The following is a 72,089-nucleotide window of genomic DNA, read 5'->3' on the forward strand; positions in this document are numbered from 1 at the left end:
TCAATACCAAGATTCCAGGAATGACATTTTGTGTCTTTTTGCCTGGGCTGCCAAGGTACAGTTTCTCTTATTATGGGAAAATAATAAATAAACAGTATGCATTACATACTGTATATTCTTACTGTATTACCTGCAAAAGAATGTCTCATTATTGGGATATTCACACACAATTTCTCTTAATATGGGAAAATAATAAATAAACAGTATGCATTACATACTGTATATTCTTAGTGTATTACCTGAAAAAAGAATTTCTCCTTATTGGAATATTCACACACCCTTGCTAGTCAGGAAGATCACCTTGCTATTACCAGGTTTACCAGGACAACTTCCTGAATCAGCTCCCTAATCATTATACAAAGGTTATAATGATGGTTCATTGTCCAGGGGCAGGCTTAATGCAGAAAGCTGTTCTAGGAAGCTTCATTATTCAACCAGGAAATAAGTCTGTCAACTGTCTGGCTGTGCAGTGTGGCTGAGGTGCACAAATCACAAGACTAAATTAAGAGAACTACAAATCTTTTGGCAAGCAAAGCAGGAAATAGACATTTCAACTATGTATTTTGCATTTTACCTGGCATTTTGTTTTAAGCCATGTATAGAATATCTTGCCCCCCAACAGCTTTACTGTTTAGGCCAGTGTTTCTCAACCTTTACCAGGGTACCCTGGTTGAAAAAGCTGGTTTAGGCTATATAGCCACACTTCTTTTTTAAATTTGGAATGGCTACCATATTTCTTTTGGGGAGTTGGCTATTTCTAACTAAAACCTTTTGGAAGCTAATAATTGGCACATCATTGTGAGCATACACCAGATAGTTTATATGAATTTGTTTTATGTTCCTTATTTCATCCTTATAGTGGTAGCAGAGCTAATAGGACTTGATGTTTCAATCCCTATAGTAGGTTGGCAGTCTTAATTTTGGGATCAGTTTGGTGAAAAGAGGGAGGATAGATAGGTCATAAGGGTCATCAGATTGGTGCCCTCTTTCATTAACATTTCATTGACGAGCCCACAAAGTCTCCAAAAGGCTTAAGGGTGATACCAAGCCTCCTAGGTACATCTCCCTCAGTTCCATGCTCTGTCTCATCTTGCAGCCCAGTTGTATAAAGAGCAGATTTAGCACTCTGAATGGCTTAAATTGGAGTCCGCTTCCTCACCGTTGCCACATGCACAAATAAAAATATCTTCACATTCAGTGAGGGTCATGACCAACCTTGCCTTGGTGTGTTTGATTTCATCCACAAGACCCCAAACTGGTACCACTAATTTGCCAATCCTATTTGGTCCAATAGAGATTAAGTATCATGGAAGTACAAGCCACAGTTTTACATATCTGTGAATTTTGTCTTTTCAGCTTTTCCAGCCTTTTTGGGAGATACAATATGCTGTTAGAGGCCACATGAGTGTTGGGAATATGTCAGACTAAAATCACCACAGCATGAATTTTTCTGGCAGAAAATGTATGACCTATATGTGATGGTATCCTTTTTTCTATTTTTTGGTGACCTTGAGTTTTGCATCATATCATTGGTTCAATATCTTCATTTGCATTTCTAAAACTATTGGAACTGCTGTTCCATCAATATGGAACCTTTGCTTCTTAACTTGACCTTTGACAGTGGAGATGTTTCTGCAGTTACTGGGTTTGACCTTCATCCTTATCCACATGATGCTTTGATGAAGCTTTTTCCAGAAACCTCTAAGATTGGTGATACATTTGTAGTAATGTTCCTCCCACCACCCACTTAGAGGTTCTGATAATTAATTCTATTGCCATAGTGAAGGCCACAGGGGAAATGGTGAACCCCGCCAAAATGCCCACAATGCACAAGCCATCAGCATATACACATATATTACACTATAGGAGTAAGTACCTCTACAAATGTGCATGTTTAAATGTTTAAAGCTGACCTAAATTCCAAACAAACAGCTATATACACATGAAATACAGTATCTCACAAAAGTGAGTACATCCCTCATATTTTTGTAAATATTTTATTATATCTTTGTGACAACACTGAAGAAATTACACTTTGCTACAATGTAAAATAGTGAGTGTACAGCTTGTATAACAATGTAAATTTGCTGTCCCCTCAAAATAACTCAACACGCAGGCATTAATGTCTAAACTGCTGGAAACAAAAGTGAGTACACCCCTAAGTGAAAATGTCCAAATTGGGCCCAATTAGCCATTTTCCTTCATTGGTGTCATGTGACTCGTTAGTGTTACACGGTCTCAGGTGTTTATGGGGAGCAGCTGTGTTAAATTTGGTGTTATCACTCTCACTCTCTCATACTGGTCACTGGAAGTTCAACATGGCACCTCATGGCAAAAAACTCTCTAGTGATCTGAAAGAAAAGAATTGTTTCTCCACATAAAGATGGCCTAGGCTATAAGAAGATTGCCAAGACCCTGAAACTGGGCTACAGCACAGTGGCCAAGACCATACAGCGGTTTACCAGGACAGGTTCCACTCAGAACAGGCCTCGCCATGGTCGACCAAAGAAGTTGAGTGCATGTTCTCAGCGTCATTACAAAGGTTTTCTTTGGGAAATATGAGTGCTGCCAGCATTGGTGCAGAGGTTGAAGGTTTGGGGGGTCAGCCTGTCAGTGCTCAGACCATACGCCGTGTACTGCATCAAATTGGTCTGCATGGCTGTCGTCCCAGAAGGAAGCCTCTTCTAAAGATGATACACAAGAAAGCCCACAAACAGTTTGCTGAAAACAAGCAGACTGAGGACATGGATTACTGGAACCATGTCCTGTGGTCTGATGACACCACAATAAACTTATTTGGTTCAGATGGTGTCAAGCGTGTATGGCGGCAACCAGGTGAGGAGTACAAAGACAAATGTGTCTTGCCTACAGTCAAACATGGTGGTGGGAGTGCCATGGTCTGGGGCTGCATGAGTGCTGCCAGCACTGGGGAGCTACAGTTCATAGAGGGAACCATGAATGCCAACATGTACTGTGACATACTGAAGCAGAGCATGATCCCCTCCCTTCGGAGACTGGACCACAGGGCAGTATTCCAACATGGTAATGACTCCGAACACACCTCCAAGACGACCACTGCCTTGGTAAAGAAGCTGAGGGTAAAGGTGATGGTCTGGCCAAGCATGTCTCCAGACCTAAACCCTATTGAGCATCTGTGGAGCATCCTCAAATGGAAGGTGAAGGAGCGCAAGGCCTCTAATATCCACCAGCTCCATAATGTCATCATGAAGGAGTGGAAAAGGACTCCAGTGACAACCTGTGAAGCTATGGTGAACTCCATGCCCAAGAGAGTTAAGGCAATGCTGGAAAATAATGGTGGCCACACAAAATATTGACACTTTGTACCCAATTTGGACATTTTCACTTAGGGGTGTACTCACTTTTGTTGCCAGTGGTTTAGACATTAATGGCTGTGTGTTGAGTTATTTTGAGGGGAGAGTAAATTTACATTGTTATACATGCTGTACACTCACTACTTTACATTGTAGCAAAGTGTAATTTCTTCAGTGTTGTCACAGGAAAAGATGTAATAAAATATTTACAAAAACATGAGGGGTGTACTCACTTTTGTGAGATACTGTACATATATATATGAGAGCTCTTTTACCAGGATTTGCATTTCTATCTATTCAGTCCTGTGATTTACAGAGCCCAGTGACAAAGCATAGTAGATGCCAACTTTGTGTAGGAGCAGCAATATGCTGATGTGGTCAGTCTTCTGCTCACTGTGCTCTTTCATCTTGTCAGCTTGTTTTGTGTTAGCGAACTTGCATGATGCACACTTAATTGGCTCCAATTCCTGTCCCTCGTTTTTCCAATGTTATTGAAAAATTAAATCAGACTCAGGTACTTTCATCAGTTCTAATTAAAAATACATTTAGTGATTAATTAGTGAAAAGATATGCATTAAAACATAATTTAGGTACAAAAATGCTGGCTGTCATAGTGGAAATTCTTTGTTCTCTGCCCCCTGCCCCCCATATCACTACCACCTCACAATTAGCAGCAGCTTTGTCAACCTGCCATGCATGTTCCATCAGCTGGTCTGGACTGACAATCCATGTGAACAAACACAGAACCAGATCTGTGAAGAAAATCAATTATTTGCTTCGTAAAGATGTAAAAAGAGTAACAATTTCAAACATGCTGTAACATAAATTTTAGGTTTACATATACTTTAAAGGAGAAGTTTAGAGTAATTAAAAACGCAAATATACTATACATATTCATCTTGATGGTGCAAAATTGCTACAACTGTCCTCCACTGGCTCTAAGACAGAGAACTGAGTGACCACATGACTGCTGGTCATTCAGCTCTCGGTGGAGAGTGGTGACTTTCAGTACCACTCTCCGCTCTGCCCCTCCAGCTCTTACTCGTGTGACAGACTGGAGAGGGGATGGGCTTTGCCTTTTAGCAGCATGTTGAGATCCGGAGCCAGCTGTCAATCAGGCAGCTGGGAGGATCTTAAAAATATAGTCAGGACCTTTGCAGAGCCTAGAGCAGCTCTGTGATGTTAGCCGACAGTGCAGATAGCAAGCAATTGAGCTGCAAGCTTGAAAATGCCTTGCTAAGCTATTGCTAGACTTTGCCAGGTTTCACAAGTTTGAAAATTTCAGCAAAGTCCACATTGCATGACTCCAGATCGACTTTCTTTGCAAACATTCTGCAAGTCTGCTACCAGTTCTGGTTCAGTTATGTTGTGCAATAGTCATCCCACCACAGGGGTCACTGTGACTTGCCGAGCTCTTGCTGTAGACTCACCACTGCAACTGAGCTCTTGTTGGAGACTTGCCACGCAAATTTGCTACAAATTGGAAAAGTGTCAACTAGAACTTGTGCTTCAAGTGCTCTGCAAGTGTACAACTTGCCAGTGAAAATGTGCAGCAAGTTAATAAGACTTACAATTCAACACTGCCACAAATTTGTGGTAAGTTATCCTTGCTATCTGGTAGTGGGCTTTAGCCTGCTGACGGCTGATTCTGGGTCACAGGAGAGCATAAATAAGTGCTGTGAAGAGAAGTATAGTCAAAAAAGCTTTGGTTATACTTCCCTTTTAAGTAAAATAACTTTCATAAAATATTTTTTTACCCCATCAAAATCTTCATAAAGCATTATATAATACCTCATGATGATTTTCTAATTTATGATTGCTTCAATTTATACTACATTGTACTAATCTATTTTGAAATGTCATTTAGCAATATGTCTAGCTTATTTTTGTTGCATTATAAAAGCTTTCCCTGGTATAGAGCTTACTTTATTGTTTGGTAAATAACCTGTAGCAAGCCGATAAATGTAATCTTTCAGTCTACTATAAAATGACTGTTTCTTCCAATGTGCTTTTATTCCCTTTATATATATTATGACAAACATTCTCTCATGTGCAGTTCTCAGAAGTCATTTCTGATTCATTTTAGAGCGCAAACATAAAAGCTCCAAAAAAATAAAATAAAAAATACATCTGTAGTTTATTCAATTATTGCATTGTCCAAATACTTTTGCTACATTTTATTTGTCCTTTGCAGCAGAGTTGTAGTTTTTGAACATCTTATAAGATTTGTTGTTTCTGTCAGATCAGTGAAGGTCTGCACTCCAATAAAGCCTCTGGTGTTTATGGAATGTCATTTATGTGACCTACATTACAACAAGCAAAACATAGCTTCTAGCAAAGATAGGTTCTGTCAGCGTTGTCCCTGTACACTTGTACCTAATTGGTCAGACAATTGTTTTTTTTTTTTTTTTAAAGATTGCACGCTATCACTTCATTCCGTTACCTGAAGAATAAAAAAAAAATTATGTTATATAAATATATTAACTTTGCATTTTAAACCTATTAGTGATAAATCTGTTACAGCGAATTATCAAATCTATTAATGTTCCTTTCAAAAACTGTAGAGTGCAGCACTGGAATAAAAGTCTTTAAAAGCTGTTACTAAACATGTATTTATGTATGTTTTCCCTGATTTACCAATCTATTTAAAAGGTATATGCGTATTCTGACCCATTTACTGTGTGCAGACAAACTGTATCCTCACAATATTTGCTAAGCACCTAGAATGTGCACACATGCTATAGCGTACATATACTTAATTTACGCTGACCTCAATGCAAGTTTTTCATTTAGCCTGTAACCCTGCTGGAGACGAACCCTCTCTATTTGCCCTGGGGTTTATTATTCTGAGACAGAAAATTAGGGAAATTCCAAAACTCTACACTTGTTACCAGAGTAACAGGTAAGGTTGAATATTTCAAAAGGAGCACTTTTTTTGGTGATTTCTGATTAAAGAAGAAAATCCACTCCATTTCACCTTCTGTAGTATTTCTGGTAGGGACAGCATTAGGGGGAGCTTGGATATTTTGAGGTACCCTAAACATTCTTCAATCTCCCCCATAGCATCCCAATTATTATACATTGGTGATGTGTATAAAAAGTTCACCTGTTCCTAAGGCTGGCCACAGGTTACATGGTTATTTTTTTTTTTTGTTCAGCCAACAGGTTCCTCCATCCACACAAACAAGGTGAATATGGAGGTGTCCCCTATGCTTTGACAATGAATTTTGACAGCAGCATCTGTTTCTGTCAGAATACACTGATCAGTGACTGCAGCTGAAATATATTGTGACATCACTTTCAAATGACTGCTAGTTTGTCCAGGACTGACAGGCCTAGCAAATTCCGTCCAAGAGCTGACTGGTGCTAAAAGAAAAAAGAACCCCAAACTTTCCTTGAGTTGGACTCAATGTGCATGCATCTGCAATCAGAAAGAGATTGCATCAACTTAACCTGAATTAGAGGCTAGAGGTGTCCATAAAGAACATTAGAGCAAGAATATAGTTTGCCACTGGCCATATAAGCAAATCCCAGGCTTTTTGGAACAATGTATAGAAGACTGATCAATCAAAGAAAGAGTTGTTGTAAAACTGTTTGTTGCAGGCTAAATACAGCATTTCAGGAGAAAAAAACTCACACAAACTGTGAAACACGGTGGGGAAAATTGTATGGTTTGGGGTTGCTTTGCTACTTCAGGACACTTGTCATCAAGTCAACTGTACCTTTTGCATCATATCAAAGTATGATTAATGATAACATGAGGCTGCAAAATAGCACCATTTAGGGAGAAAGACCTTGAAATATATGTATTTGTGGATATCTGTGTTTAACAATAGCTTGTTGTAACACATATATCAAAATTGTTGGATAGATTAATTCCTTTCTAATAATGACTTACACAAAACTGTAGCGAGACTAGAAAACTCTTTACATAGCAAAGCATGCTAATGTAAAGTGTAATATGCCACATGTTCTGATTTTAAGACATATGGAAATAGAAATATAAACACCATATTGTGAGAAATGTACATGAACCAATGCCAGTAATATATTTTGTTAAATCTTCAGCTGTGTGAAACTTTCAGTGATAAAAGTGAATGTACTTTTGATTTGTTAGTGTGAGAAGAAATAATTAAAATTAGATATTTGAAAAGTGGATTATTTTACTTGAATAAAAAAATAAAATAAAACATTGCTGAAGTACTATATTTTAAAATATAATTTTTAAAATATATATTTTCATAGCAACAATATTTTTAAAAGGGTATAACAATACAATGTGGAAGTCAAATAAAATGTTCCTACTGTCTTTTTTGTTGCCTAGACCAGACTTTCTCAACAAGGGTTCCCCTAGAGGTTGTTAGGGGTTCCTTAAACTGTGGCTTTTTGACCTTCCATTTGATGGTGCCCGCACAGTCCTGGGGCCAACGTCACAGGCCATGATACCAACAATCTTTTTAGCTGTATGAAAGGGTGGCATTCTGTCAACTACTGTGTGGGGCGATGTTCTTCATACTTGCCATCAATGTAAGGAACCTTTTCAAAATGACACCCAATTAATTGGTTTTAGCAGAGGTTCCTCTAGACCAAAACATGATTTCAAGGGTTCCTCACAATTAAAAAGAGAGAGAAAGGCTGGTTTAGACATAGTTTAGACATAGTTGTTTGCTCCGTTTCCCATGTTTACCGTATGAACCATTGCATCTGACACCAACTCTTCACCCACTCTTGGTAACACCAAGGAATGGATTTTGCTGGGAGATGGCTCTTGCCTGGTGACCAGAAGATTAGTTATGACTGCTTTTTATTGAATTCCAGCAATAAAAATGGTAATGATAATTGCAATTAGAAATTAAATATGGGAACTCTATCTATCTATCTATCTATCTATCTATCTATCTATCTATCTATCTATCTATCTATCTATCTATCTATCTATCTATCTATCTATCTATCTATCTATCTATCTATCTATCTATCCACCTTTTTGGCAAATGCATTTTCTTGAAGCAGATCTAAACCAAAGAACACAATATATTTTAAATATATTTATATATATTGCATCTTATCAGTACTTAGATGTGGTGGCTACATTATTTTTCTTTTTCCAGGCTTCTTTCCATAAAAAATTATATACATAGCTAAATCAAGACTATCCTATGCATTGGAATCCTCTAAATCATAAGTCCTAGGGCAGATTCAGAAGCAGAGATCTTCCACTTATCTATACTGTGAGAGTAATGCTAGGTGGAAAAGATGAAAGGAAGGATTATAGTAGAAAAGGGAATAAATAGAAAAGATATAAAGACGGTGGAATCAAGGAGACTATGGGGGGGGGGTGCTTCACTTTCCTCTAGGTATGTGAAAAGCAGAAAAACAGGATCACTCACACTCGGTCTTCTCGACGACTTTTCAAAGAGTTTTGATGCAGGCATGCAGTTGCATTCTCTTTAAGTTTAACATCTCTAATTCAAGCACATACAGTTGTGCTAAAAAGTTTGCATACTCTGGCAGAAATTGTGAAATGTTGGCATTAATATTGAAAAGTCTTTTATTTAAGGATAGCAATCACATGAAGCCATTTATTATCACATCATTTTTTTGGATCCTTTTAAAATCATAATGATAACATAAATCACCCAAATGGCCCTGATAAAAAAGTGTACATACCCTGGAATGTTTGGCCTTGGTACAAACACAGAAGGTGGCACACACAGGTTAAAATGGCAATTAAAGGTTAATTTCCCACATTTGTGGCTTTTTAAATCACAATTAGTGTTTGTGTATAAATAGTTAATGAGTTTGTTAGCTCTCACATGGATACACTAAGCAGGCTAGACACTGAGCTAAGAGGAGGTAGAAAAGAACAGTCAAAAGACCTGCATAACAAGGTAATGAAACTTTACAAAGATGGAAAAGGATATAAAAAGATATCCAAAGCCTTGAATATACTGTTCAATCACTTAATAAGTGGAAAATTTGGGGATCTCTTGATACCAAGCCAAGGTTAGGTAGTGTGTGTGCCACCTTCTGTGTCTGTACCTAGCCAAACATTTTAGGGTATGTAAACTTTTTATCAGGGCCATTTGGGTGATTTCTGTTATCATTATGATTTAAAAAGGATCCAAAAAACGGTGTGATAATAAATGGAAAAGGATATAAAAAGATATCCAAAGCCTTGAATATACTGTTCAATCACTTAATAAGTGGAAAATTTGGGGATCTCTTGATACCAAGCCAAGGTTAGGTAGTGTGTGTGCCACCTTCTGTGTCTGTACCTAGCCAAACATTTTAGGGTATGTAAACTTTTTATCAGGGCCATTTGGGTGATTTCTGTTATCTTTCTGTTATCATTATGATTTAAAAAGGATCCAAAAAACGGTGTGATAATAAATGGCTTCATGTGATTGCTATCCTTAAATAAAAGACAGTTTTTTGGCATGGTCAGTCATAATTTCAATATTAATGCCAAAATTTCACAATTTCTACCCGGGTATGCAAACTTTTGAGCACAGCTGTAGTTCTGTAAGTGTAGTGATTCTATATTTTTCCATCAGGCATCTATCTGCAGTGAAAATGTGTGACAGCAATCTTTTGGCATGTTGGCATAGTTAGGCAGGGGTAAACCCAGGCAATTGAGCTTTTACTGGACAGATGTACTGAATATTTTTTTTCTACACCTATTGTAATCACTGTAAGTCTAAGTATATGTCATAAATTCATCATGTGGAAACTAGTAATGAAACCCTAAGGATAGCTGCATGCAAGCAAAGACGTGGTGCACAAAAGTGTATCAGTGGGGGAAAAGCAGTATAATTCCTTTTACATACATCTAAACCCAAACTGAAAATGTAATATACTTGCAACTTACCAGTCCTAATAATCAATGGCTACATTAGCTTTCTGTGCAGGCTAAGTATATTTTCTGTAAATGCAGAAAAATACCTGTTGAATCTGCCAGAAATCGCATGTCTTTGTAACTTCCTTTGCACAGAACTGACATCTCAAACAATGTTATCAGCCGTCCCAGTTATCTTTTGTGAACTCTATATTTTAGAGAAGAGGAGAAGGGGAGGTATTTCAGTGTTTTAGCCCTAAAACACCCCCTGCCCTAGGGTAGCAATGCTGCTTCCGCATGGATACAGTAGAGTAAGTGTGTGTTGTCACCCTAAGATAGGAAGGGTGTTGGAAATAAAGAGAAAAGGATGGAAAAAATGAATGTAGCCACTACATCCCAGGACTAACAAGCTGAAATGCATATCATTTTTATTCTTGGGTATAGAAATGCTTTAAGCCTGGTCTAAATACATTTATTGTTATATACATTATGTGCTCCAAGTTGGGAACTTAGATAGCTTTGAGTTAGGGGCCATGGTTTACATGTAAAGCCATGTGGCTTTACACGCATTCACAAAAATATGCATTAAAAACCTTTCTTTTAACCTAAAAGCTGAAATTGTTTAATAAGGTTTATTTGTGCTGGTAAGTGTGGTAGGGAATTTTTTTGTTTAGTGGACTGCCCTGCTCATGTACACCTCTATTCTAGTTTTAAATGTATCTGAGCTGCTTCCATATTGTGTGTTTTAATTACTTCCAGCCATTTTTATGATCCAGACACTCCTGCCCTACACTGCAACCCTTCACCTATATTAATCAACACCTGCTGAGTAGTAGTAAACCAAGTTTTAACCAAACTAACCACTATTTACATGGATTAGATCGAACTAACTCAAAAATAAAGCTCCTGAGTGCATATTAAGAAACCCCAGATACGGCTATCTTCAGGTGTCTCTGAGTAGTGTACCCCTTAAAGTTGATGACAAAGTTCCTGGCGCCTTGTTGTTAATGTTGGCCAGTTTGTGGGGGGGCTCTTGTAATAAGAGTGCTCGAAGGTGTGTCCCTTTAAGAGTGTGTGGACATGTAGCTGCAGACTACTATGTAAGGGGCAGTCTAAGCAGAGCAGAGTGCAGCAAGGGGGTATAAATGTGTGCCCCCCTCTTACCACTCCGGGCCGTGACAGGCCCTGGTCCACCCTCTTGATGGTTCCAGACATCAGGTTATGGTTTTGATTAAGCACGAGATGTTCATGTGAAACGTATCAACATTTAATTCCTGTTCTGTTTGTCTGGCATGGAGACAAAAAGGATTTCATCAGCTTCAGGTCCGTGGTGGTGTGTGGCCAGTTTTTTCCTTTTGTCCAGACATCAGGTACTAGAGACTAGATCCCACTGCTCTGGCAAGCGGCAATGGCAGAGCTATTCTCCTTTGGATGCAGGCAGTTAGGTATGACAGCAAGACCTTGTAGTATGTTCCTCTTTCCCTGAGGAGACTGCAGCATGTCTCACAGCAGATGCTCTGAGCATGCCATCCTCTCTCCACAAGAGACCATCTTTAAGTCTCTGCCTGAGAAAAGCAGTGAAAAATCTCCTCCTCTGGTGGAGGGGATTGTAGGAATAAAAGTCCAGTAGTCTTTAATCTCCATACACAAGAATAGTGCAGCACTCCCATATCAAACTACAACTCCCATGATGCTCTGCAGCACACCAAGTTCTCTACTGTCTGAAGTCTCCTTTTAGCTCCTTCTCTCCTTTTCCCTCATTAGATCCGATCCTACATCCAGATGGGAGGGAGGAGAGCAGAGTGAACAGGGAGGAGCCTGCACACACAGCCTGCAGCAGTTCTGCAATTCAGCACACAGATCCCAAAAGGGGAGGGGCATATCTGTACACATACACATACAGACACACAGCCTGCAGCCTTATCTGTCTGATGTTTCTCTGATAACACTGGCAGCCTGGTGGTGGTGGTGGTGGTGGGGGCATCAGTTGCCTGATACATTTCTCATTTTATTAGCCTAAAGAGGATCTTCACTGCATCTGAGCACTACAAACCAAAAACGCTATTTAATTTATTTTTATTATATAAAGCAAATGCCCCCATCCATCCATGTATCCATGCTTTATTTTGTTGAGAAATCTCCTTGAAGAACACCCCATAGGATTTCTGGCTGTGGCCATCTTGAGTAAGGGCAAATGATTCATGTAGCATTTACTTCCTGCCCTTAGCTCAAGTATGCATGCAGGACAGTGTACTTAGATGAGAAAACCCCTCCTCTTTCCCTCCTGAAAACTCCTGGGATATGACATAATTTGCCTAGGCAGGAAACCAGGTAGTAACCGAAAAACATTTTAAAAAGTTTAAAACAAGTAAATATAATATATTTTCCTATCTATTTACTAATACTAACAGCATGATGATTAAAAATAATCAATGTTGATTGGGAAGGTGAAGTTCCACTTTAATATTGATGCTTCTGCTAGAGATGATAATTCAGATAGGACACCACTGAATGCCTAGCTGTGAAATGCATAGCCCACCACTGGTAAGATAACTGGTTTGCTTGCTACAATGTCTTTGCCAGTTGTTGTTGGTGCAATGTTCACAGAATGTGTTGTTAAGTCTGGTACACACTATAAGTTGTTTTGTCATTCAACCCAGTTGGCTAAAGAAAAAAAAAACTGGAAGATTGCCATACTAGCACATGCGATGTTAGTGCAGCATTGTCTCCCACTGTGCCGTTGTTTTCTGACAGGGGGATTGCCCCCCCCGCCAGAAGACACTGATCAGCGGTAATAGTCAAGCAAGCGTTGATCAGATGCTAGTTTCTCAGCATGTCCCTTTGACAAAAGCCAGTTAGTAGACCAGCTTCTGTTGGACAGGCTGCTGTACACATTGACAAAATGTTGGCTGGTTTCTGTTGAACCGGACGATACCAGCCAGTATTAAGCCTGTGTGTACCCAACCTTAGAATGTCCTTCTAAGGTCTTGTTGTGTAGGCAATCCGTCCCCTAGTATTGCACAGAAAGGCATTTTGAGTTAAGACGGTATGGGGCCGCTTTGAGCACAAAGTCAACAGCTCTGCTTCCAAAAATGGTGAGCTGTGCTTTCCCCACAGCTATCACATGGTACCTGGGCCAATCACAGCACCCTGTGCCATGTGATTAGCTGTAGCCAAACTCAGATCACTAGTAATCACAGCTGTTGTGAATGAAACTCATTCATGACAATTCAAAGCATTTCTGGTACAATGATCTTCATATTGCCAGCAATCAATTTCTTCATTTTCCAAAAAATGGTGACAATAAAAAAATACAAATTAAAAAACTCTCCATGCCCCTTACTAAATACCTCACTAAATACTCTCTACTTTCCAAAAAGGGGTCATTTGGGGGGTATTTGTACTGTCCTGGCATTTTTAGGGCCTCAAGAAATTAGATATTTTCCTTTTTTCAAATATATATATATATACATACTATAGTTTGTAGACACTATAACTTTCACACAAACCAATTAATATATACTTATTACTTATTGGGATTTTTCCCACCAAAGTATGTAGCAGAATACATTTTGGCCTAAATGTATGAAGAAATTCAATTTTTTTTTTGTTGGATATGTTTTAGAACAGAATATATTATATTGTTTCTTCTTTTTTCAAAATTTTCAGTATTTTTTTTGTTTATATAATAAAAAAAAACAGCGGTGTTCAAATAACGCTAAAAGAATGCTCTATTTGTGTAAATAAAATGGTATCAATTTTATTTGGGTACAGTGTTGCATGACGACACAGTTGCCAGTTAAAGTAGTGCAGTGCTGAATTGCCAAAATGCCCTGGTCATGAAGGGGGTAAAATCTTCTGGAGCTGAGGTGGCTAAACATGCATTTAAGGATTGTTTTAAAGGATACATAGCAAAATTGAAGTTTCTTTTAATCTACTTGGTGTTTGGATATGCATGGTCTAGAAGGGCATAAAATATGTAAAATAAGTTGAAAAGAGGAACTAAACTCCCTATATAAAATATCAATCAGAGACAGTCTAGATAACAGATTGAAAGTATGGCTCTTTAGCAAATCAACAATTGTCTGTGATATAAGTGTCAAGGTGCTCTTGTACAAGTGTTTATTTTTTATGTATTTTTATTAATGTAAAAGAAAGCCAACTCAAAACTGTTTCTAGTTTTTTTTAGTTTTTAAAAGTATAATATAGTGCTGCTGACCTTGTCTTTATTGGACTTTGTAGTTCATACCAATTCATGTTGAACTTTTCTAAGACAAAAAAACATCTTTAAACCAAACAAACTCTCCAGCCTCCTTAAATAATCTATTTCGATTTCTCCCATGCTGTACAAAAACATTCATGCATTTGCATATGAATTACATCGTGATTGCGTAATTGTTGGAGTTCAGTAATACACTCATGCTGTCACTTAATGGAAAACTCTTGTCTAAAGTGTGCTTGCCACTGGGAGAACAAGATGAGTGTTTAGTACACAAAGGCAAATTACTTGGCAAAAAAAAGTACACTTACTACATTACCATAAGAAATTGAAACAATGCACTGTATGTTTATATTGACTATCAAGTATTGATTACATAAAAGTTATTTTATCTATTTTAATTGAATTTACAATTAGGTAGGTCTGTCAACAAAAACACAACTTTATCACAATATTTCCTTGTCAAAAGAAGTTTATTGAGTATACAATGTTATAAAGATACATAAAGTAAGTTTACAAGGATCTATAAAGTAAGCTCATTGTTTTACAGTAGGGTTTATATAGGTAAATATCATGAAATTTCAAATATTAAACATTGGGTTCACGTAAACCTAAATTAAAGATATATATCATTTCCTTAGTTACTTTTGTAGGTATTTAAATGATTTATACCTATTATCACAATATTTCAAGAAAAGCAAAAACAGCAGATTGATTATAATATGCTTATGTTGGAAAGAAATTGTCTTAACTTCTTATGTGGAAATAAATTGTAGCGCTACAAGAAACATAAACAATGGCTACATTTGCTTAGTTGACATTATTAACAAGTAAATGGAAGCTACACAGCCCCATATTGTGAGACTGAGAAGCCCTACAGCAGATGGATGCACCATCAGTGTGATAGGAATAAATCAGAATACTTTGGACATCAAGCTAAGGATTTTGTTTTACAACATACATTATGTTAGGGTTTGCAACTGCTACACGATTTCAATGGTTCTTTAGAATTTGCTAGAGTGATTGAACATTTTATTCCATTTTTTGGTCATATAAAGTTATGATTTCAATCAGCCACAAGGAGATGGGATCGAAATTGCCCTGATTAAATCTGGTAGTAAAACCCGACCCCTTTCAAAGTAATTACTGTAGTTTTTTTTCTGTTTTCATTTTGGTCTTTCAAAAAACTGTATTGCCCAGTTTTGACTTTACGATTGACTGAATTCTGGTGGTCAATCAAGCTTGTTGGTGGTAGATTGCTTAGTTCCTGGTGATAACTTGTTTGCAGTGGATGGAAAGTGGTTGATGGAAAGTGGTTGAAATTGACCGAATGGCCGTCTTTACAGTGATCATAGATGTTTATAAATGGTAGACAGTCCAAATACCAACCTTATCTTGGTAAAATGGTTGATGGGCTAGGAAAAATGTAAATAGTCTTGAAAATCAATTTGTGTTGATTAATTTAACCCCAAGATTAGTTGGCTAGTTAGTAGAGATCAAATGTTGCTTAAAGACATAGGAGTTGATCTACTAAAACTGGAGAGTACAAAATCTGGTGCAGCTGTGCATGGTAGCCAATCAGCTTCTAACTTCAGCTTGTTCAAATAAGCTTTACCAAAAAAAAAAAAAAATAGAAGCTGATTGGTTTCTATGCAGAGCTGCACCAGATTTTGCACTCTCCAGTTTTAGTAAATCTCCCCCATATGCATGTTTTCACATGCAGGCATTATCGAGTGCTTGGTGCACTGCACACTATTCTCATATCCCAAGCACGACACTACCTGCATGGAGTTTTGTCAGAACTTGAGAACTTGACTTTAAATGTATTGTGTGAGAGCAATAACAGGATTTGTGCTAGTATGTAGTTGGTTGAATAAAGTGAACACATTTTCACCTTAATTACTGAGGCCAGGGAGCATTCACATTACAAACTGAACATTCACATTGCAGATTGCAGTGTTTATTCCTTAGGAAATCAACCCCATTTGATTTCATTCTGTAAAGAGAAATCAAGCAGAAAACAATTTTCAGTATCTAATGATCAACACATTTATAGTAATTGATTACATGATATAAGCATACCTGGAGTAATTTCACATTTTAAATAATAATAAAAAATATGATGTGAGAAATATAAGAATATTTTCTATGGTATGCTCATTCTTGAAGCATTTATAGTTAATGATAGAGAATACATTATGTTAGTAATACAATTTTTATGCAGAAGAAGTTGCAAAGAGGAACTAAAAATCCCTAGATTTATGAATATTCTAAATTTGCCGGGCATGCCAAGAAAGGAAAATATAGTTTAAAGAAAAACATTTCTAAGCACTATTGCATTTAAACTGCCATATAACGGACCCTAGCACAGCCCTCGGATTTATGTGTCAGTGTCCTAGATCTCGTTACACCTGGTTAGCTAGCAGGAGATGTTTCCACTTACCGTCAATGTATGGGGGCACGTCTTCACTAATCAACAATGTGGGCACTATGCTTACCACTCTGCACAGTGCATATTCTTTAAATAACTGACCCCTCTGCTCCACAATATCCACTCCTGACTTCACACGTAACTCTATAAGCTGTACAATACCTTACATATTCTAGGCAGCTACAATGTACACTGTGCTGGATATTACATAGTTCTGACTGCCCCACTTTTTATGCAGAAGTTTTTATGCACATTACATATTCCCAACCAAAATGCTCATTGTCACACCAGTTGCTGGTTTCTAAATGAACTTCAACTTTCTTTTACTTTATATTAAACTTAGGCCTAATGTTAGCTCTTTTTCTATATTATGTGTGCAGAAAAGCATAAGGAATGAAAGAGTTCAATTGAAAAAAAAGTTATTCTTTGTCTTGTAGCTTGTCTGTGAAACTCTAACTTGTGGGACAGTAATTTAGGCATATTTGTGGATACAAGGACTGTAGTAGGTGTGTGCATTGTCTATGGTAATAGCCCCAGGTTCTAGTTAATCAATCCTCTTTAAACAATGCCTCTTCTCTGTCTTTTGGCTAAGATCAGGTGTAGTATCTGTTCTTATCAGTTGTCGGGATAGAACCCTGACTCCCTTTCGCCAACTGGGGAGTCAGTTAGTAATTCCTGATGTACTTAGATATGAATGGTGTGGGTGGTGGGAGGGCCTTTTTTCCTCCCGGGTTGAATCTGGCCTAGTGCACCAGGCTTGTCCCAGGTTGTAAGCAAGGCTCTCCCTAAAAACAATAAAGGAGGTCGCCAGATCAGTATATGTCAAACGTAAACCGCAATTTATTCTGAAAACACTTATATCTAAAAATGCTGTATACAGGCACACAGGGCTGGTAGAATGGAGCAGCGGTCTCGATGGACTGGAGATTAGCCGCAATAGCACATGCCAGGAGTGTCTGGAGTTCCAACACACGCCACTGTCAATGTGTCCACAGGCTGATAGAACAGGTGGGGGGTGGGCCGCAACATGTTTTTGAGCCCGCCTCCTTCATTAGAGCACTGCGCCCTGAGCCCACCCAGTTGTGTGACAATAGCAAATTAATATTTGCTATTGTCTTCCTGATTCTCCTCCCGCCCAATTAGGAAACGCCTAGGAGGAGGAGGGAGGAGACGCACAGAGGAAGCCGCCGTAATGCCGAGGAGGACGAGAAGCAGGGCAAGCCGCTGCCAGGAGGAAGCGCTGCCCGCGACCTAGATGGGGTAAGTGCGGGTGACCGGTGACTGACCAAGAAGTGGTGGGGGGAGGTGCAAAGGACCCGACCAACTGCCGGGGGGGGTGGCTATGGGCGCATTGTTTGTCACCCCCCCCAAAAAAAATATACCACCAGCCTCCAGAACTGTATTTATGAAATATCAAAATAATGCCATCACATGCCACTGCATGGGCAGACAATGGCTAAAATACCATGACCACATTGGTACTGTTTACATCAGTTGTTATCTAATATAATTGTCACTTCTCTTCCTTGAAACACTGGGCTACAGCTGATCATTTATCCTTTTCATTGTTTTCAGAAAACAGTATTTCCTGTTGTTCAGATGCTAAACTTTTCCCTGCTCAAACATACAATTGCACAATGTCAGCAAGAGTAAAGAGACTGTACAGTAATTAACACATCCGCTAGATTGCTTAAGGACAATGAATCATTATGCAATATAATGTGTATCCTGCATGCATTATTTATATGACTATACTGCCCCACAAGTAAATTTATGGTGATTTAGTCCTGAATATGCATTTAAGTAGCTCTTGGCCTGATTAAATAAAGGTTGCTTTGTAATTTATCTTATTAACATATCCAATATTAAAAATTCCCTTGGCAAATGATTGGCATACAGGATACAGTGCTTTGAATTTTTTTTTTTTTTTTTACTAAACAAGGCCCTGAATATATTTTTGAAAGTAAAAGTAGTGTGTGCTTTCAGTAATGTTTGTCAAATTATTATTTTAGTGTTTACTTGAATATTTTTTCTATAACTTTAACCTATTAAATGCTTGCACCTTCATATTTTTGAGATGTGTAGATTTACCACTGGAGGAAGCTCTATATTCATCCTAATTCAACAGCCCATTTAAAGTGGTTGTAACCCTACAAAAAAACAAAACTGTCATGTTCCTTTAAGATATGATCTATAGCACAGTGCTTGTGTTGTGTAATTTGTCCCTTTCTATGTTGTAATATACCTGGTTGATCCTGTCTGTTCCTGTGTGTCCATGTCTGTGCTGACCATGGTAAAAGAAAGGTGAGTATCGAGGGTTTAGTTGCTGCTGCCTGCTGCCCTATCTCCTGTACAGACGTTATAAGGACAGAAAGCAGGGGAAAATATACTCACTCGAGAGAGAGAGAAATAAAAACCTTACAAATCTAAAATCTTTCCCAAGCTTTTAAACATTAAAGTGATATACACAATGGATATATTAGTTCCCACCACTGGAAGATTTCCTTTGATTCCCGTTCTTTTATTCACTATTACTTTCTGTCCTGGTGAGAGAGATCACAAGGTGAGCACAAGGATGAACAAAGAGGGTGAATCTCCCCAAAGGGAAAACAGCAACAAAAAATGGACAGAGGTTCTAACTTCCATATTTTATTTAAAACTATTTCCACAATTACAATTTTAATGAGAACATATACAGTATAAAGGTTCATAGATTAACCTTGACAAATGGTAAAAAAATAAATATGATGATAGATAGGAGACCAGGCAGCAACATACAATAGACGTTGCAAAGGTGTGGACTTTCATTATTTCTTGCCTAGCATAAGATATATACAAAATATAAGTACAAAAAGAAGAAACCCAGAGAAAAGTGAATTATTGCAATATGACAATATTTAGATCCAATCTGGGAAAGGTATAAATAATTTTTTGAGGAGATTCTTGAAGTAAAAAACAGTGAAAAGGAGGATAAAGATGGTGGAACAACTGGAAAAAGTATTTCTAATGGGAGTGTTAGAAATGGAGAAACAAATTAAGGAGTAAATTATGAAATTAAAGCTAGGAAAAGAGGCTTTGGGGAAGGATTCCATTATGGTATTGTGGCGGAGTGCCCTATTACTAACTATGTTCAGATGAAGGCACAGGGCCAGGCCCCAATAGCTCTATTTCCCACAAATCCTTGGGTCCATGGACACACCATGGGAGTATAAATTCCTCAGGTTCCCTCGCTCAGCAGCTAAGAGAGGCCACAATTGATGAGGTAGAGGTAGCTAGGCAAGTAATCTGTCAGAGGACCTCCACTGTCAGAACTGAAGTGTAGGAAGCACAGTTGGAGCCTAGTAGCAAATAGCTTTTGCTGAAAACCCAACTACTGTGGGAAGCCCCTCCCTGATGGCTACTTCAGTTTCATTGGGTTAGCCCTTTGTATCTTGGGCCTTAGATCCCTCCGGCTTTTCACCTGTGTTACCAGTGCAACCCTTGACTTCACTAAGAGGGACACTGTTTATGAGGATAATCAAAAGTAACAGTTCGTGTGCTGAACTGTTACTGATGTAGTGATTCTCAGCTGGACTTCTTGTTGTCATGGAGTCTTATAGAGACTATGCTATGTTAGTACATACTACTCTGAGTTGCTGAAACATTGCTGTAAAGTGCAAAACAAACACATACAGCACTGGCAAAAGAAAAATAGAATATAACCACACCATATATATGATACTAAATAGAAAATGCTCAGTGCAATATTCCTAAAATCATAAATCTATAAGTGACATAAAATGCATGAAAATTGAAAAATTGATGTGCAGTTGGTACAAATCACAAACCAACTGCTGATTAGTGGATAACTATTTGCTACTAGAGCACATACATAAAGTGCGAAAAATAGGTGCTACCCAAATACTGGTATAAATAGTGAAAAACAATATAAATTGTGTGCTGAAAAAATTAATTATTATAATACTAGTGAATAATCCCAGATGAATACCATCGGCTATGCTACTACACAAGGCTCTTGATGGCGGCCTCACTGGAGAGCAGACAGCATCTCTTCAACCTATGCTGACTGTCAGCGTAGTAGCATAGCCGATGGTATTCATCTGGGATTATTCACTAGTATTATAATAATTAATTTTTCAGCACACATTTTATGTCACTTATAGATTTATGATTTTAGGTATATTGCACTGAGCATTTTCTATATAGTATCATATATATGGTGTGGTTATATTCTATTTTTCTTTTGCCAGCGCTGTATGTGTTTGTTTTGCATTTTTCAAGTAGAATTACTTTTCTTACAGCAGCGGCAATACACTTATTATTTGTATTTGTCACGAGCACTGCATTATTCATACATTTTTCATTGCTCTAAAGTGTCTACGTTTGTGCAGCTTTCATTATTCTGCAGTGCATGCATTTTTTTGCCACCCTGAACATTTTTTGCACTATTGTTTCTAAAGCTGAATACACATGGATAGAAAATAGTTCGAAAAAAAGTTCAATAAGCTTGATCGTTCGACTTTCGAAATGTTAGTGGGCTCATTTCAAATCTTGAAATGCAAAGTTTTACGCCCAAAAAATAACTGTCATGTCAGAATTTTGTTGCGTAATCAAACAGTTTTCTAAACATTAGTAGTGCAATCAATCGTAAAACAGTTTCGAAAAAAAACGTGCAGGCATGTGCGTGTGAAAATGTTACCATGGTAAGGCCGGCCCTACCATGGGTCCTGCTGAGTCCATAGGACCCAGGCAGCACTTTGAAAGGGCCAGCAAACTGAACTGCGGCTGCCTCTCCTTGTCTTTTATTTACCCAGAAAATTGAGGCCCAAAATTTTTTTTCCAGCAGTTTTATGTGTCATGATTAAAGATAAAAAAAATGTAGCGCTTATGGGTGTAAAACACCATGAAAGTGAAATATATATATCAAAACAATTGATATAAACAAGTGTTAAAATAAAACATGGTACAACAATAGTGTATGGTGACTATAACATAATAGAGTCCAAATACTGATGAACGAAATCAAAATAAGCTCATAAAGGGAAGTCCACTCAAATGACTGAGATGGAATCCTCTGTGGCAAATGGTGAGAGTGATGTAGACACGAAGGTGGCTGTATGACACAAAGGGACAACAGATGAACATTTGTCTAGTGGAAGATAATGGATGGGTACTTCTTACCAGACACAGTGGGCCCACCTGTCATATGACAGTGGGCAAATCAGGCGTGTGTTTTGACCAAAAGTCAAATGCTCATTAGTGCTGCCGACTGAAAGATGGACGAAGTCAGTAGAGGGATCACTCCAGAAACAGGCGTTGTGTCGGCCAATCGGGATCTAGGAATGACAATTGAATATCCGGGACTTAGGCGGATCTTCCAAGCAAAAATGTGAATCAGACCTCAAGGGGAGGTCAATGTGGCAAATGGATGACACAATGGAACGGTGTCACATTCAGACCATAAAAAAGAAGGAAAAAAGAGAAAAAGGAGCTCCATATGGTGCAGGTCATAAAAAATAGAAGATTTTAATCTTATATAAAAATATTTGACAGAGCATCAAATGACACATGATTGACATAAAAAGTGATCACTAAAAAAGGTAAAAGCAATATGGGAAGCATGTATCACAATCATTATGCGTTTCGACCTAGTGGCCTTCAACTGGGAGATGTATCACAAGCCCTACGCATTTCAACCTGTGGCCTTCAACTCTGGCATGCCCCAGTTGAAGGCCACTAGGTTGAAGCGTGTAGGGTAGGGATTGCGATACATGCTTCCCATATAGCTTTTACCTATTTTAGTGATCACTTTTTATGTCAATCATTTGTCATTTGATGCTCTATCAAATATTTTATATAAGTTTAAAATCTTCTATTTTGTCCCCTAGCCTCTGTTCTATCAGGAGATGGATCTTCTTCTGTGGAAGAAAGGGAGGGCCAGGAGAGAAGACAGGATCAAACAGCCTTTTTACACAATGCAGAGGATTAACCCCTTAGGTTCCACAGTGAGTATAACAAGAATGCTTTACTGCATATACAGACTGATCTCACTGTTGCAGGAAAGTATACAGGCCACCCTAATAGAAGAATATATGTGTGTGTATATATATATATATATATATATATATATATATATATATATATAATAAAAATTGTACAGTCCTGTTTAACTTTGTGCTACAGTATGAAGTGACAAAGGCAAAATAAATTCTAAAGGTACCATAACAAATAGAAAAGCGCACAGCATATGGCAATGATATTGTGGTAATTGGAAAGAATCAGTACCTTCTAAGTGAAAAGATGAAAGAAGTAGTAGAAGGATTAGATAACATTGAACTGAAGGTGAATTTAGTAAATGACAAACACATTGGTAAGACAAGGAAAAGGAGCAAGTGGAAAATGTGAAAGAAATATGTTGTGGAGAGAATAGATATGAAATAATAACATCATTCTTCCTAGGCTCCACAAACAATGAAGACAATTATGTGTCCCAGAAACTAGAAGAAAGAGGAGTTGCTGGAAAGATAAATCACTATCAAAAAAACAGTTACAAGGTCAAGGATTTCTTTTTTTTTTTTTTTTAGTAGGTGGAAGAATACCCACTTACAACAGGATTGTAAGTAGTAGGAAGAATAGCTGGAAGAATGCTCCTTCATGTTTTCAGTCGGGGGAAGAATACTTCTATATAATGGTCGGTAGGGCAAAAATGAGTTAGGAGAGGGGGTGGAAATAAGATATAAAATCAAGGAAAAGTGGAGGCAAAGGAAAAGAAGAAAGGTGGTAATTAGAATAAAGGGGGGGGGGGGGTGGTAGGAAAGGGGAAGAAGGAAAGGCCAGAAGGTGGGAAATAAAAAAAGAGGGAAGGGATGAAGGAGGAACATTCTAACGAACTACAAATGAAGTATGGGTTACTCTATTTTCAGTTGGGGGCTCCTACTGTTTGGGTGTCCAAGGTCACAGTCCTGTATTGGGATTGTATTCTTAAAAGAAGAACTGTACGCAAAGATTTTTTTTATTTTGGCTAGAGAGCGGGAGGCGTTTTTTGCCATTTGGGGAGATTTACCTTCACTTTCTGTCTCATAGCCAAAACAGAAAGTGAGAGGAAATCTCTGGCATTTAAGGGAATCCATTGGGCAATCTAGTACTGTTCTGGGGACAACCCAAAATTTGGGATTTTTACTTTCACTTTTGATGATAACGGTAAACTAGATAAATAGGGAGTGTGAATCTCCCTAGCGGGGGCAGAGGTAGCAGTAAGGACCTGACAGGTGTTCTAATCCATTTCCACTCTGTCAAAAACAAAGTTTTGCCTTTAGTTTACTTTAAAGTTTTACCTTTACTTTAACGTATAACTAAAGATGACTTAGGGCCAGTTCACACCACAAAAGTGCACTCCTGATGCGTTTTTTCTTACAGTTTACACCACACGCAGTTCCGGTGCAGTTTTGATGAGTTTTACTGTATTCCAATACAATTCTGTGCAGAAAAATTCCAGCATGTTCTACTTTTTTTTTTTCTGCACTGGAAACTGATTGGAACTGACTGCACGGGTGTATATTAGGGCCATTGGAATACATGGAAAACACTGTGCATGCATTTTTCATGCAGGAAAAAAAAAACCCGCACTGGACTGTATCTGGTGTGCACTAGAGTAACACTGTTTTTTTTAGAACACCGCTCAGATTTTTTAGCTGTCTGTACCTTCTTTAGGGAGATTCATTCTCTCTATTTGTCCTGTTTACTGTTATCATCAAAAGTGAAGGTAAAAGAAAACCCACATTTTTGGGTTGTCATCAGAACAGGAATTGATAGAAAATCTTCCAATGGGGACACTAGTTCTGGTGACCCTGGGGACAACCAAGGATTATCTCACTTTGGATAAATTTCATCTTACTTTGGCTATGGGGCAGGAAGTAAAGGAAATCTCTCCAATGGGACACATATGGCCATAAATCTGAAATGGGTTCTAATCCTCCCCTAATCTATCCAAAATGAAAAAAGAGTTTTGCTTTTTTTAATGTTAGAGATCATCCTGGGTACCCAGACCCCTTGAAAAATCCAAGATAACCAGTGAAACACATGGAATATCCATGCTGTAAAAGAAAGCTTTTTGCGGTGATAAGGTTTCATGTGAAAACAAAACTTGCCTTATGTGATCACTGCAAACATGGAGCGTTTATGCTTGTGCAATACACTGGCTAAAGGTCTTGGCTTGGTAGTAGACTTAGCCTACTGATGGCTGAACACTGGATGCAGTACAAATGATTCCTGGGAAGGGATCAGATCAAACCTATTGAAACTCCTGCTCATACATCAAGTGCTATCTTACATTAAGAGGATAATAAATTGTGAGTCACTGGAAATTGATTAGGAATGGCTGGAACCTCGAATGTGTATAATTAATGTGTAAGGTGGTCACCTACATGAATAATGTACTGGAATGCATTTGTTGTGATGCTGTTAAGGAAAAGACCAGGAAAGAAAGTTATCACAGCTTGGTATTATTTGTGGATGCTCTGTTTTAAGTGCTATAATCACGTATAAAAATAATGTATGGTTTTAATTAAAGAAGCTGGCTGATGGTTGGGATTTTCTTTTGAACAATTACATATTGTTAGCGATTCCTTAACAGAAGTAGCAATACCTAAAAGTTAGATTTTCTTTTGTTTGGAATGCAACCAAATGCAAAGTGGCTGGATAATCCCTGGCGGCAGCAGTACGTCTGCATATTGACACCAGGGAAGGTAGTGACAGGACAAACACCCCTTCTGGTCCTAACTGGGCCCCCTTGTCCTACATCCCCATAGTAGCTGCCTTGGCTGCTATTATGGTAGTTCTATAAGTGGGTAGAAAGACTCTTGGCAGCAGAAAAAAAGTTTTAAGAGGAAATTTTGGTGGAAAGTTAAAAACAGAGAATGCAAAATAAGAAGCGGACAGTGATGTGGAGGTCAGAAGGAGTAAACAGTGAGCTGTGGGGGATCACAGAGATCAACATCCTGAGATGTGTTTTCCCTACAGACTTTGTGGATCAGTTTTCCTTGGAGTCTCAACACATCATGGCATTACTAACCCCCTTGTTTTCTCCCCTATCTAACCAAGGTACCGGAGAAATCCCAGCTTGACCACTTGCCAAATTTTTACAGGGGCATTTTTATTGTCCTACTTTTCATTAACATTGGGCCTAGTAATGACAATTTTGTATAGCCCGACCACCTCCTGTTCTCCGTTTCACCTTCTCCTTTGTTTTTTTTTTCTTTTCCCTGTTTTCTTCCTCCTTCTTTACCTTCTACTCATTTTTTTTGCCTAAGGCTAGCCATACATTATACAATTCACTTGTACACTTTTCCTTTAGATTTACCAAAACCATATAATATGAGCTCAAACCTAAACACTTTAAATTTGTATGCAATCCGGCAGGCCCTAGTACTACATAGTACAATGTAAATCTAAAGGAAATTGAACAAGAAAATTATATAATGTATGGCCAGCTTAATAGTCTAAATGTAGGAATTTACATATACACATTCAGTTTGTAATTCAATACTCTAACATATTTCCCATTATTGCTCCTAGCTTCCCACATAATTTTTTCCTTTATCCTATAGTAATATGGTAAAAAAAAAAAGGGGAGAAGGTAGAATTAGGTGGTAATTCCAGGGGAAAGCAATTCAGTAAGGAGGAACAAATAATTAGCAAAAATGTATATTAATTTTATTACATAATTCACTTGAACACCAATCAAAAAACATGATTAAAAAGCAGGTACCACCAACAATTCATAAAATAGACAACGTTGTCTGAACACACACAGATGGCCACCACACACAAGTACCATGCATACCTCCGTTAGTAGCAAATCAAGGTGATGTCACCTAGTAAGTCATTTATAGGAAAGATGATTGTCCTGATAAATACCAGCATAAAGCTGATTGCAGCGGAGGGAGCTGTGGATGGTATTGCAGCCGTAAATACCTCTCGTCCACTGTATGAGAGTCAGTGAGTGGAAGTAGAAACAACCAAATTGCTGGCAGTGCAAGGAGGAAGACAATCCTGATGTGTAAAGTTCACTGTGGCCATACAGAGCCATGGAAGACCAATGCCATGGGGGGAAGTTACTGTTATAACGCTGTAATGAATGGAGAACTAGAGCAGGCTCAAATGTACCTGTGTCGGTGAGATCATCAGTGCTTATGGGGGAGAGCGATGCATTTGAGTATGTGCAGCAGTCCCATAGATGGGATATGAAAGATAAAATCTCACCCCTATGTAGACACCGGAACAAGTCACCGATCTCATAGATGAGCCGTTCCCTGCTGATGCCGTCTCCAGGCAGCTGATCAGGCTATCTTCTCTCCATGTGCAGAGTGTCGTAAGCAGGGTCCAGGTGGTGCCAATGAGGGAACGTGATGTTAGGGTGGGATGGTAGAGTAACCCGTAAAGTAACCCGTGCGATACGGACAGTCATACAGTTCCCGGGGTGGCCTGAGACCCTCGTGGAGGCACGGGAGGAATTCCCAGGATGTGGGTCTGTGGATGCGCTATGGGGAGCGTCATTGCGTCATTCTGACGTGTTTTATCCGTCACTCGGATTTCTTCAGAGCATGCGCTGTAACCAGAGTAATTTCCTTAAATAGCCTGGACGCAAGACTGTGTAATCGCGTCAGCGTCTGGTTGTCTCAGTAACTTTGTAACTAGTTGACAGCCACACATACACAACAGATAATGCAAAATTGGTGGACCGATCTGGAGGTGCAGAAATCCATAAATACAAATGGAAATAGAGAAGTAATAAAGGAACTAGAAGAGTACCAATGGCAACTGAAGATGGGAGAGAAAAAAAAAAGGTAAACAGAATTATAGATAGAAAATAGAATAAAGGTAAATGGACGCCTTCGGAAATAGATTAAACAAAAAACCAAAACAGGAGATAAATTCAGTTAAAGCTAATGAAAGCAAAGGCGTAAGGAACACAGAAAGGTTACATTCATTATTTAACCCTCGAGGGTGCATGCTGTTTAAATTGTATATCCACATTTTTCTTTCTGGCACAGGATTCTGTCGAAATCACCCCTTCTCAGGGGGAGGTTCAGCCTATAGATACCCTTAAATGTGAGTCCGGTGGGATTACCATCATGGAATTTAATAAAATGTAGAGAGATTGGACGCTCATCGTCCTTGCTAAGGATGCTTTGGACGTGTTCACCGATTCTGACTTTAAGTTGCCTCTTAGTCTTGCCCACATAATTTTTGCCACAAGGGCAAGTGAGCATGTAAATTACTCTGGTGGTATTATATTTAATAAAATTATGAATTTTGAATAGTTTTTTTCCGTCAGAATCGGCGAACACGTTGGTACGTTCAATATACTTACAGAGCGAGCACCTACCACATCTAAACATACCCTTTAGGGATGGAAGTTGGGTAAGCCAGTTGGGAGTAGGGGATCTTTTGTATTCTGAATGGATAAGACAGTATCTAAGGTTCCTGGAGTGACGGGCGGTGAGAAGAGGACGCTCACCGACTATACTTCCTAGGATAGGTGATTCAGCCAGGATATGCCAGTGTTGGCTTAGTATTGCCTTAATTTGGTCCAAATGAGCACCAAATTTGGTGATAATCCTAAGGGGCTCCTGTTCACCACTCGCGCATTTAGGGCCTTTTTTAATAAGAAGGTCCTGTCGATCTGTCTGTATGGCCCTCTTTTTGGCTTCCCTAATACATGAGTGGGAGTAGCCTCTTTCTCTAAATCTACCATAAAGGTCCCTGGCTTTAGCATCAAAATCTTGTTGGTTGGAACAGTTCCTTTGGGTTCTAAGGGACTGGCCCACTGGTATTCCCTTAATCAGGGATTTAGGGTGGTCACTTGTGGCCTGTAGTAAGGTGTTAGTTGCTGTGGATTTCCTGTAGGTTTTAGTGCTGATTATTCCATTCTCAACTCCTATAGTTAGATCAAGGAAGGGAGGGTAAGGGGATGAGCAGTGAAAGTAAGTTTAATGTTACGGTCATTAGTGTTGAGTTCATTCATAAATTGTAGCAGTTCCTGTTTGGTGCTCCCCCAAAATGTCATCAATGTACCTCAGCCACATACGACTGTGGCTGAGGTACAATGGCGATGAGTTGACCAGCTCCTCCTCCCACAGGCCCAAGTGGAGGCATGCATATGAGGGGGCCCAAGGCGCCCCCATAGATGTCCCCCTAATCTGTTGGTAGTAGGTTCTCAAGAATTGTAAACAGTTGTGTTCCAGTAAAAAGGTGAGCATCTCACCAATGAATTTGTTCTGCTATCCCAAAAGTGGAAATTTCCTCTCGAGGTAAAACTGAACCGCCCTAAGGCCCCATGTGTGGGGAATTGACGTGTAAAGGGATTCCACGTCGATCCCCACAATAAGGGCACCCTCCGGCAGAGCCATAGCGTCCAATCGCAATAGTACATCCCTTGTATCCTGTACATAGGAGGGCAGATCATGGACCAATTCCTTTATTAATGCATCAATAAATTTTCCAGTTTTTTTCCAAGGGCCATTCACAGCAGACACTATGGGTCTGCCGGGTGGGTTATGTAGAGACTTGTGAAGCTTCGGTATGATGTAAAATGTTGGAGTGTTGAACTGGGAAACCCGCAAGTAATTAAACTCCTCTCCTTCCTGGTGATCAATTTTTCCTCCAGACCAAGACTTAGTAGATAGTTAAGGGCATTGACAATGGCAGGAAAGGGATTTAAATGAAGCTTGCGATAAGTAGATTCATCGCCAAGTAATCTCATCACCCACTCTCCTATTGGTCCTCAGTGAGGAGGACCACATTACCACCCTTATCACTGCCTTTGATGACAATGCCTGGGGCCTCCTCGAGTTCCCTCAAAGCTTTCCTCTCCTCTCGAGTAAGATTATCAATACCCCTGTATTTCCAATTGACCTTAGATAGGTCCCTCTTCACCTGCGCCAAGAAGAATTCAATCAATTTATGCTTTGATAATGGGGGCATTTTAATGGACCTAATGTGTATATTGGCGGGGCGTGTCAGTTCAAACTGATGATCACATAGGAGTAGAGGAAGAAGCAATAACTCAAAAATGACTCATCGCCATTGTACCTCAGTCACAGTCGTATGTGGCTGAGGTACATTGATGACGTGCTTATGATTTGGGGTGCACCAAACAGGAACTGCTACAATTTATGGATGAACTCAACACTAATGACCGTAACATTAAACTTACTTTCACTGCTCATCCCCATACCCTCCCCTTCCTTGATCTAACTATAGGAGTTGAGAATGGAATAATCATCACTAAAACCTATAGGAAATCCACAGCAGCTAACACCTTACTACAGGCCACAATGACCACCCTAAATCCCTGAATAAGGGAATACCAGTGGGCCAGTTCCTTAGAACCCAAAGGAACTGTTCCAACCAACAAGATTTTGACGCTGAAGCCAGGGACCTTTATGGTAAATTTAGAGAGAGAGGCTACTCCCACTCATGTATTAGGGAAGCCAAAAAGAGGGTCATACAGACAGATCGACAGAACCTTCTTATTAAAAAAGACCCTAAATCCGCGAGTAGTGCACATGAGCCCCTTAGGATTATCACCAAATTTGGTGCTCATTGTGACCAAATTAAGGCAATACTAAGCCAACACTGGGATATCCTGGCTGAATCACCCATCCTAGGAAGTATAGTCGGTGAGCGTCCTCTTCTCACCGCCCGTCGCTCCAGGAACCTTAGAGACTGTCTTATCTATTCAGAATACAAAAGATCCCCTACTCCCAACTGGCTTACCCAACTTCCATCCCTAAAGGGTATGTGTAGATGTGGTAGGTGCTCGTTCTGTAACTATGTTGAACGTACCGATGTGTTCGCCGATTCTGACGGAAAAAACAATTCAAAATTCATAATTTTATTAACTGTAATATCACCAGAGACTAAGAGATAACTTAAAGTCAGAATCGGTAAACATGTCCAAAGCATCTTTAGCAAGGACGATGAGCGTCCAATCTCTCTACATTTTATTAAATTCCATGGTGGTAATCCCACCGGACTCAAATTTAAGGGTATCTATAGGCTGAACCTCCTCCTAAGACGGGGTGATTTCGACAGAATCCTGTGCCAGAAAGAAAAAATGTGGATATACAATTTAAATAGCATGCACCCTCGAGGGTTAAATAATAAATAATGAATGTAACCTTTCTGTGTTCCTTACGCCTTAGCTTTCATTAGCTATAACTGAATTTATCTCCTGTTTTGGTTTTTTGTTTAATCTATTTCCGAAGGCGTCCATTTACCTTTATTCTATTTTCTATTTATAATTCTGTTTACCTTTTTTTTTTTTTTCTCTTCCATCTTCAGTTGCCATTGGTACTCTTCTAGTTCCTTTATTACTTCTCTATTTCCATTTGTATTTATGGATCTCTGCACCTCCAGATCGGTTCGCCGATTTTGCATTATCTGTTGTGTATGTGTGGCTGTCAACTAGTTACACTGTTACCAAGACAACCAGACGCTGACATGATCACGTAGTCTTGCGTCCAGGCTATTTAAGGTAATTACTCCGGTTACAGCGCATGCTCTGAAGAAATCTGAGTGACGGATGAAACGCGTCAGCATGACGCCATCACGCTCCCCATAGCGCATGCACAGACCCACCCACACGCCCTGGGAATTCCTCCCGTGCCTCCACGAGGGTCTCAGGCCAGCCCGGGAACTGTATGACTGTCTGTATTGCATGGGTTACTTTACGGGTTACTCTACCATCCCACCCTAACATCACGTTCCCTCATTGGCACCACCTGGACCCTGCTTACGACACTCTGCACATGGAGAGAAGATAGTCTGATCAGCTGCCTGGAGACGGCATCAGCAGGGAACGGCTCATCTATCAGATCGGTGACTTGGTCCGGTGTCTACATAGGGGTGAGATCTTATCTTTCACATCCCATCTATGGGACTGCTGCACATACTCAAATGCATTGCTCTCCCCCATAAGCACTGATGATCTCACCGGTACATTTGAGCCTGCTCTAGCTCTCCATTCATTACAGCTTTATAACAGTAACTTCCCCCCATGGCATTGGTCTTCCACGGCTCTGTATGGCCACAGTGAACTTTACATATCAGGATTGTCTTCCTCCTTGCACTGCCAGCAATTTGGTTGTTTCCACTTCCACTCACTGACTCTCATACAATGTACGAGAGGTATTTACGGCTGCAATACCATCCACAGCTCCCTCCGCTGCAATCAGCTTTATGCTGGTATTTATCAGGACAATCATCTTTCCTATAGATGACCTACCAGGTGACATCACCTTGATTTGCTACTAACGGAGGTATGCGTGGTACTTGTGTGTGGTGGCCACCTGTATGTGTTCAGACAACGTTGTCTATTTTATGAATTGTTGGTGGTACCTGCTTTTTAATCATGTTTTTTGATTGGTGTTCAAGTGAATTATGTAATAAAATTAATATACATTTTTGCTAATTATTTGTTCCTCCTTGATGAATTGCTTTCCCCTGGAATTACTACCTATTTCCACCTTTTCCCCTTTTTTTCTTATATGCTTAATCAATTCAGAGGAACGCACCTACAGTATTGCCTCAGTGCCATTGGTGTAAGCAATTAGTTCATCACTCACAGGCGTTGTCATCACTGACCTTTCGCTTGCTGTTACTAGATTGTTTAGTAGAGCCATAAAGTTCTCTTTTACCCCTCCTTGCTCTCTTATAGTAATATGGTTTCACAATCACGTCTCTGGGGAGGCCATCGGGTCTTGGAACCATAAGAGCTCGATGTACTCTATCAATCTCCAGGTGATGTGGAGCGATTTTTGATATTAGGACGAGCATCAGAGTATGAACCGCATCTTCCAGATCATGGACCGACTCCGGTAATCCGTGTATGCGAAAATTATAGCATCTAGATCTATTTTCCAGATCCTCTATTTTCATATTGGCCTGCTCAAGTTGCTCTTGTAAAGATGAAATCAGGGTAGTGTTCTGATTTACCCTTGCCACGGTGCCATCCATCTTTAATTCAATTGTGTCTAGCCTCTCTCCAATGTCGTGAAAGTCGCCTTTAATTTCATCTGTTATTACATGCCTTGGATAGCTCCTGTTGGAGCAATAAAGAGAAGCGGGCCAGTATTGCAGAATCTCCTGAATAAGAAGCAGGTAGTGGAGGCTGAGGATGATCCTCGACAGAGCTAGACTGACTCAGAACAGCTTCTGTCAAGCCTGCCATATGTTTATCTAAGGAAGAGGCCATGGATCCTGTCAAATCAGGGCCTTCTCCGTGATGTTCAGAGGCAGGGGAGAACTGAAAATGCTCACCTCTGTGTGGCGGTTGACGTCTCATCCTGGGACTGAGAAGAGAATGGATCTGGCTGTCAGCTAGAATGTGATGTGGCTGTCGCTTTTATGGAAGTCTGCAAAACTGCCGCTGTAGCGTGGGGGTGGGCCGAGCTTTGTGGAGCCCGGGTCTCATGTCTCTTCTGGGTCTGCGCCATCTTGGGAGAAGAGACCTGCTGTGCTGTGGGTCGCTCTGAACGGGCAGTGGTATTTGAGCGTGGCTGATTTTTTCTAGTCGTCCCGGTCGTCCTCAGCTGCATAATGCGGTTCTGAGCCCAAGCTGGGACAGAAGGCTCCCAGATCGCTAATTATTGCTTGGGAAAGTCCAGCGGCGAGCGGAGCTCGGACAGAACATGTCCGCTCCCGAATCCGTGTGCATGTGCACTCGTTGCTGACCATTTAATTTCATGTATATGGGCAAGAAGGTGACCAGTGTCCCTAAGATAACCTGGTAGACGAGTGACGAGGGGTTGAAGGTGTTCATCCACCCACTCGCCAAGTCTCTCTAATAGGGATCCTATGCCTGCAACAATGGGACGGCCCTGGACAGGAATATGATTTTTTTGTACTTTAGGAAGGTGATGGAACACCGGAACAATCGTTTTTTCTACCATCAAATAATCAATCTTTTTTTTTTTTCCAGTATTCCTGCTTTCCTTCCTTCATCCAAAAGATGACTAATTTTGCACTGTATAGCTGGAGTTGGATCTGTGCTGAGTATATTATATGTAATCGCATAATTCAGCTGTCTCAGTGCTTCTTCCCTATAGCTGTCAGTGTCTAAGACAAACATCAGCCCACCCTTATCTGCTTTGCGTATGACGATATCTTTTCTTACTTTTAACCTATGAAGGGCAAGGTATTCTGGTTTAGATAAATTAAACCTCCCAATACGTGTGTGGGTTTGAGATGATTCTTTCAGTTTATTTAGCTCAATCTCCACTATGTGCTGAAAAGAATCCACAGCTTCGCTGCGAGACTGAATGGGGTAAAAATATCTATCACTCAAGGAGATAGTACTTTTCTTAATACCATGTAGACCCCACTCAGACTCGGATTGAAGGCTTTCCAAGATAGATGTCATAGTTAGATGATCAAACAGGAAGGATGTGCATTGGGTGGCCGACACCAGACACAAATACATGTAACTAACAGTGGCACACTTACGATGTGCTGCTGCCAGTAGCTTCACTAGGGCTGGTGTCACCTGGTGCAGTAAAACATGGTGTCACCCCCCAAAAAAATATTTTTTCCTGTTTTCTGAAAGTGCGCCAAAGATGCAAACTTTTGGTGCGCTTTCAGAAAATGCAGAAACCTAGGAGAAATCTATAGAACTGCATCTATAACTGCTGGTAAAATGTAGGAAGACCCCATTTACATTACACAGTTACCTCTGGACCCCTTCACATTACACAGCCCTCCTACCTCTGGACCCCTTCACATTACACAGCTCCCAAACCTCTGGACCCCTTCACATTACACAGCCTCATACCTCTGGACCCCTTCACATTACACAGCCCCTATACCTCTGGACCCCTTTACATTACACAGCCCCTGCACCTCTAGACCCCTTTATATTACACAGCCCCCAGACCTCTGGACCCCTTTACATTACACAACCCCCACACCTCTGGATCCTTTTACATTGCACAGCCCCCATTGGCACCAATGCTGTGGGAGTAATATTGGATCCACTGACACCAATGCTAGGGGTAATTATAGCATCCACTGACATCATTGCTGGGGGATATTAACAAATGGGCTTATTTTACTCCTGCTTCATTTCCGTGTGCCTTGCTGTAAAAAATTACATTTGCAGCGTATTATGCATCCATAGAACAGAAATAAAATAAAATTATGGGAGCATTGGAACTATTAAAATAAATACTGTTAAAATTTGTGAGTGACATCTGATTTGATAAAAGGGCTCGTTCATGCCAGAAGATGGTGTAGGAAATCCATGTTCCGTGTGCGTTTCCCACACTGTGTTCAAAACCCACTGGGTATGTGATCTCCTGCAGGTGTATATATATTTTTCTAAGCACACCTCTAATGCAGATCACAATTGCAGTGCGTTTGCCTGCCCCGGATCTCATGGTATCATAGTACCATGCAATTTGGTGCAGCTTGCTTTTGAAAAAGTAGTGCGTGCATTGCATTTTTGTGCGATCCAGTGTGATTTTATCCCAGTTAAATGAATGAGCTGAAAATTGCACCACATGGAGTTGCACAGGAATCCAGCAGGAACGCGGAGCATGTATCTGTGTGATTCAGGTGTGAACCAGCCATAAACCTTATTTAAATTATTATGTTCTAAATATGCTCATGACTAATTTGCAATAAACTATTATGGGGGGCAGTTTGGCATTTTCCCACTGGGCACCAGGAGATCTTGTCCCATCAGGACAAACACCAAACCCCCACCCCCACCCCACTGTAGCTTGCATACTTTACGCTACTTATGCCCCGTACACACGGTCGGATTTTCCGACGGAAAATGTGCGATCGGAGCGTGTTGTCGGAAATTCCGACCGTGTGTGGGCTCCATCGGACTTTTTCCATCGGATTTTCCGACACACAAAGTTTGAGAGCAGGCTATAAAATTTTCCGACAACAAAATCCGATCGTCAATTCCGACCATGTGTAGACAATTCTGACGCACAAAGTGCCACGCATGCTCAGAAGAAATTCCGAGACGGAACAGCTCGGTCTGGTAAAATTAGTGTTCGGAATGGATAGAGCACTTTCGTCAGGCTGCAATCTTTAAAATTGTTTAATATAGTGCACTCTCTTCTTCTTTATAATGCAGGAAGAACGAAGTAGTTTTGCTGCTGATATTCACACAAACTTCTTTATTATTTATCGTGATTCCCTCATCATATATTATGATTTGTCACATCTGACCAAAAATCTATATAATTTTTTTTTTTTTAAAGCCTGATGTGATTTTTTTTTTTGGTTTGTATTTTTTTCAAGGCTGATCTTGTTTTTTTTTTTTTTTTTTTTAGTTATTTGACATCCAGAATATTTTTGTGTGTGTTTTGTGTGTCAAGTTATCACAACACCATTATTATCTTGTATTATTTAATCTCAAGGAGGTTGCTTGGTGTTGGTGTCTCTTGTTAATTTCAAATTGTATTTTGAAATGTACCTGCCTCCTCACAAACAAACTGTCCTTTTTGAATGAAAACACACATATTAAGGGCTCAGAACTAAACAAAGAGGGAGGCAACGCTGGAGAAACAGCAGAAATTGGTGAAGCCTTTGATCCCCAGGGCACACATCAATTATTTTACGGCAAAATTGGTGGCCTGAGGAGTCCATATATAAGGGAGTGCAGTCTGGTTCAGAAGTCCCAGAGATCATGAAAGCAGCAGATGACATCTGTGTCCCCAGGCTGTGGTCATACAAGAGCCTGCATCTTTTGCCAGACCAGACTGAACCCAGGGTCATCACTCTCTGGTCTTCCTTCCATGCTTCCTTCCATGCTGTGGCTGTGGTGGTGTAGTTATGGCAGGAGGAGGAGGAGGATGTTCCAACTCAATCACGTGAGTATTGGGTGTGATTTTGCCCCTCACCCCCTTAGTTAAGACTTTATAAAGAAGGTCCTCACACAGCTGGCCCTCCTGCATGCCTTGCAGTTTGGTGGTAGCCATGCAGGCAAAGGCCTCTTCAGGAGTGGGGGTGGCTCTGAGGGTCGCAGAAGCCTCCTGAATGAGCCTAAGTGCTGAATCCTGCACGTGACTCCCCTTCCTGGGTCTTTTGTTTGGAAGGCGGAGGGCAGTTTGTACTCCACCATGTGTATGGGTGTAAGAAATAGGCGTAATTAAAAACCCTCTGGTCCGGGGTGAGGGTCCTCATCGGGAATGGCTGCATAAGATGGTCCCCCAGCGCAAACGCTTCATCTGCAACGAAGACGAATGGGAGTCCTTCCACATTGTCTTCTGGAGGTGGCCAGTCCAAGCTGCCATTCTGGAGACGCCTGTAGAACTCCGTCTGGGCGATGACTCCACCATCGGACATCCGGCCATTCTTCCCCGCGTCCACATACAGGAACTCGTAAGAAGCCGACACCACCGCCAACATCACAATACTATTGAACCCCTTATAGTTGAAATAGTATGACCCCGAGTTGGGTGGTGGGATGATGTGGACGTGTTTCCCATCAATTGCCCCTCCGCAGTTAGGAAAGTCCCACCGCTGGGCAAAGTGGGAGGCCACTCCTGTGACGTGGAAGGAAACTGTGGAGTCAAACAAGAAAAACAAATTAGTAATTTTGCACATAAACAGGGAAAGCAGATTAGACACAAACATTCTTGGCCAACATCAAGATAACATTTATTTGAGGGAGTTTTTAAAGACCAAAGTATAAGGTACACCTATCAGATCCCCCCCCCCCTCATGGGCCATTTCTAACATTTTGGGGGGAGCTCTTGGACAGGTAACCCTCTCCACTTCATTGAGAGATGAATACCTAAATAATGGGTATTACTTTGGCCAGCCCCTCCTTAGTTACACTATTGGCAGCCCACTGGACAGGTAAGAAGTGTCATAATACACATTGTACACATTTTAGCACATTTGGACATTCTGCTATTACCTATCAAGATAATAGGATACAAAAACTTTAAACCGTACCATTTGAAAGTATACAGGCAGGCCCTTGCACTACATGCTTTGGGGAATTCATCCATAAATCTGACCACAAAAGAGATGGCTAGAGTGTGTATAGGTTTGGCAAAGTGAGCAGATAGATGATTGAGGATAGATAGAGAATTGTTATCAGCTGACTTAGCAGTTGGGGGGAGGGAGGGTTCCAAATGATTCGGGGACCCCCCAAAAAAGCCTCTGGCACTCTGCCTGAATTTAAAGCACAAATCACATTTCAAAACATTTTAGGGGGTGTTTGGGGTAAAGCACTACTATGGAGCTGATAAAATACATTGTTAAGTGACTACATGAGGTGAATATAGGGCCAGGAGACAATGCTGGGGAGGTTAGTGAAGGCAAATATGTATGAAGCACAAAAAAAAAAATTACATAACAATCCAGCATGCATGAGGACAAAGGGGACATTCACAGCATATTACAATCATGGTAATTAGGGAATGAGGAAAGAAATACAATATATTAGCAAACATAAAATACGATAAAATGTGATATTAAAGGATAAAAATATTACCTTAATATACTCCTTCTGCAGGACCTGGATGATGGCAGAACAGGTCTCTGGGATAATGATCCCCAGAGCCTGGGGGGAGATGCCTGTCGAGAAGTTCAAGTCCTGCAGGCTTCTCCCCGTCGCCAAGTACCGCAGGGTGGCGACTAGCCTCTGCTCCGGAGTGATGGCTTGCCTCATGCAGGTATCCTGCCTGCTAATATAAGGGGTCAGCGAAGCCAACAAACGGTGAAATACGGGGTCCGTCATCCTGAGAAAGTTCCTGAAATCATCAGGATTATTCTCACGGATCTTGCGGAGCAAAGGCTTATGACAGAACTGGTCACGCTGAAGCAACCAATTCTTGGTCCATAAACTCCTCCCCACCCTGTTCATGGACTGGACTTGTGTCAAAGTCAGGACCCCAACACCAAGCCCCCACACAGCACGAACTCTACGAGGAGTACGTATACGCAACATGGCTAGAAAACGGTCGGCTGCTCAGAACGAAGTAACAGAACGCCCTGAAGAACAGCAAGGCCTGTGAAGAGCAACCTGAAAAACAGTAACGAACGAACAAGAACTCAATGACAAGAGTCAATGGTACTCGCTGCACGCACTGAAGAGCAGATACAAACCCACAAGCACAAACTGAACAGCAGAAAACGATCTGAAAACCACGAGTCTGAAAAAGCGCGAATCGTCTCTCACCAAACTTTTACTAACACGAGATTAGCAAAAGGAGCCCAAAGGGTGCCGCGCTTGGTTCTGAACTGGCCTTTTCTAGTCTTGTCGTACGTGGTGTACATCACTGCGTTCTTGGCGATCGGAAATTCCGACAACTTTGTGCGACCGTGTGTACGCAAAACAAGTTTGAGCCAACATCCGTGGGAAAAAATCCATGGATTTTGTTGTCGGAATGTCCGATCGTGTGTACGGGGCATTATAGTCTCACACTAGTGGTATGAAGGGTTCTGCTCACAATCCAGGATCATCCACTATAGGGGGCATTTTCAAATCTGTAGTAGAAAAACAACAAGCAAAATATGGAACAGTAAGCAAATAAAGTCAAATCAAAAAAATGACTCGCAGGTAAATTTTATTGAAAATTATTACACTCCAATCACTGAATCAACCTTTAAACTAAAAGCAGTGAGTTAGTACATTAGTGGGTGGTGGTGGATACAGCAGCCTCCCCCCTTTCCCGTTATCAGACCAACTCAGGGAGGCAGACACAAACACCCTTCCCTCACTCACAGCACACCAGCTGAGTGCGACGAACACCATGCCAACCCACACCCCCACTCCCTTATCACAAGCTCTCCTCAGGCGGCGGAGGACACTGCCAGGGAGGGCGGCTGGCTCAGCCTCAGGTACACCAGGGCAGCAGCTAGGGAGGTCAGGAAGATGCAGTGTGCAGTGGCAGCTGCACCGCCCGGGCGGAGAATAGTAACAGGCCTAGCTTGGCAGCGCAGCAGTGGTGGGAGGAGCGAGGAGGAAAACACAGACCAGACCATTGCTGCCGCAGCGCAGGGGACGATCTGGCTGAAGAAAAAAACTGCCATAGGGAGCTGCCAGGGCTCACTCCACCCTTGGTAAGTGGTGTCACTCGACCCAGTCATGGACAGCACCTCCATAGCAATGCCACTGACACCCCCCCAATGTGTGGCAACGGGGGCGGACCTCACCCCCTGTCCCTAGTTATATGTTTCTGCAATAAATTACAAAAATACATCCCCTAGACTTTCTGAGCCAGAGGTAGTGAACTGTGGCTATGTACCTGGCTTGCTTATGCACTAATTATGGAGAAGAACCTGTGTAACCAATGGCTCTTTTGAGTGCTACACATACATACATATAATATTGCAGTGCTGACTGAATAACCTGGAATCTGTCAGCGAGCCTGCAGAAAACATACCAAACCTGTGGACATTTTTTTATATAATTTCAGGATCTAAATAATATATGTTTATTTGCTTTAGACAAGGTTATTTTTCCAATAAATTTATAGAATGGTGGTTTGCGTCCTTGAGGATTTCGTCATACAGATTTCCTCTAAGATATACATTTTATCCCTCAAACTCTTTTTCCTTGTCAAAAGAAGTTTATTGAGTATACAATGTTATAAAGATACATAAAGTAAGTTTACAAGGATCTATAAAGTAAGCTCATTGTTTTACAGTAGGGTTTATATAGGTAAATATCATGAAATTTCAAATATTAAACATTGGGTTCACGTAAACCTAAATTAAAGATATATATCATTTCCTTAGTTACTTTTGTAGGTATTTAAATGATTTATACCTACTATACATATTGTTTACAAGTAGAGTGTATATAGGTCAAATAAATTCTGATAATGAGCTTTAATCGTAAGGTGGAGAAAAGGAAAGAGAAAGAAGAAAAAGGGTTGAAAGGAAGAGGTATGGTCCACAAGGTTGTCCCGCTCGTCAGTTTATTATTCTTTTTAGTTCTCTTTGAAGCCTTAGAATGGGTGTCTCTGTAAGTCATTTAATCTGTTACCATGGCAACAGGACAGAGTCATTGAAGTTTGACAGGAACTGTTGTTTTATCCAAGGATGCCAAAGTTTTTCAAATTTTGGAATTTGATTTTGATCGATGGCTACCATCTTAGCATGGGACATTGTATTATTCATTCTGTGAATTGTTTCTGCTAGTACCAATGTAGGAGATTTCCATGCCTTGGCCACTGTTTGTTTTGCAGCCGTTATTAGTTGGATCATAAGTTTGAATTGAGAGAGTGTTAACCATTCCGGTTTTAGATTAAGTAAAGTTAAATATGGATCTGGTTGTATTATTTTTTTAAATATTTTAGATGCAATCACGAAGACTTCCTTCCAGAAGGTTTGGATTACTGGGCACGTCCACCATATGTGTAAATATGTGCCTATTTCTGGGCATCCTCGAAAACAAAGAGTTGAGGTATTAGGTGAATATTTTGCCACTCTAGCGGGTACAAGGTACCAGCGAGTTAGGACTTTATAATTTGTCTCCAGTGCTAAGATGTTGGGTGAAGATGACTTAGATGTGAGCCATATATTAGACCAGTCCGTGTCTTCTAAAGTTCGTCCCAGGTCCTCCTCCCACCTCTGAACGTAAGAGGGTCTATTAAGATTTGCTACTCCATATAATTGATTATAAAGTGATGAAATTGTACCTTTAGCAAATGGATCTTTTGTACAGATTGATTCAAAAATGGATAATTGGGATAATGGTGTATCCCCCTTTAGGAATGGTGTATAGAAATTTTTGATTTGGAGATATCTAAATATCTCAGAGTTTGGTAGATCATATTTTTCTCTAAGCGATGGGAATGAAAGGAATGATTTAGATACTATGAAGTCATTTAGTGTCTGAATGCCTGATGTTGTCCAAGCTTTAAAAGAATTTGGGTAGATCCATGCCGGATAAAAGGCCGGATTTCTGATAAAAGAAAGGAGAGGATTGTGTGGAGATTGTAACTGATATTTGGTTTTTAGTTTATCCCAGAGAGATAAGAAGTGTTTAGTTATGGGATTATGAATTTTAAAGCGGTCTTTAGGATCAAGCCATAATAAATTTGATATTAATAGAGGGTCATTTTCTGAAGCCTCTATAAATACCCATAATGAGATTTCCTGTTTTGCATGGTATTTGGTCAGACTGGCCAAATGTGCTGCTCTGTAGTAGTTAGTAAAATTAGGGTATCCCAGGCCTCCTTTATTTTTGGGAAGATGTAGTGTGTGTATAGGTATACGTGGTTTAGAAGAGCCCCATATAAACGAAGTTGCTCTTTTTTGTACTATTCTCAAAAAATAGGAAGGAATTGGAATAGGGAGGACTCTGAATAGATAAAGCAATTTGGGTAGAATAGTCATTTTGATTGCATTAATCTTCCCTATCCAGGATAAAGGAAGTTGCGACCATTGTTTTATTAGATTTGTGATCTGTCTTAATACAGGAGGATAATTGGTTGAGAATAAGTCAGAATGAGATGCTGTTAAATGAATTCCAAGATATGGGATTGATTTTTCTGCCCATGTGAATGGGAGTGCTGCCCTAGCCGGGATCAATTCCATGTTTGTGAGTGAAATATTAAGCACTAGGCATTTCTTAGGATTAATCATAAGGCCGGATAGGGCTGCAAATCCATCAAGAGCTGGTATTAAGTTAGGACCAGAGACCTGTGGTGATGATAGAAAAAGTAATATATCGTCTGCAAATATACATAATTTGTGTGTAATACCTCCTACTTCAATGCCAGTTATAGTTTGGTTTGTTCTGATGTATTGGGCCATGGGTTCGAGTATAAGGGCAAATAATAAGGGAGATAATGGGCAACCCTGTCGGGTACCTCTTTCGATATTAAAGGCTTCAGATTTGTATCCAGCATATTTTATATAGGCTTTGGGTTTATTATATAATGCTTTGATCCATGTTAAAAAGTGGGGTCCAAAACCCCATTTTTGTAATGAATATTGCATATATTGCCAGGATACTGTGTCAAATGCCCTTTTAATATCGAGAGATAGAAAACATAAAGGGATTTTCCGTTTTTTAGCAATATGTGCCAATAACACTGCCCTGCGTATATTATCGCCTGCCTGTCTATTTGGCATGAAGCCTACTTGATCTCTATGTATTAATTTTCCTATAATGCTATTGAGGCGTTTTGCTATTATTTTTGCTAATAATTTAATATCGAGGTTTAACAGAGAGATAGGCCGATAATTCACACAGGAAGTATCATCAGAAAGGGGTTTTGGGATCATACAAACAATTGCCATTAGTGTTTCTTGACGAAAAGAATGTCCATCTAGAAGTTTGTTAAAAGTTTCAGTGAGAATGGGAGAGAGTATTTCTGAGAATGTTTTATAGTATAAAGCCGAGTAGCCGTCTGGGCCTGGTCTTTTGTTAAGTTTTAGGTCTTTTATGGCGTTAGCAACTTCATCTATAGTTATAGGCTCATCCAAACTGCTTTTTTGATTCTGAGATAACTCAGGTAAGGTTATTTTTGAGAAGAAGGATTCAGCCTCTGTAGGATTAAATTCATTGTTTGTCTTGTATAAAGTTGCGAGATGTGAGTGAAATTTATGGACTATTTTAACTGGATTACAAGTGTAAACATTTTTTGATAATTTCAAACGTATTGGTTTGAAAGATTTGTTAGTTGAATTTAATGCCCGAGCCAAATATGTACCTGGTTTGTTTGTATTCATGTAGAAATTGTGTTTGGAGCGTTTGCGGGATTTATCAACTGACTCAGTGAGAAATAGATCGTATTCCAATCTAGATTTTTCCAGATGAGATTTTGTACTCTGAGATGGATTATCTTGAAATGATATGTAGGCTGCATTAAAATTGAGTTCTAGTTTTTTTGCTAGATTTTTGCGTTCCCGTTTAAATAGTGCCATTTGTCTCTGTATTGTACCACGCAAGACAGGCTTATGAGCTTCCCACAGTGTTGTATTATTAATTGATATGTATTCCTTTAAAGCTTGTTCAATGGCCATCTGATGTAGTGGGTGTTTGAGCATTATGTCCGGTAAGTACCACGTTGGGTCATTCGCTTTTGGTATGGCTGAGGCTATAGTAGTGTATACTGCATTATGGTCAGACCACGGAATCGGAATTATATCTGATGCAATAATTTCTGGTATCATTCCTATTGTTAGAAAAATATGATCTATTCTGGTGAAGGTTTGATGAGGGTGCGAGAAATAAGTGAATTTCTTTTTCATTGGGTTACTTTCTCTCCATGAATCTACCAGATTGTATTTGGAAAGAAGTTGAGAAAAAGGTAATCTAGAGGTTATTTTGGATGGTGTAAAAGGTGATTTATCTAGAAATGGGAGGAGGACCTGGTTCGAATCCCCACACATTATCACTGTTCCTATTTTGTGTGTATTAATCACTTGTAATATATGTGAGAGGAATGGTGTAGGTTGTTTGTTAGGAGCGTAGTAGGAAATCACCGTGATTGCTGTATCCATTATATAACCCATGAGTATCAGGTATCTACCTTCTGGGTCTTTAATTTCTGATGATAAGGTGAATGGTGTGGATCGGTGAAATGCAATTAGAGTTCCCCTTTGCTTGGTACAGGCAGAAGCCGTGTAAATTTGTTGATAAAAAGGAGAAATATATTTTGGAGTAGAATCTTTGGTGAAGTGTGTTTCTTGGAGGCATACTATGTGAGCCTTCTTGTTATGGAAAGTACGGAAGGCTTTGGTCCTTTTTTGAGGGACATTTATTCCCTGAACATTCAGGGAAAGTATATTCAGTGGTGCCATGGCAATAGATCAAATAGTTTTGACTTACTTTTTGTTATGCAGAGCTGACTGCGCAGATCAACCTGTGTGGACTGAAGAGATGAATAGATAGAAAAGAAACCAGTGAATTCTGGAGTAAAGAGTAAACAAAAAACATATGAGATTAGATGATACATTGTATAAATTATTTTTTGCAAGTAATCACAATTTACCTGTGAAAGAGAATAAATATCTCTCTCAGGGGAATAAGTGCCTTCGTCACACTCCCACATAATATGGTTGGGAGAATGAGGAGGGCTAATGGGGGTACACGGATCTTCCGCTTACAGGAGAGAAGTGCTATGTCAAAAGACATCAAAATGATGTTTCATTAATTGGAGTGCAGAATATAGTTTTTGTTGAAATTATTTATTCCAGGGTGGTTGTATATGGTTAGTCTTGCCCTAGGCTAAATAATTCAGTTAGAAAGGTACTGTTAATAACTTTGGTATTGATGAAGATAGTTTGAATTATTTTGGGATTTTAACCCTTTTAGAGTAAACAATTACATATTTTATTCATATGTAACTGTTTAGATATGTTAACTCATAAAATTGAGGTTGTATTGCTTCAGATTAGAATAAACAAAAACATAATTCTAGGGACTAGTTAGGTAATAATATATTTGTTTTAAGAAAAGAAAGAAAAAGCTTCCATTACTTCTGGATTATTGAACATATTTGTCCTAAAAAGTAATAAATCTATTGTTATTACCTGATAATATATAACTGAACAAGAATTTCCTTATTTCCCTTATATATTCTAAGGCTATATGAATCAGAAGTAATAAGAAATATAACTGGAATGTAACATGATCCCACACAGTGTGTGACTATCAGAATGCAGTTACATTCAGTTATAAATATAGTTTTTTTATAGAGAACCATCTCTTAGTATAATAAATGAAGAGATATCAGGAACTAGGATGTCAGTCCATTGAATCTTCTTGGTCCATGGATGATGTGGCATAACGGCCTCTTTTGTGAGAATGATGATTCCCATTTTGTTCTGAAATTTTCTGGGTGCTGCCTGAAGGTGAAGATGATGCCATTCTTCTGCGTGTGGGAGTGTTGCTGCTTGTGGGTTCTGTCAGATTTAATTTTAAAAGGGTTTGTTGTAGTTCATCTGCTGATCTGCTTCTGTAAATTGTACCTTGGTAGTTAAATCTGACTGAAAAGGGGAAGCCCCATTGATACATAATGTTGTGGCGTTGCAGTTCCATTAGTTGGGGTTTCATGGATCGTCTTTTAGTAATAGTAAGTTGGGATAGGTCAGCAAAAATTTGATAATTGTGTCCTTGAAAATTAAGTTCCTTTTTTTCTCTTGCAGCAATTAGTATTTGTTCTTTCGTTCTGTAATAATGAAATTTTGTGATTATATCACGTGGGGGTCCATCTTTCTTTTTGGCTGTGAGGGCTCTGTGTACTCTGTCCAGTTCTAAACGTTCAATAGAGATATCTGGCTTTAGTTCTTGTAATAGAGCAGTAATAGTAGATTGCAGGTCTGTCAAAGTTTCAGGTATTCCCCTTATGCGCAAGTTTGAACGTCTGGCTCTATTTTCGTAATTTTCGAGCTTAGTTTGAAGTATTAAATTCTCTTTTTTTAATTGTTCCAATTCTGTTATATTTTCTTGGGTTGTAATTTCAATTTCATCCATTTATATTTCTAAGGCTGCGGTGCGGTTTCCCAGCTCTCTTATTTCTTTGGTTAGGCTTTTTGTTATTTGGTCTGAGGTTTGTTTTAAAGCCTTATGAAGCATCTTTTCAAATTGTAATAATATTACTGGGGATACTGAGGAGGCTTGTGGAGAAGTTTGTGAGAGGATTTGTTCTGTATCTGACTCAAATGGAGAGTCTTGCTGTGACATTTTCTGTCTGTGAGAGCGCCCTGATGCTGTATATTGTGAGGTGACTGGAGCTGCTTCAGTTGCAGTGAGTGCCTGTGAGCTCTTTGTGAGGTGATTTTTATTTCTGCCACGGTTTCCTCCCAGTACCATATTTCCTGCCCAAACTTTCACAGTTTGTTCCCTGGGGCAAAAAGGTTCAAATGGATACCTTTTGAGCCTGCAGGCTCCGCTTTGTCCTTCTCTTCTTTCCTCAGCGGTGTGGAGCTCTAACAATGCATGTCTGCTCTGCTAGGCTCCGCCTCCTGCCCCTCCCCTCAAACTCTTTTTATCCTGAATACAATACTCCTAAGCCTTGTTAGCTAAATAACTATAATGCAAATCTTCTTACTGAAACTGGAATTTTTCCTGGTTTAGTTTTAGATAGGGATCAGAGTAAGGCTACTTTCACACTAAGGCCCCTTTCACACTGGGGGGTGTCGGCGGTAAAACAGCGCTATTTTTAGCGCTGTTTTACCGCGGTATTTGGTTGCTAGCGGTGCGGTTTTAACCCCCCGCTGGCGGCCGAAAAAGGGTTAAAACCCCTCGTATAGCGCGGCTATAGCCGCGGTATTACCGCGGTATAGCCGCGCTGTCCCATTGATTTCAATGGGCAGGAGCGGTTTAGGAGCAGTGAATACACCGCTCCTTCACCGCTCCAAAGATGCGGCTTGCAGGAGATTTTTTCTTCTCCTGCCAGCGCACCGCTTCAGTGTGAAAGCCCTCGGGCTTTCACACTGAACAAACAGCGGAGGCTGTTTAGGGGTGGTTTGCAGGCGCTATTTTTAGCGCAATAACGCCTGCAAACCGCCCCAGTGTGAAAGGGGCCTAAGGCAGTTTTCAGGCATTTTAACGCTAAAAACAGCGCCTGTAAAGCGCCTGAATACTGCCTCCCATGCCTCCCCAGTGTGAAAGCCTGAGTGCTTTCACACAGGGGGCGGTGCGCTTGCAGGAAGGGAAAAAAAGTCCTGCAAGCAGCATCTTTGGGGCATTTTGGGAGCACTGTATACAGCCATTGGAATGGATGGGCAGTGCTTCCGAAGAGCCGCAAAACACAGGCGCTTTTAACCCCTTCTTAACCCCTTCTTGGGGGTTAAAAGTGCCCCACTAGCAGCTGAAAAGTGCCACTTAAACAGTGGTAAAGGGCCACTAAAACTAGTGGTGCTTTACTGCTAACAGACCCGCCGCCCCAGTGTGAAAGAAGCCTTAGTCAGTGTAAAATGGGCAATCTGACTTAATACAGAACAACAGGTGTTCTGTTTCGAATGCCACTTTATGCATTGTCATAACCCTTAGACCCAGTTTGTCCAGACAATATGGTCATCTGCTGACTTGCCACCATCCACAGGAAGCTTAACTCTTCAATAAGACACAGGCATTGAAACCAACACAATTTTACTTCAGCTGTTTGCAATATGGAGGATGTTTTTCCAGTCTTTTGAAGTGTAAGAAGACAATGGGGTTTATTTACTAAAGGCAAATCCACTTTGCACTGCAAGTGCACTTGGAAGTAAAGTCACTGTAGATCCGAGGGGGATATGCAAGGAAAATTAAAAAAACAGCATTTTAGCTTGCACCTGATTGGATGATAAAATCAGCGGAGCTTCCACTCATTTCAGATCTAGCCCTTAGATTTAGAGCGACTGCACTTTCAAGTGCACTTGCAGTGCAAAATGGATTTACCTTTCGTAAATAACCCCCACTGTCTTTACTGAGCCCTGTCTCTGCGAATAACTAACACTGACTGAAAGAACATGGAAGAAGTGGGGAGAGTCTAGCTAGGACTAAACTAACTAGCACTAAACAGGAGGGGAGGACAGAGGAAGAAATCAAAAGCACATAGTAAACAAGCTGTAGTAGCCCAAAACTGCCACAAGAGGCCAGCATACTACAGAAAAATGATAACCTCATTCATTTCATGAGACATAAACAATACATGACAGTGAGACAGACCAGCAGGTGCAATAAGGTGCCAGATCATAGCTTTATTGTTGCACTTATGTTCCTTAGAGTTAGGGATGAGTTAATCATTTTGAATGAGTGAATCTGACCTACACTGATCCATTGCATTTTGAATCAAAAGGATTCCCGATTTAACCCCAGTTTACCGAGTGCTAAGTGGGCCCTGCCAAACAGCAGACTGGTTGGTAAGTTGAGCTGGAATTTTGTTTAATATGCGTTGCCCTTCCATGTGCTCCTTGCTGCTAAGGCCGGTTAAAGTGGGGGCAGTGGTCATTTGTACAGCAGGCCCTTGCTGCAAGGAGCAGTGGACTACTTGCTGCTCGACAGAGGAGGTTTCCCTGCTCAGAACTGCAGAGAAAAGATCTGTATTGGGTAGATGCATTCTGCATGTACCAGCAGTGCCACTCTGAGCAAATGTGCTTTTTCCCTGCACCTGCTACCTGAGCTTAGCACATTATCCTTTGTTGTCAATACCCAAGCATAGTTTTTCCAGTGTAGAACTTTTTGAATTTAAAAAAATATGTGACCACCCATGATTCAGGGATCTGTAAAATTCCCAACATTTAACCATATTCTTCCCCCTACCATTAATATTTAACTATCTTCTAGAAATAATACTTAGCATTTTCTTCAATACTAAAACTAATCCCCAAACTTTTACCTTAACCTACAGTGCCTTGCAAAAGTATTCAACCCCTTAGCTTTTTACCTATTTTGTTACATTACAGCCATTAGTTTAATGTTTTTTTTAATCTGAATTATATGTGATGGATCAGAACACAATAGTCAAAAGTTGGTGAAGTAAAATTAGAAAAATATATACATAAAACTATTTTTCAGAAGTAAAAAAATTATAATTGGCATGTGCGTATGTATTCACCCCCTTTGTTATGAAGCCCATAAAAAGCTCTAGTGCAACCAATTATCTTCAGAAGTCACATAATAAGTGAAATGATGTCCACCTGTGTGCAATCTAAGTGTCACATGATCTGTCATTACATATACACACCTTATTGAAAGCCCCCAGAGGCTGCAACACCTAAGCAAGAAGCACCACTAACCAAACACTGCCATGAAGACCAAGGAACTCTCCAAACTAGTAAGGGACAATGTTGTTAAGAAGTACAAGTCAGGGTTAGGTTATAAAAAATATTCAAATCTTTGAGGATTCCTAGGAGCACCATCAAATCTATCATAACCAAATGGAAAGAACATGGCACAACAGCAAACCTGCCAAGAGACTGCCGCACACCTAAAACTGAACAAAGAGGGCATGAAGCAGAGAGACAGCACAGCAGGGGCGGAAGTATAGGGGTCGCAAAAGTCGCCATTGCGACTCGGCCCCATGCTGCAGGGGGCCCGTGGGGGCCCGTGTGCCCCCCTCTCCCCGAGCGGTGGCTGCATATGGGACCGAGCTCCCTGATCCTCAGCCGATGCGTAAATCATTCGGCAGTGCAGGAGCTCGGTCACAAAGTGAAAGTAAGTGAGACGTGTCTAGCACACTGTGTGCTGTGCTCTCTGCCTCCCCCTACAGTGCAGTACCCAGCATGGAGAGTTTAAGGTACAGAGATGCAGCTGCAGATTTTTAAAAAGGTGATCTATATATGTTTGTATGCATGTGTGTGTGCTTATGTGTGTGTCTGCATGTTTGGGTGTGTGCATGTGTGTGTTTTATATGTGTGTGTGCGTTTATTTGTGTGCATGTGTATGTTTACATGTGTGTGCGCATGTGTGTGCATGTGTATAGCGTTATATGTATATGTGCATGCTTGTGTGTTTGCTCATGTGTGTGCGTTTATGTGTGTGCATGTATTTATATGTATATGTGTGTATTTGCATACGTGTCTGACCCCCTTTTTCTTTACGATCAGAACAGATTTTTTTAGGGTGGGTTCATAATACCAACAAGAAAATACCATTCCTCTGAAAAGCGATGCAGATTGCTTTTCAGAGGCATTTGACAGGCAGTGAAGAGGCAATATGTTGCACCTTGACTAAAATGTTGAAGAAATGTTGAGAAACACTGATACAGAGAAACTGATCTCTCCATTCTCCTCCTGCAGCTGCTGAAAGGAGATGAGAAGTGGGGGAAAAGGAAAGATCAGTTCCTCTATATGCAGTCGCACCCACCACGCCTCCTATGCAGCTTCTTTCTGCTGCCCCCCGTGTGCTCTCCAGCCCCCCTGTACTTTTTCCTGCCCCCCCGCTCTCTCCTGGCCCCTCCCATTGTCCCCACAGCTCAGCAGAGTTCCCCCCTCCCCTCTCCTGCCAGCTGCTGTAGGGTATCTGCATGGAGAGTCAGTGATCCATACCGATCACGGACTCAATCCATTCATAACTGAAACATAGTAAACTGTATTTACTATGCTTCAGTTTGCGATTAAAGGAGCAGCTCTATACAGAGCTATTCCTGTCCATTCATTCTGTGCAGCTGAGGCTGTGCTCTCAATCTCCTTTCTCGTTCTCAAAGGTGAAACATCAGAGGTCTGCTTAGATCCCTGATATCTCACCAAAGCCCCCCAACTCTTAAAAAAAAAATTAAAATATTTTTTATAACATAATAATGTAAAACAATAAATAATTGGTAGAAAAATACAATAAAAATAAAAAAAAACAGACGCCAGTGGCAGAACTACCAGGGTCACAAACATCACACTTGCGACCGGGCCTTGGCATTTACGCCATTGGCTCGGAGGGAAAGGCCCCAGCTGGGGATCAGGGGGGCCCTTCGTGATTTCTTGCACCGGGGCCCTGAAGGTTCTAGTTACGCCACTGCAGCACAGAGACCTAAGGTAACCCTGGAGGAGCTGCAGAGTTCAACAGCAGAGACTGGAGTATCTGTACTTTGGATGACAATAAGCTGTACGCTCCATAGAATTGGGCTTTATTGCAAAGTAGCCAGAAGAAAGTCATTACTTTCAGCAAAACACAAAATGACATGATTTGAGTTTGCGAAAAGGCATGTGGGAGACTCCCAAAATGTATGGAGGAAGGTGCTCTGGTCTAATGAGACTAAAATTTAACTTTTTGCCCATTAAAGGCCAAACCCCTAATGTTTGCACTTACCTTATCAATAACAAAAGTTTCAACACCAAGTCCACCCATCCCCCATGAAGTTGTGCCTGCACCAAAACTTATAACCCAAGTATACAAAGTATTCCAAATATTGTATTTGGCTGTCCATTAGTTAAAATTTGCACCTGGTGATCTGATAATAGACTGTGACTAATGGCTTGCCATGCAATACTTTGATGTACATACATCCTTGCCAGTATGTAATTATAGGTATAGCTGGTTGTCAGAGGTACATCTGGGAATATATTATTTTTTTAAGATTATATTATGCACTACCATGTTTTCCACATGTCAATATGGAAATTTTTACCATACTGGTATAGGATTCCAAAGTCCCCAGAGGGTAACTGGGGACAACATAAGAAAAGCCCAAAATGTTTTATCTGCAAACTTGTTTGATTTGCCTGGGTAATTGATAAAAGCGATGGTGTGTTAAAACTGAAATTATTCATTAAATGCCAGTCCACCCATACATGATATTTTAATTGTAAGTTTAACGTATATGAGGGCAACTTTCTTCACTCTGTACTCTCAGAAACCTGTCCAATACCAACAGACCGTAAAAACTACAAAAGTGAGGAAAAAACGTGACAGTGAAGACAAACCCAAAGGAACAACCACTATAACAACTATACTCTGGAAGTTGCAGTAAGAATTACCCCTGTAGTAGCTCTGTGTTCCTTTAGTGGAATTTAGTAAAGTCCCAAACTTTCAGGAGCTCTATGTCCCCTCTCTTGAAAATACCAGCCCACTTGGCTGCCTTGTAAAGTGTCCCAGGACAAGGGATTGGGTTTTGTCTCTTGAAAGCTTGCTGGATATTGCATCTGGCAGCCTTCTCTCTTTTAGGCTCTGGGGGTGTAGAAGTACACACACTGTCCCTGGAATCCTGCTGCTTTGGAAAAGACTTGTTTGAGCCTCCTGCTGTCCAGGTCCTCCCATGCTAGCCAGGGTGTCTCCTAGAAGAGACTGAAGAGTAGTGGAGATCCCTCTTTTCAGCTTCTCTCCTTCCTCAGCTCCCAGCTTGGAGGCAGAGCCCCCTCAGCCCCTGGGTTCCCTCCCAGGCTCCACGACACAGCCTCAGCACTCCATCTTCCACCCGACTACAACACCTGCTGGCCAGGCTCCACAATATTTATGGGCCAGTCCTGACCACCCTGCTAGGCCTCCTGCCTGGGGATTGGCCAGATTCCTGTAAATATGCAGATCTCAGCCTCATTGCCTCCCCCCACTAGCTTCTAGAAACTTCTCCAAGCTTCTGGAACCAGGGGGAGGTACCAGAGGCTTGACAAGTGGTTGCAGGGCTTAGAGCTTATTGTGCTGCTGGTGGGGAGAAGTGACAGTTCTAAAAAAGTGGGGCAGGCAAGATAGAAGTAGCAGAGGAAGGTTTCTTAGGGGCTGATAAGGGCAATGGAGTGGTAAAAGGAGCCTTCAGTGGGTTAAATAGAGAGGAAGGACAGCTATTGGGAGCAGGGTATGGATATACAGGAAGTAAGTCCTTACTAGCAGCGGTGGCTGCGAAGGGTAACAAGAGATTCTTGATGTCTAGAGAAAAGTCTAAACTGGTGTGATCCGGCTGAGACTGGGGATAATATCTCTGTCCAGGCTTGTCTGACTAGAGATTGCTAAGCAGTAATACAATCTAACCGAGTGAATAAACTGAGTAATCCTCCAGAATGTAAGCTTTGTCATCTGCCAGTGTCTCAACCTGAGGTATGCTAAAGGGAGGACAGAAACCATCATGGTCTTTAGGAATACCAGCAACTATCACAGAACAAATTTGAATCAATGGCTGTACTTTACTAAATGGTAACCTGCCCTAATCGACTAAGGAGTGCACCCCCCAAATATACTCCAACAGCTTTTCACAAGTACAATATTGCAAAATCTGGCAGCAAAGATCCATACCCTTTAAAGTGTTACTAAACCCAGGACCCTGCATTCAATATATATGGTCTCCAACAGTACACAGAACATGGAACATGGAAATGCAATTATTTCAATAAATATAAACTGCTAAATACTGTATTTATCGGCGTATAACACGTACCCCAAGTTTAGGAGGGCATTTTAAGGAAAAAAACTTTTAGGGGGGAAGTTTAAGGAAAAAAACTTACATTTAAATGCCAATCAATGCAGCCTCATCAGTGTCCATCTGCAGCCTTGTCCATCATTGCAGAATGATCAGTGTCCATTTGCAGTCTTGCCCAGTGCCGTTTGCAGCCTTGCTAAGTACCATATGCAGCCTTGCCCATTGTCATATGCAGCCTTGCCATATGCAGCCTTGCCCATTGTCATATGTAGCCTTGCCCATTGTCATATGCAGCCTTGCCCAGTGCAGCCTTGCCCACTGTCATATGCAGCCTTGCCCATTGTCATATGCAGCCTTGCCCAGTGCAGCCTTGCCCACTGTCATATGCAGCCTTGCCCATTGTCATATGCAGCCTTACCCAGTGCAGCCTTGCCCATTGTCATATGCAGCCTTGCCCAGTGCAGCCTTGCCCATTGTCACATGCAGCCTTGCCCAGGGCAGCCTTGCCCAGTGCTGCGTGCTGTTTGCAGCATTTAATTGTTTAACTTTGCCGTTGAGATAGACAGAGACTGTGTACTCGGCTCGTCACGCTGCCCCGCCTCCCTGCTGTCTCTGAGAGGATGAGGAGTGAGCGCTGCCGAAAAAGACCGAGCCGAGTGTACTGTGTACTCGGCTCGGCTCCACTCGCAGTCCCACCCAGTCCCGCCCAGTCCCGCCATTGGACGAAGTGTTATGTCCATCATAGGAGCTGGGCGGGACTGTGAGCAGAGCCGGCTCGGTCTTTTTCGGCAGCACTTGCTCCTCATCCTCTCAGAGACAGCAGGGAGGCGTGACGGCGTGACTGCGAGCGGAGCTAAGCACACGGCTCGGTCCTTTTCGGCGGCGCTCGTTTTTTTTCGGTGGCGCTCGGTCTTTTTCGTCGGCGCTCGCTCTTTTTTGGCACACAGACAGTGGAGATCGACGTATAACACGCAAGATTTCCCCCTGATTTTAAGGTTAAAAAAGTGCATGTTATACGCCGATAAATACGGTACCTTTTGTTATCAGCAGTATATAGCAGTCTTATGACTTCTATCAGTGTCCGAGCACTGGTTAAAGCTTGCAGGAGGAGTTTTCATTAGACATATGCAAATCGTTTCATTCCAAATTCGTTTTTCAATAAAATTCGACAAATTTGTTAATTCGGAAATATTCCATTTAACGAAAACCCGTTTGACAAATTTTTCCGAAATTTAAAAATCCGAAAATTTGAAAATATGAAAATTCGGAAATTCGAAAATCTAAAAATGGAAAATTCGGAAATTTGAAGATTCAGAAATTCAAAAACTTGAAAATCCAAAAATAAGAACGAAAATCCAAATATTCGAAAGAACGAAAATCCGAAAATAAGAATGAAAATCCAAAAATTAGAAAACCGGAAAATCTGAAATAATAACTAACTAACTAATAATTATTACTAACTATTAAATGATAGGTATTGGAATTTCCTTTCAAATTTGGCTGTTAGTGAATGTATCGAATACAAATTTATCTGAAGTTACGAAATATCCGAAATAACGAATGCCGCATCTAAATAAATGGAATGTAACAAATTAATAATAATAATTAATAATAATAATAATTATTATTATTAATTTGTTATGTCCCATTCGTTTAGATGCAGAATTCGTTATTTCAGATAATTCGCAACTTCAGATAAATTCATTACATTCACTAACAGCCAAATTTGAAAAGAAATTCCAATACCTATAATTTAATAGTTAGTTATTATTAGTTAGTTAGCTATTATTTCGGATTTTCGAATTTTCGGATTGTCGTTCTTATTTTCAAATTTTTAGTTCTTCGAATCTCCGAATTCCTGAATTTCCGAATTTTAGAATTTTCGGATTTCCGAATTTCCAAATTTCCAGAGTATGAATTTCTGATTTTGTTAGAGTTTGAATTTCCGAATTTTGCAATTTTGAAATTTCCAAATTTTCGGATTTCAAATTTCCAAATTTTTGAATTTCTGAATTTATTCGCAATAACGAATTTCGATCATAACGAATGACCCAAAAAAACCCCCCAAAAAAACAAAAACAAATGCAGCGAAAATGGAAACGAACACATTTTTTGGCAGTGCACATGTCTAGTTTTCATTCTCCTCTGACTGTCTAATGAGGCTGCATGACTCCCGACCCTCTGCCTGGACAGTGCTGATTGACTCTGTGCTAATCACATGCACAGTCCTAAACCCCCAAAAAACTCTCTAGCAATACACACCAAACTGAGCATGTGCAGACCCCCCAAGGCTCTGTACTATCAGGAGATGGATTGGTGACTATGGAAAAAGGGGAGCATCAAAGAAGACAGGATGAAACAGCCTTTTTACACAATGGGCAGGATTAATCCCTTAGGTTCCACAGGGAGTATAACAAGCATGCTTTACTGCATATACAGACTGATTTTACTGTTGTGGGTTTAGTAACAATTTAATACCAATTACACCAGACCAATAGCATCCCCTAGATGCATCGTAACATAAAAGGACAGCAAATCAGAGCAGATACCGCCCAGTTCCCAAGTGAAGCTGATCAGGTCATTAGTGGGTTTCAGTGTTATGTAAGGGATGCTGAATGCAGAGATCCAGCGCTAGCAGGGATGACCAGATCAGTGGGCTACACTTCAGGAAACAGGAATCAGACAGTATGATTAAAATGAAGTTTATTAATGCTTACAACACCTGTCCAACATCAGCAGATCATAAACACAGCAAAAATTTGAAAAAAAAAAAACATGATAGTGAAGCAAAATCAAACCAACAGCTAAACTATAATAAACTATACTGATATAAATATGGCAGGACCAGGACTAGGACTGGGAACAAGGGGAATGGAGATGGGGTAACAGGATACAGGGTACTGGATGCGAGGTACAGGGTTCAGGATAATAAGCAAGCAAGTATATGGCTAACAGAAAAAACATTCAAGCGCTGATGAAGATCAAGGGAGGGGTTATATACCTTCCCATCAGCCAGCATTAGGTGGTTGACACAGCGCTGCCCAGTCTGCGGACGTCACGGGCACGGTGGAGAGTAAGGCGCTGAAGTGTACTCGGGGAGCTGACCACTAGCGTGGGTAATGAGGTAACCAAACACCGCCATAATACCAGGACCCAAGCGTACATCTACTGCTGCAGCCAAGCTACCCTGTAAGGGCTTTCTCCTCCCTCGGAATACCGCCGCTCACTATTGGAATGTCAAGGGATCTAATGCCCACAGGTCTCAAGGAAAACTTGATGCAGCTCTTGAGGGATGTGGTAACGTATGGATACACGAATATACATATAAGCTCCAAATGCTTGAAGTCTGACAGTCAATTTGTTGCAATTAAGCTAATACATCGGTATTTTGGTTACTAAGCTCTAAGCTTCAATACATACCAGGAGACCTTATGGGAAGCTGATGATTATAATGATTGCTTATTCAATACCTCTCCATTATGATTACTCAATTGATGATTGACTGGGAATTTCCATATTATTTGAAAAGAGTGATCTATTTGACTGTTTATTTTCTACCAGCTATATAGCACTGCCATTGAGATTAATCCTCAAAACTAGGTCCTGGATAACCCATTGAATCATCCAAGCTCTTTCTTACCACCAGTACCCTGCTCCTTCACTAAGACAGTGCCTCTGATCTTTCTCTCTCCACCCCTTCATTGCTTTGACCCTCAGCTGACCTTCCCCCTTTTCTATAATCTGGGACTCAATCTAAATTATATACCTAATATTGATTATTATCATTTGGCCATTGTTTGCCTTAAAGGTCACTGAGGAACAAAGCAATACGCCCCGACTGGGCCAGCTTTTACTTCTTCGTTAATTGTTTGTCCTGTATGTCAAGTCTTTGTCCGCGGTATTTGTGTTACATTGTTGCCGCAATAATTACTGCACCTTAGATTTTCATGTGAATTTTATTGTCTAATAGTGAATAAATAAAGTTGACTTTTAAGCATTAAATCCCAAGACTATTCTGTTGCTAATGGTAACCCCTTTATAAGCTCATCTTTCCTGGGCTTTACCCCCTTCCCCTTCCCCTTTATAGTGTCAGCATCAGGTGGAGCCTAATTATTGAAATCTGCTGGCTGCTGGTAGACACCTGCTGGTGGCAATTAGAAATATACCCTTCAGCTCTGGGAACCACAGTGCAAACATAGGGTTGCCACCTCATCCCTTCAAAACGGAACACATATTAATTACACATTTTCTGTGGCTGGTAAAGGTGGTAATTAAACTCACTTTGTGCCTTATCTGGATTAAATTAGCCTCAGAACCTGTGTAATTCATATGTGTTCGGGTTAAAGGAATGAGTGTGGCAACCCTATGCCACCAGCAGATGGTCCAGGTCCTGACACAATCACTGATTAGTTGTGTGTCTTGGATATGGCACCAGCGAGCTCCCCCTGGCATAGTTCCTGATTCTGTTCTTATCCAACTGAGAGTTTAGCATTTTCTGGCCCCCCTTTTTGTGTTCCAGCTCTTCCTGTTGTATTCTCCATAGTATAAAATAAGTTAAAATCAAACAAGAACAGTGGAAACCTCTTCAAAGTAGCTACTGCAGGTGTCCAAAATGGTGTACTCAATAGCAGAAAGCCTTAGAAAACTGTCAGCTAACTCTTCAGCATCTACAACATGCTAAAAATTGAATAATTAGTTTAAGGTAGGCTGACACTTTGATACTTAAGATAGAGATACATAAAAAATGGTAGTTTAAAGGGGTTGTAAAGGTTCGCTTTTTGTTTTGCTTCTCTGTGCAAGGGTTTTGCCCCGATCCTCCTCTTCTGGGGTGAGAGCGGCTCTCCTGGCTCCTCCTCTTCTCGAGTGCCCGCCCAGAGAGCCACTTTCCATGGGGGCACTCGTGCGGGCTCGCTCCCGAGTCCTGCTGCTGCATCAATTGACACAGACAGCGGGACTCGGCCCCGTCCCACAGCTTCCGTGTCACTGTATGTGATTGACAGCAGCGGGAGCCAACGGCTCCTGCTATCAATCTATCCAATGAGGACCCGAGACAGCAACTGGAGCTGCTGTGCTCGTCCCTGTCGCTGGAAAAATGGGGTTCATGTAAGTAAAAGGGGGGCTCTGGGGGGCTGCTGCAGAACAAAAGTTTTTTCACCTTAATACATAGAATGCATTAAGGTGAAAAACCTTGAGGGTTTACAACCCCTTTAAGTTGGATTTTGCTATTCTGCAAAAAAATCTATTTTAGCCTGCACTGTGGGAATGTTTATCGAATTTTAATTGAACATTTAGGGTATGCCTTAATGAATCAGCCAGATATGAATTACTGTATTCATTAGTTGAAAATATAGATAGAAATAAAAATAATGAGTTACATTCAAGATGATTTATTTCTGTTCATAAGAACATACAAATCATATAATGTTTTGCTATTGGAATCTTGCATGATTTCCAGTGACTGTTATTCTTTTCTATTTTTGTATGGAAAAATATAAAACTTTAATAAAAAATTTGCCAATTGTTAAAAAAAACAAAAAAAACATACAAATCATGTAACCTCTATTGAAAGGGAAAACTATTTTACAAGTTAGTGAGTTATTGTAAACATGAATATATCTTATAGTATCAAAGTAAAAGTATCACGAACAGTACTCAGTTGACTTTATAGTATAAACAAAGTATATTTTGGAAAATCATATAGCTATGTACCACTACTTATAATGATGTTACGTTAATACTAGATGAGGTCAAAGTCGATGAATTGCAGACAGTACTCTGCATCTTCCTTCGACTAAATAGGATGTTGGTCAAATGATGTCTGTGTAATCACGAACCACAGATCTGCACTACAGTTCTACTATATAATGCTTTCAGAATACAGCCAGATTAAAAGATTAATGGACTTTGTGTGCCAGCTGTTATCAGATCCCAAACCATCTGCAAGAAAATAACGAATCCATCCCTTTTCTTTTATATTTAAGCTGTAAATTTTTAAAATTACTTTTAGAAGACATTAGAGGAAACTCCACTTTAAAAAAATATACATATGTCAATACCGTGCGTCATTCTGCAGTTTCATATTACTTACATTATATCTTTATATTTCAGTCTGAAGAGATTTAATTTTCTAAAAGATAGAGTGCATAAACGCCTGCGATGCATGAAGTGCACCTGTTCCCAGAAATAAACATGCTTTATAACAAGCCATCACTGACCTCTGTGATGTTATTTATTCTCAAACTGGGGAAGACATCCTTTAGAATTTCCTCATTTGCTTGACATGCATGACAAATGTTGGGGCAGGTGACAGAATAATGTACCTGTCTGGGACATTGTTGGTTCTGCAGCTGAAAGCATCTGGCTGTCTGGCGATTACACAGGAACTTATCATGTGACTGGGAGGGAGGGAGGTCTGTGATGGGATGGTCTGTGATGAGGGGTGTCGGTGATGGGGGTTCTGTGCTGTAATGGTCTGTGATGGGGGATCTGTGATGAGGGGAGTCTGTGATGGGGGGATCTGTGATGGGATGGTCTGTGATGAGGGGTGTCGGTCATGGGGGGATCTGTGATGTAATGGTCTGTGATGAGGGGAGTCTGTGATGCGGAGATCTGTGATGAGGGGAGTCTGTGATGGGGGGATCTTAATGGGATAGTCTGTGATAAGGGGAGTCTGTGATGAGGAGGAGTCTGTAATGCAGGAGGTGGGGTCTATGATGAGGGGAGTCTGTGATATGGAGTTTGTGCTTTGGAATATCATTTTGCATTTAGACAAGGTGCTGTTGCATGTAAATCTGACTTGGACTTGTTGGACTTTTTCAACCTCACCTGCTATGTAACTATATGCCTTCCGGATAAATTTAATTTTAGTTTTAATTATCATGATATAAAATCATGGATGTGGGGACCCAGGCAGCACAATGTCTTGGGCCAGCCCTGGGGATAATTGTTTTCTTGTCAACAAAAGCATACTTTCTAACTTCTCAGATGAGAAAGAGGGACATCAGGGACAGCCATTCTCAACTAGGCTTCCTCCAGAGGCTGTTAGTGGTTCCAGTGGATTGTGGTAAACAACGCACAAATCACTGGGGATTTTATCCATAAGTTGCACATCACTGGTACCAGACTCCCTACAAGCTCTCTAGATTTTACCCCACTCTTCTGACTGTTGGAGGCAATGCAGAGATATAAGCTCTTTCTATCACGTATTGTGGAAGTGTAGGTCTCTTCACTTAAATTGGAATAAGATCTTTAGCATAGCTTCCAACATTGTAGGAACACAAATATTACCTGACCCTGCCCTTGCACTGCTACACTTAGGCATCGACCAGTTCTCCCCCAAAGGTAAAGTGGTTCCTATTCATTTACGTAGTAGGTAAGGTTGAATAAAGACAATAGTCCATCCAGTTCAACCTGTGTAGTTGTATGTGTGTCAGTGTCGATAATCATTTCCCATATCCCTGTTGTATTCACTAAGATGCACGTCCAAGGGTCTTTTAAAAGTATCAATATTCCCTGCTGACACCACCAATTGTGGAAGAAAGTTCCACATCCTTATAGCCCTGACAGTGAAAAACCCCCTATGCAGTGTCCTCTTACACTCTCTGAGCATGAATAGTTTTTATCCCATGCTGGGATCACCATTAAGGTATTTGTATATCGCTATCATAGCTCCTCTCAAGCATCTCTTCTCCAGGGAGAATACATTTAGTGCTTCTAGTCGTTCCTCGTAATTGAAGCCCTACAGTCCCCTGGAGGACTGGTGACCAGAACTGGACAGAATACTCCAGATGTGGCCGAGCAATAGTTTTATAAATTGTCAGGATTATAGTTTTATCTCTGGAGTAAATTCCTTTTTGTGCATGCTAATATTCTGCCGGCTTTCCTAGCTGCAGCTTGACATTGCATTCTTTGCTGAGTCTGTCTTCTACTAGGACCCCCAAATCTTTCTCCATCCTTGATTCCCCCAGAGGTTATGTTATGCGTTTATGTTTTTAGCCCCCAAATGCATTACTTTACATTTCTCAACATTAAACCTAATTTTCCATGTAGTTGCCCACCCCATTATTTTATTCAGATCTTTCTGTAAAATTTCTATATCATGATGTGAAGTTATTGCCCTGCTTATATTTCTGTCGTCTGTAAAAACTGCGATTGAGCAATTTATACCAATCTTTATATCATTTATGAATACATTTCACAGAATTGGTCCCAAGATAATGCCTTGGGGTACCCCACTTACCACTCCAGACAAGTCTGAGTACACAATATTTATCACCACCCTTTGGACACGCCCCTGTAACCAGTTTTCTATCCAAGAATAAACTCTATGGTCCATACCTACAGACCTCAGTTTGTAGATTAAGCATTTTTGGGGAACTGTATTGAATGCTTTGGCAAAATCCAGATATACCACATCCACAGGCCTTCCCCTATTTAGATGGCAGCTCACTTCCTCGTAGAATGTTAACAGATTGGTCTGGCAGGAACAACCCTTCGTAAATTTGTTCTTTGCAGTCATACTAGTCATTGTTAGACTATGGAACTCACCTCTCCTATTCTGGTTGATACTATCTAAACCTTGAACCATCAGTGTGAAATGGAAAAGCTTCTCTTCTCCACTAAGCTATCCTCAACCAAATTCAACTCAGTTTGTACTGTGTGGCTGAAGAAAGCTAACAGTACAATGGCAGTGGAATGAATACAATTAAAAACTGTTCACAAAAGTTCTTTGGTCCCATCTGATCCCTTTGCCTAACTGGATGAATACTCACTCTTTATACCCAAAACCCACTTCCCATCCCCTTGCTCAAATCCTATCCCTTACTTCCAACTCCCCTTTTTCCTTTCATCCTCTTTACCCCTATCCTTCTTCTACCCCTCCTCTTTTGTTTCTTCCTCTTCATGGATAAATTGTTATTTGTATGTACTGAGTACATTGCTATTTGCACTTCAAACTACTGACAACTATGTTTTTCTATACAATAACGCTTGTATTAGTCTGTTATTTGTGTGACGTTCTCTATATTTCCTAGTATTGTACACTTTTTTCTAATAAAGAAATATTGAAACTAAAATTGCAAACAAGATAATTACTGCACAATAACACTTTTAACTGTTGAATAGTACATTTTCATAGATACAGTATCTGCACATCAGTACAAAAAGAGAGACAACTAAGAAGGAAAGAGGAATGGAAAGATTTTGTTTAAAAAAAAAGGGGGTAGTGTAGCCTTGGCACATGCTGGAGGATTAAAGGGAGGGCTCTCAAACAGCCTTTACCTTTGGTGAAGGTGGCTGGTCAGCATCTCTACATGGAGACTCATCGTATATCCTTCTTACTGATGCTTAGGGCAGCCATCAGAAATTTTTGGGCCCCTTACACAGTTTTAGGCCTGGACCCCCCGGGCCTGACCACCAACATTCCCTAGGGCCTGCCCACTGGCCGTACCACCGAATCTGCTCACTGACATCCCATACCAAGTCCCCCTCTTCCTCCTTCCCATACACACTAGAAGATTTTTTCCTCTTAAGTGGGATTTTAAAGGGTGGAGGTCTCAAAAAAATTATAGCAGAAAGTATAAAAAATATATCAAAATTTTACTGTATCAAAGATTTAAAAGTATGACAAATACTAAAGCACATAAGTAAAAACAAATATGGATGCCACAATTTACAAGTATTGATAATACAACCAGGATATACACGCCAAGTCGACAGAGCTACACATAACCCCACACAGGCTGTATCAGCAAGGAGCTAATTGACAGTGCAGGTCCAACGTGTTTCGAGGTTGCTACCTCTTCTTCAGGGGCTGGAGGTGAAGTGTATATCTGTCTAAGGAACAATATTGTAGAAAAAAGACAGAGAAAACACACAAAGGAAAACTGTTATACATCAAAAAATATATATAATACATATATACCACTGTTTACATGGTAAAGAAATAGTATTGTAATAAAAAAAAAAAAAAAATGTTCTAACCAAGCTATTCCGAGATCGGCATCATATGGAATCCAGTTTGGGCAAGGGGGAGGGAGAGAGTGGTTAGCCACGCGAAACCAATACCGCCAGCAGACCAAGACCGGACACAAAGGGCGTCACGTCCGTCAGTTGAGTGTGTAAGTTCTCTAGTCAGCTAAAGAGCAAAAAAGGGGGGGGGGTATGTATGTGGAAAACAAAAGCAAAAAGAAAAAAAGAAAAAGGCTCTAGTGGTATATTAAGTAAGAGGTTCCCCCCAATGAATTTGAGGGGAGAAACTCTAATAAGTATTTAAATGTACATACCTGTTGTCATATGGAAACTAGGGTTGTCTGTAAACTGACTCCCAGAGCAAATATTCAGCACCTAACACCCCAGATATAGGAACTATAAGGGGTGCTATTGGTTCCTAATGAAAGGTAGGTCCCTGTGCTGACTGGCATATAGGTTTTGTCTGTAGTGACTGGTTGGTCTTAAATACCAGGATTCAGGAGAAATTAGCAGAGGAACGCCTATGTTCAGCAGCTGCAATGACACAAAAGGAACATATGTTCCAATAATAAGTAAAGGCTCTTAGATATATCAAGGCGCATAGGGTATAATATTATCTTTCAGCTCCATAAGTAATACTGGTGCTTAGTTTGTATGTACATACCACAGCTCCATAAGCCATTCAAAGTACAACTTAATTTATAGATGTAGGGAAAAGGGATACATTATTTACCTTAGACAAGTCAGAGCGGCTGCACCATGGGTTCTGTGTCCTCCCAGTGTGTAAGCTGACAGTCTGGTGTGTAGTTTAAATAGTGCTACTTGTTAAGAGCACATGAGGCACAGCTGACTCCACTGGGAGCAGCATCATCACTCACAGGAGGAGCCGCCCTCCGAGTCCCCGGCGCGCAGACCAGCCCCCCCGCCCCACACACGGGTCCAATCCAGGAGCGGATTACATCACATCCTGGAAGGGAAACAGGACCCATGCTGGGAGGGGACTGACGTCCGCATCAGGCACCCGAGGCGCGTAGATCGCCATGACAACGGGATAAACAATATCCCCGTCATAGGCGATCATATACAAGGAGGCCGAGCATTCCCAGACTAAGAGTGGCAGCTTCGGCCTCCGTAAGCCGAGTGTCAGGTCTAACCGCCGACAGAGGAGGTTCCCCACGCAGCAGCGCTCACAGATCCATATCCCCATGTCGTCTTCTTCCTCCTCCTCCATTAGTCCCATCTTCCCATATCATGTACTCCTCTTACAATCTCATCTCCCTCATCCCATGTCCTCCTCCTCCTCCATCCCATGTCTTCTCCTCCTCCTGCTCCATCCCATGTCTCCTCCTCCTCCATCCCATGTCCTCCTCCTCCTTCCCATGTCAATAGGGCAGTGAACTGTGTCAGTCGTTTTTTTAATATTGTTTTTTAGATTCCCGGCAGCAGAAAAAAAGTGATAAATCATGGGACTCCTTTAAGCTATTTGCTCGCTCAACGCTAACTATAAGTATTAATAAAATTAAGGCAGACTCCGCCACTGCCCTTGATAAGGTGATGGCAGACCTGTCCTCCTCTGAGCGAGACTTTGTCACCACCTCGACTCCCGCAAAGGCAAACCTGCTTAAACTACAAACTAGAGTTTTCTTGTGAAAAAAAAAACAAAAAACTACAAACTAGAGTAGTCACCCAGCTCCAATTTCAAAAAGCAAGACAAAAACTATCTTTCTCTAAACAAAAAATGTTTGAACATGGGGAAAAAGCGGGCAAGTTATTGGTGTACTTGGTACACAGTGAAGATAGGCCCCCGGTGGTTATCACACTACATGGCCCTGGAGGACAACAAATTACTGACCCACCTACGGTAGCTTCCATGTTTAGAGACTTCTTTGCTGACTTGTACAAAACGAAAGTTCCCAATGAGATGGAATCAATGTCCCTCTTTCTTGAGGGGGTCACTTTCCCGCAGCTGACAAAAGAACAGATAGACCTTCTGGAGGTACCTCTCACCATGGACGAAATCAACAACAGAAGTCCTCATGCCTAAACCAGGAAAAGACCCGGTATACCCAGAATTTTATCGCCCCATATTCCTATTACAGGTTGACATCAAAATACTGGCCAAAGTACTATCCATCAGGCTCAATCAGGTCATCTTATCCCTAATACACACAGACCAAGCGGGCTTCATGCCTGGTCGCAATACCTCGTTTAATCTCAGGAAACTATACATAAATCTACAAGCCACACATGAGGAGGCTGGGTCATGAGTCGTAGTGACTTTAGACACAGCATAAGCTTTCAACTCAGTGGAGTGCAAGTATCTCTGGAGATGCTTGGGGGGCTATGGCTTCAGTCCCAAATACATTAAGTGGGTCCAACTACTGTACCACTTCATATTCCCATCGCACACTTTCCTGGATGAGCTCACGAAATATGGGTGCTGTAGTAACAGCCAGCTGGATACTGGTTCAAGTCAAAATGAAAATATTTGCCAGCACACCATGGAACAGCGTAGATAGCGTCCAAACGTGTCATTTACTGCATGATCACAACACAAAGAGTGCAACGTTTCCGAGTCACGCAGGACCCCTTCATCAGGCATGTGAGGACGAAGGGGTTCTGCGTGACTCTGAAACGTTGCACTCTCTTTGTGTTGTGATCATGCAATAAATTACACTTTGGACGCTATCTATGCCGTTCCATGGTGTGCTGGCAAATATTTTCATCATTACAACTACTGTACCAGGCACCTAGAGCCAAGGTGGTAGCCAACGGGTGGCCGTCTCAGATGTTTGACCTCAGTAGAGGCATGAGACAGGGCTGCCCTCTATTCCCACTGCTATATGCCCTTGCGGCAGAAACCCTTGCGATGTCCATCTGAGCAAACCCAGAGATCAAGGGACTGAGAATGGGCTCCCAAACTGAAAAAATCAGTATGTATGCAAATGACAAGCTGCTATATTTGGCAGATTCAGGCCCATCTTTACATACTGCACACGATCGAACAATTTGGAATATTTTCAGGATTGAAAATCAATTGGGATAAGTCCCAAATTCTGCCAATCGACAGCTTCCCACCCCTGGAATCCCAAGCCAGACTACCATTACAGAGGTTAATGTCATCAAATACCTAGGAATTCATATATCAAGATCCCCATGCAGACTACATTTCCCTCAACATAGAACCTCTCCTCTCCCTGGTTAAAACTAAAATACAGATCTGGTCCCGAATCCCACTTGGGATCTGAGGCCGCATAAAATTAGTTAAAATGGTCCTACTCCCTAAAATATTATATGCTCTGTGGCATACCCCAGTATACCTACCCCTGAAACATTTCAAATCTTTGGAGGCCCTCCTTAAGCCCTTTTTGCGGGGAGCCAACAGACACAAACTAGCGTGGCAAACGCTCAAGAACCCAACCGACCATGGAGGCACAGCTCTCCCTGACTTCAACCTATATTACATTGCATCACAGTTGTCACAGCTATTCCACATAGATAAGATGGATAGCGAGAGATTCCTCACTCTCCTATGTCCAAAGTGGGCACAACACACCAAGGACTCGATATACGCGATAGCATCAGGCTCAGGAGGGACAAAACCAGGAGAAAATAGACAAACCATACAATATCACTACAGGAAAATATGGGACTTAGCCTCTTCCAAACCTGAAATTCCACAATACAACGATTACACACCGATATGGCATAACAGGAATCTAACCGAATTCACCAAAATACATGACAGAAGCATATGGTGCACACAGAGTGTATTTTATCTACATCACCTCCTAAAAGACAGACACCTCAAAACTTTTAATTCACTTAGAGAAGAATTTACAATTCAAAACTGAATGTTTTTTAGATTTTTACAACTCCGCCATGCGACACAATCTCAATTTCCTGACTCTGTCCCACACCCTACACCCAAAGTCATTATGGCAGTAATTAAGAGCACGAACCCCCACAAACTAATCTCAGCATTTTACAATATGCTTTCCACCCCCATTTCTACCAAAATAGCATACAATCTAAAACCCAGATGGGAGAGAGAGGTGGGACCAATAGAGGATGAGGAGTGGGGGGGGTGGCACTGGAGTCCTGTAAGGCTGTATTCCCCAAAACTATCTGATCGACTATCACAACTTTATATTCTACATAGGGCATACCTCACACCCCTCAGAGTGGCAAGATACAAATGCACTCAATCTACAACATGCCTGCTGTGTGGACAAGAGACAGGTACATTTTTCCACCTGATCTGGACATGCCCCAAGATACAAGGCTTGTGGAAGCAAATCGTGACATTTCTACATGATACAATGGGCTAACCCCTAGCATTAGACCCAAAACAATATACAAAAATATTTCTGCATGAGACGCTGTTTTCAGCCAGAAAACTCATAGCTAAAAAATGGATGAGACAAACACCTCCCAAGATAGTAGAATGGAAAATAGAAGTGATTAATACCCTGCCATACAAGAAATGTATATATATTAACAGAGACTGCCCCAACAAATATAACAAGGTATGGGACCACTGGCTACAAGAGTCTGATACCTGTGTGTAACAAAACCATATCAGTTTGGAATTAATACTCAGACACATGTCTCACTATGTAGTCATTATGTGTAATATATGTACTCATAGAACATACCCACATGGCAAAAACAATGTACCTGTTATCTTACCTACAAAATGTATAACATTCAATGTATCAGTTACCAAGTTTATGTGCTAAGCAAACATAACATGTATGCACCATTTGATCAATAAAAACCTTTGTTCAATGTTAAAAAAAGTCCCAGTCCTCCCAATCAGAGGAAAGCTAGACCTAATCCAGATGATAAAAAGGTACCAGTTGTTTCTGAAAACTCAAAATCAAAAGAAACAGTCTGTAAAAAAGGGCAGTTCACTCAGTATGGGAGAAATCAGAAAAATTATTACAGGAATGACCAAATTGGAAAAAAAAAGGGTGAAAATAGTTCTGAATCAGATGATTCTGAAAAGCCCCAGGCTTCTAATTTCCAAAAGCCACCCACAGGAGTTCCTTGTAAAAGTAATTGATTTTATAAAAGTAATTTATATGATTGAATGGATAAGATGCAGAATCAATTTGGGGTGTTGACCAAACAGATGGAAAAACTCTCCAATCTCCTCATTGTTAAACCCAAAAATCCTTTTTTAGGAGAGGCCACTCCTGTACAGAGCCCAGCTCCATAACCGATAGTGATGAGCAGGCTAAAGTGTCAGATTATTCAAATGCCTGTAATTTACCAGTATACGAAAGTGAGCAAAGCAACCCAAATGTCTGTATGTCTGAAAAGAAATTTACCTCTCCAATGCCAACGAGGAAAAAGGGGGGGACCCGTTTGTGAATTTATCTTGCAGCCAAAAACCTTAGCCGTGCAGAATCTGACAAGCAGTCTTAGGAATTTTGCCTGTGTAAAGAAGGAAGGGGGGCCATCCTCTTCAGTGAGTGAGTTACACAAACAGGTATTTCATGGAAGTCGATTGCATAAAGATTTATCACACATTATGGCTTTATTGGACACATCAATTTCCCAAGAGATTAAATCCTACTATGGATTTTATCAATAAGGTTATCTGGTCTCAAGTGAAGATGCCCATTAACTATGAGCAATGCCAAACTTATCACAGTTGGCATAACTGCCATGTGATTGAGGAAAGGCTGGACTCTATTGAGATCCATCTCAGGAATAACCAAATTCCAGATGTCTCCTTCTTGCAGGTAACAACAACCGCCACCATAGGTGGACAGGAGGATAACACCATATGTGTGTCCCCTGAAAGGGTTAGAGATGTTTGCTTGGAAGGTGGTGTCATCACCATTCACCTCCATCCAGAAAATACTGACTCTACTGTGTTCAGTAATCATACACAATTCCTAGCAGGGATTAAAAAGGTGAATGATGTGTTCTTTTCCCTACAGGTTAATGACCTAGGAAGAACTAACAAGGCTAAACTGGATCTACACCAGGAAAATAGTTACATTAGTAGAAATCTACTAGAACAGTTGGCCAATCCTAAAGTAATTAGGTACCCAAACCCTCAGGATAACTGGATCCATGATCTGGATAATGACTCCAACAGTCATAATATAATTGCTAAATGCATGTTATCCATTTCTATTGGGGGTAAAACAGGCAATCATTTATTCCTAGAAATTATTGAACCACGGTATCCTATTTACATTTGCACAATATATTACATCGTTTTGCTATACACGTGGATCTGGTAAATTCCACATTGTGGTCCAGATTAAAAGGGAATCCAGATAGTTTTATAAATGAACATGAAGCCCTCAAATCATCCCAGATACTGCTATATGCAGTAAGTATATCAGTACCACATGATATTATCATTCCTCCAAATGCTAATAATTTCTTGTTACCTATCCAGGCCCCAAAAGGCCAAAAATGTAAGAATTTTGATGCATTAATATGCCTCTCAGACAGGATGCAACAAATGGGAATTGCAGTAAATCATACACCCATGGTAAACATCCATTTATTCAAAACCCAAGTTATCGTTAATAATAGAACTCTAAATGAAGTCTCCTTTTCTAAAGACACCATAATTGGTCTGGCCTTAGATTCTGAGTATTACACTTTTGGGTTTCATAATGCAATTATTGGCCTAATACCAGAACAATATCTCCCCGAGGAGCAAATAGTTGAACAAACATTTAATTCTTCTCCTGAAGGATTATTCACTATTAACTCAGTATACCCTTTCAATCCTAAAGGAAGTACATGCAAGGTGGAGGAATCAACCCTCACCTTTGATCATACACTTAATGAGCAGGGAGCAGAGGAATATCGTGAGTATACAGAGAAGGCTAGTAAGTCAAATCATGACCTCACTGACAAGCTTGAAGAAACCTATGAAATAGGTCAACCTGAGATTTTCCCAGGATTTCTGGAAATGGTCAAAGAGCAAATATTGTTAGTTGATCTATGCCCTAATGACATAGAGCGCCAACAGTTAAAAGAAGTTTTCATGGATTTCAAGGATATGTTTGCTAAAGATTCCTATGATTGTGGTCTAACAGACATACACATTGCCAGGATTCAGACTCATCCAAAGGCACCTCCTATTAATATCAATTAGTATCGGAGCTGTGATATTGGTGTGCCCCTTGATACAGGAGGGAAGAGTTCAGTTCTGGGAGCCTATCTGGAGCCACAGCGGAGAGGACACCAGAGAGGTTTTCGGTGTGCTCTCCCCTTCAGTTGAGGGGCTGGAAAGGCTCTAACACCACAATGTACCACAATGATCTTTTTCTGGTCAGCACAGTTCCAATTATGTGATGTTCTGTCACTGAGTAGCTGTGATTAAAACGTCACTATTCCTGCATCCCACCTTTGTTTGCAGATGATTTCTTCCCACTTGGTGCCATGGTGTTAGGAAAACAAAATTCTCCATCAAATACGTAAAGTGTTACTAAACCGACAACAGTACAATCTGTCTGTATATGCAGCATAGCATGCTTGTTATACTCACTGTGGAACTTAAGGGGTTAATCCTCTGCATTGTGTAAAAAGGCAGGCCAGCTAACACACAGGCAGTAGCCATCCTGCACATGCTCAGTTGCGTCTTTTATGCTGGAGAGAATAATTACTTGTTCTAAGAGCTAGCCAGGTTACATGATATTGGCATCACACATGTGTGCGTGTATACAGGCCAAGGTGGAAATCTCCTCCTACCTGAACTCTCAGCACTGGAGAAATTGTGCAGTTTATCACTGACCGTGGTATACCGATCAGCCAAAATGGTATATAGTGGCAATATTTTTATGTAAAAAGATTTATAAGCTGTGGGCACTCAGTTGTGTCTTTTATGCTGGAGAGAATAATTACTTGTTCTCAGAGCTAGCCAGGTCACATGATATTGGCATCACACATGTGCGCGTGTATACAGGCCAAAGTGGAAATCTCCTCCTACCTGAACTCTCAGCACTGGAGAAACTGTGCAGTTTATCACTGACCGTGGTATGCTGATCAGCCAAAAAGGTATATAGTGGCAATATTTTTATGTAAAAAGAAGATTTATAAGCTGTGGGCACTATGGGGGGGGGGGGGGGGGGCAGATTAACTATTTTCATATTACTTTGTTTAGTAACACTTTAAAGTGATTGTAAACGATCACCTTGTACAACAACCCATTCAGTTTAAAATAGAAATGAAAGGCAAAACATTTTTGTATAGCTATAAAAAAAACATTATAAATACCTTTTTTTTCCTCTGTTCTCAGCTGCATAAAAGCTGAGGGAGGAGAAGCAGCAGTACACTGAGCTACCCAGTAAATGGCTGTGCAGTGGGGGGCATGCATACTTGCCAACAGTCCCAATTTTCTTGGGACAATCCTAATTTTCAGACCCTCATCCTGATCAGAGCTCGTCTCGATTAAAATCCCAGGATTATGCTTTTGTCCTGGGAAATCAGGACTGTTTTTGGCAAAAACGACATCGGGCTACAAAAAGATGGTAGCTGCCTCCGCCGCGAGGACTGTTTCTCC

General features: G+C 40.7%; 1 pseudogene; it reads left to right on the forward strand.

Moving 5' to 3' along the window:
* The first annotated feature begins 17,387 nt into the window (after positions 1 to 17,387).
* On the forward strand, positions 17,388 to 17,591 carry LOC141130872 (U2 spliceosomal RNA; annotated as a pseudogene).
* Positions 17,592 to 72,089: the final 54,498 nt, after the last annotated feature.

This window comes from Aquarana catesbeiana, linkage group LG02 (genome assembly GCF_042186555.1).
Source record: "Aquarana catesbeiana isolate 2022-GZ linkage group LG02, ASM4218655v1, whole genome shotgun sequence".
In the NCBI taxonomy this organism is placed as follows: Eukaryota; Metazoa; Chordata; class Amphibia; order Anura; family Ranidae; genus Aquarana; species Aquarana catesbeiana.